Here is a 72089-nt window from a genome sequence, read left to right as displayed (position 1 = left end):
TGTTTAAAAGTAAGAACAAGTCTCTAAGGAGTGCATGTGTGTCTGGTAAGCATAAGAATGTCTTTTATGAGTGAGTCGATGCATTATGAGTCTAGGTTTATCTCATGAGTTATCAAAGGGGTCCATCTGCACTAAAAACACGAATCTATGAAAGGACAAGTCCATGGTCATGGCACTAAAGAAGACCATATCATGTAATACTATAACTAATGGGTTATGGCATCATATGGAAAGAAGACCATATTGTGTAAGACCGTAATTGGTGTGTTATGGCATCAGATGGGAAAAATTAAAGAAGGTTATTACCTAATCTGGTTTTCTGTGTGTCCCAAGATGATGAGGGGCAAACCTCACTAAGTGTGAGTTTAAGCAAATATATCGCCTAAATCACCAGGAGAAGGAAAGCCCTTATGGCAAGTACTGAATGTAAAATACAACCTTTGTGGTAAAAATTTTGACGAGAAAGCCTTTGTGGCGAGTACTGGATATAAAGGATGGTCTTTGTGGCACAACTCCGGACATGAAAGCCTTTATGGCAAGTACTAATTGTAAAGGATAGCCTTTGTGGCAAAAATCTAGACAAGAAAGCTTTTGTGACGAGCATCGAATATAAAGGATAACCTTTGTGGAAAAAATCTATAGAGAAAAGCCTTTGTGGCAACCTCTGTTTAAAAACGCCTTTATGGAAAATCTCTGAAAGGAAATGTCTTTGTGGCGATCTCTGTCAAAGAAAAGTCTCTGTGGCTACCTCAGTAAAGGAAACATTCATGGCTATATCTGAAAAGAAATGCCTCCATGGCACAACCTAAGGACATGATGCTTTGGTGGAAACTTTGTAAAGGAAAACCCTTATGGTGAATACAAAGGAAGCATTTGTATCTATTTATATGAAGGAATGCTTTCACAAAAAAATTCTGAATGAATGGCGTGTAAGAAATTACGAAAGAATGGTATGAATGGTCCTCTGAAGGCAAAGTAAAGATAGGACTTTGAAGATATGGTAAGTGTGAGAGATAACGTATGGGGCAAGTAGAAAGAACTAGTATCCAGTGACCTCTGAAAGAAAGGTACTGTATGTAAATGATTTGGTGAACTCCGCATGGTAACAGAAATGAACAGTGAACTCAACCGCGCTAGAAAAGGTGGCGAATCTGACATATGTGTTATAGGCATGTATAGAAAGTACCCTGAGGTAAGGAAGATCTGAGTGAACTCTGTATTAAGTAATGGGAATAATCTACCTCGCTCGAAGGTCATGGAAAAATCAGTAAGTATGAAATGGGATCGTAAGTCTGTTAATAAGGTAAATGAAATGGTTAAGGACCATGTAAAGATGAGATTTAAGAAGGGACATAGAAAAGTGAAGAATATATAGTATCCTCAAAGGAAAGAAACGATCATTTGAGCTTGGACCTCAAATTTGGAACCTAGTAGAGTGAAGGGCTTAATGAATATGAAAGGAATATAAGTCCTTAAAGACAAGGAGATGAAGGAAAAGGAAAAAAACAGAAATAAGTAGTTACAGCCTGTTAATGAAAATCTTAGTGAAATAATCGCCAGAAGGAATAAGAAAAAGTCAAAGGACACGCGAAGCATTTATCATACTCTGATCCGAAATAGGTATTTAAGGATTACCTCACTAAGTTCTTATAAACATACCAAAATTATTTCCCGTTTCAGGTTATAAATGAGTATGTGCTGAGGAACGATGCCAGGGTTACGCCAAAAAAAATTGGCGCGATGGGTTAATGTGCATATAGTGGAAGTTAAGTAGCGTGTTTAGTCTGAGCATAAGTTTTTTAAGTATCGTTCCAATCTGTTTACTGTAGATTGAGAGTTAAAATAGGGAATACTAAAATTTTATTACTGTGAATTGTATATGCAAACCATACAATTTACACCTATAAGAGACTGTCATCTTCATAGATAGAACCCGTACATTGACTAAAAGTTGAAGATACATCTATAACATGGCCTAACACCTAATACTTAGATCTGATTCATCGAGTTGGGTGAAGGGTGTTACAGACCGCATACATGATGTTTTTCATGTTTCTATGTTAATATGGTATCAGTCTGATCCATCTCACATTGTGCTTATTGAAGAGTTTGAGGTGAAGCCAAATTTGAGTTTTGAGGAAGAGCCAATGTCGATTCTGGATCTAGAGGTAAAGGTCTTGCCAAGGAAGAGTATTCATTTGGTTAATGTTATATGGAAAAATCATGGTACTAAGAAAGCCACTTTGGAACTGGAAGACTCGATTCGTCAGCAATACCCACATTTGCTTAAGTTATGTAAATTGCAAGGCCAAAATTTCTTTGAGGGGGAATTGTAACACCCCCAAAATTCCTCTTTTTGAATAGTGAAATCATGTCAAGTAATTTAGTCTGGTTCAATGGCTAACTGGTCTGGATGTCTGCTTGAGGTTTTGGGTTCAAATCCCTTCCCTTGAACTTTTTTTGTAATTTTTAACCTAACCCCTAACTTGAACTTCTGGCTTATCTTTAAATCCTGGGTATTTGTTGGCCAGAATGAGCCTACTAGTCCAGTGGTAAGGCTTCAGCTTACCAAGAGGTCCTGTGTTCGAATCTCGTGTGTGTAAAGCTAAATTATTTTTGCTTTGCCTCTGTATGTGCTGCCCGTATGGTCAAAATTTGAGTTAAATTCAAATTTTAGGGAACCTGATAGGATTTAGATAAATAAAGATTTTATTTTATTTAAAAAAATATTTTGGAATATCCCCAAAAATCTCTCCATTATTGTCGTACATCTCACCACTCTCCTTCCACTATTGTCATTTTTTTTTCACGTTAACTTGCTGGAAAAAATTTTCTTTGATTTTTTTCTGAATTTGCTCTTCTTTCCTGCCCTTTACCTTTTTACTGTCCCAATTTTGGTGGTTGGCGTTCTTCTTTGTGCTAGTGTTGGTCGTGTGTGTTTTAAGTATCAGATAAGAATATGATATTATTGTTACTGTTATAGTAATTCTTTTCATTAAGTTTCTTTGGTGTTAGAGTAATATTTTAAGTGGTTTCTAGTTCTTATTCTAACCATCTCAATTTGTTGTTAAGAGAAGATCGTGAGATGGGTGTTTTACCTTCGGTGAATTAGGGGATTTTTAGGATTGTTGTTCTGTTGGGTAAGTAATTGAATGTCTCCAAAGGGTCGATTCTTAGTGTTAAGGCCAAATGTTCAACACTTGTGGCCAAATTAATGATTGGAATTTAGTTTATTACCGCTAGTTAGTTCGTTTTGAATGTTAGTTTTAGGGTCTGAAAGTGTGTCGTATCGTCGTTTTCTAGAAACATCAGGCGTGTATAAATATTCCCAAAAAATAATCAGCAGTGTAAAGCTGAAAAACTTACTATCGACGCACACAACCATGTGTCTAAGCATGTGTTAGGCCGTGTGGGCCACACGGGCTAGGCCAAGCAGGTCGTGTGGGCCACACAGGCGTGTGGGCCTATTTTCAGTAAAATTTAGTTAGTGTCATGTTTGAAGTGTGTTTCGAGGTTACTACTTCGTAGGATCTATTATGTAATGTGTATGGTTCCTATATGTGAAATATGTGGTACTGATATTGTATGTATAACATCTAAAAGTATGTTTGTAGTGTAAAATCTACATCTAATCTGTAAATCTGAGAATTCTATTAGCATGTTTTCGATCTGTCAAAGCATGATTCATCTGTGAGCATCTGAGTATGTCTTATGTTTCAACACGTGCATTGGGGTCAGATAATTATGTGACGGAGGAAGTATTGGCAGTTTAATGATCTACCCTTTCTGGTGGTTTAACCACATATCTGCTCTGGCAGCTTGACAGTAATTCTGGTGGCTTGACCACACTTATATAATTCTATCGGATTACCGTATTATTTCTAGCAACCTTGATTGCACATTTCTATATAGTGACATAGGATCACTTATTTGGTGTGTGGGGTTTGATGGCTATTTATTACCCTAAATGGTGTGTAGGGATGGACAGAAATGGTCTCTAGCAGATGGGGGTAAGATTTGTATTTGATATGTGAAATATATTGCATCGCGTGATATGCTATGCCATCAGTATCTGATCTGCCTGTTTTGTTACATTGCATAAATTTATCATGCCATCTGTGTCTATTCAGTTATGGAATTTTGTTATACTATCTAATATATGTTATATGCATGAGGGCTGAGTTGTACACTAAGCTTTGTTAGCTCACCTTATATTTTTATCTTCTCAAGTAATCAATACACTTTGGACCGGGTGGTGTGCGAGAGCTCGGATTGGATTCTTGGTAAATCAAATGAGACAGTTTATGTATTTAAACTATTCCTGGACTTTTTGGATTGTATTTATTCCTTTTCGATTTTTTTCTTTTATTGAATTTTTATATTTTCATCGTAAATTGCAAAATTATACAACTTATCAAAATTAGAATCTCGATTTTCAAAACTAGAACTTTGAAATTTCCTCTGTAAAGATTAAGTAATCAATTACGTGTTTTTCGCTAAAATAAATAACTTTTACGAGTACCTTTCCATAAAACTATAAGAGATTTGCAAAAATTAATATTATTGAAACACACATATTTTTCTAGTTCAAAATCTGGGTTTAAAATGAGCTTATGTAATTCCTCAATATTCGGCCATAATGTCTAGGCTAGGTGTTATACACTCACCAGTTTGTTGAAAACTTTAAACAAGCCTTGCTTCTCCTGTAACAACCCAAAAATTGGGGGTTAGTAGAACCGGATTTGTGAATCGAGAGAGAGTGATCATGCCTTGATTTTTTACATTATCTATACAATTTTAAAAAATAAATGAGGTATTGGTTTGCTGGTTAAGTGTTAGTGTAACGTTTCTTGAAACCCAAGTTCAAATCCCTTCTCTCACATCATTTTTATTATTTTCCAAGTTTTTCCTTAAACCCTAGTATGTGGCATGCCTTAAACATTAGTGAATTTATCCTTGAGGTCTTAACTTCAATTCCCTTCCCATGCAAATAATTTAATTTTTTTGACAAAAATCCCTTGTTTTAATGTGTGGGTCATCCAAACCTAGTTAACCTAGGAATAAATATTATTTTTTTACTAATAATCAGCCTTTAATCCTCCTCCTCATTGCACTAGTCGTTCCTCTCCTCCTCTTCTTCTCTTTGATTTTAATTTTTTTTTCTTTTCCTCCATTATTGTCATTGCCTACACCTAGTTTTACCATCTCTTTCTCTCTTATTTTCATTTTCTTTTTGCCACAAGATTTGTTAACATATTCTCCACCATATTGCTGTCATTTTTCCTCATTAAAATCAACCCCAAATCTGAAATCTTGAACTCCAAGATCGATCCCAAACATTGCCAAGCAACTGCCATTGTCGTTTCTCTCGACTAGCTTGGGTAAGGTCTCTTCTCTCTTCAATTTCTTAATTAATCTTGTCCATTGAAAACCTAAATTTCCAGATCTGTAAGTTGGAGAATTTTAAATGATTTCAAAGGTATTTTTCCATAATTTAATGAGACCTCAAACCATTTTAAATTTCAGCCCCAATTTTGGCCACCATGGGTGGTGGTGCGTACGCCTATGTGCAAGAAATGGGGCTGTTTTGTTTCTTGGTTCTTCCCTATATTTTTCCAGGATTAATTTTAGTTCTTGAAGACTCCTAATCAGCTTTTAAACCCATTTCAACTAGGGAAAAATGTTCTTGATCAATGGCCATTCGGATTCCACAAATCGTGAAGCGTAAGTGCAATTAAAGGTAACTAGTTTGTTATTTCGACATAGTTGTTGGGTAAAGGTTATGAATTGATTAAATGAAGGAATTTAATCATTAATTACCTACTTATTTCCAAGAAAGGGGCTGTTTTGTTTCTTGGTTCTTCCCTATATTTTTCCAGCAATAATTTTAGTTCTTGAAGACTCATAATCAGCTTTTAAACCCATTTCAACTAGGGAAAAAAATTCTTGATCAATTGGCCATTCGGATTCCACAAATCGTGAAGCGTAAGTGCAATTAAAGGTAACTAGTTTGTTATTTCGACATGGTTGTTGAGTAAAGGTTATGAATTGATTAAATGAAGGAATTTAATCATTAATTAGCTACTTATTTTCCAGTATATTATTGAATTAGGTGCTGACCCAAACACCCCAAATCATCCGTAAAGGTGAAGAACAATTGTACGTATGGTTTGCATTGATACATTGGAAGGAATCTAACTACTTTGGATTCATAAAATAATTATAATTTCAACAATTGGTTTGACCTCATAAGTGGGTGTTTGGGGGATGGTTTAATGGTAAATTGATTGAATTTATACTAAATTTTGGTATAGGTTTGTTTAAGAAATTATTAAGGAAAATTGGAACATTCACTAGTGTGCTGCAAGGAAGCGAAAAATAAGGTGTGGGTCCTAAACTCATAAAATTGTTTAAAAATGTTAAATATAATGTTATATGTGATAAATTAGCTTGCTGGTTGGATTTTATTAATAGCAAAATTATTAATTTTGTTAGTGGTCGAACCAGGTATGTTTCGAGCCTTAAAAGATTGACATGTTGGCAAAATTGCTAGTTTGATAGTATGGATGTTTGATTGAGTTTGTAATTGCTTATTTGAGTTATGAGATATGAGAATGTTTGAATAAATGATATAATGTGTTGAGATATTAAGCTTATGTATCATTTAAACGCATGAGATATTTGTTATATTGTGCACTAAAAAATGTGTTATTTATGTACAATGAAAACCCGTAAAGTGTGTGAAATTGAACGATATTGATTGATGCCAACACAATGGTAATTTGAAAGACTGGAATATTGTTTCCATTTACTAAAAGTATGTGATTATGAAGGACATGATGAGCATGTCAAATGAATGTGAAAAGTATTGAGATATGATTATGTAAGAGATTGTGTGACATATTGCATACGCATTGGGTTGGGATTTTGTGGTTGACGGAGAAGTTTCATGGATTACCAGTGGCATATTAAGTCCGCATTATTACTAATCAGTGCACTTCACCTAGAGTACTGAGGGGATTGGCAATTTTATCGCATATTATATGTTATTGGCGATTGTATCGCACTATTTGATATCCGACAGATTTTTTGCATTATTGATTATTCGGTGGTTTTACCACATCTAGCTATGCTCATAATGTTTTGGATTTCAGATGATTGGTCCTGAGGAACTCATGGTGTGTAGCAGATGGTATGGGTAGGAACCTACTTGCATTGCATCATGCTCACGACATATTTGAATGTTATTGATTTATGATATTTATTGTATTGTGTTGTATTGAATGGTATCAAAATTAATGATTGTTACTCAAATTAATGATGTCCCATGATTATACACCGTTTGACATCAATTTGATAACGGCTATGTAATGACATGAAATTCCTATGATGGTTTTGTTCTCTTCTGTTAATGCTAATATGTTTCACTGTCTTTGATTTTTCCCCGTTTAAATAATTATTCGACTCACACTGAGCTTTTCATAAGCTCACCCCCTACTAGTGTTTTAACTTTTCAGTTAAACCTCAAAATTAGGACGAGACTTGACATTCCGAGAATCAACTTGGACCTCGGATTATTATTTTTTAAATAAGTCTTATTAAGTCTTTATTGGTTTTGGCTTGTAATTTTTATTTATTTTATAGTTTGCGGCTTAGTAACTTTTCTTTTAGGGGTTTTTGCATGCATGGATTACTTAAGCATAACAACCAGATAATGCATCATATCGGGATTAAGTAAAATTTCATAATGTTCCCTAGTTTCCACTACACTGCAAAGGAATTATTTTTGAAAAACAAATCAATAAGGCAACTAATTTTCCAAAACGACTTGAAAAATGATTTTTCCGCTGCATTAGTCTAGCTTCGCGTTTTTTTTAAAGAAGAGCGATAAGCAAATAGTTTTTCTAAAACAACACTGTCAAAAATAAAATGAATCCTAAGCATACACGACCTAATAAATGAATGCTTTTAAGATAAATCAAAGTACAACTACGATTTTCTCTAAAATGAGTTTATTTAAAGTATCAAAAAGTAACGTAAGTTAGCTTAGCCAATTCGTTGGCTAATGTAGCCTCCTCAATCTAGCCATAATGTCTAGGCTGGGTTTGGGAGGTTACATTTAGTGGTATCAAAGCCTTGGTTCAAAACCTTGGACTGAGTTTTCAAATCTACTTAAGTAAGTTTGCAGCATGCATATATAAAAAGGGGAGATTTAGAAACAACAAGCCACATAGAATTCTGAAAATGATATTCTACAAAGAAAATCAGGTCCGAGACTTCGATACCAGTTGCCATAGAAAAGATGCTGTTAAGTTATAGGTAAAAACTTGAGGTCTACAACTGTAGACATAGAACTGAACTAGTTAGTGTTTAATTCTTCTTTGAAACCATAAGATAGGAAACTGAAAATTGACTGAAGTTAGCTAGTGATTATTTTTTCTGAAATTGTAGATCAAATTTAAAACCATAGGATACATATTTAACACCTGTAGAATGAGCAAACATGGGGCCCAGCGTCGAGCTACCCAATTTCAGTCATTTTCTTGTCAAAGAATTGTGCCTAACCCTAAGAAGACTGATATCATGATTGCGCCTACTTCTGAAGGTGAAAACTAGGAGGTTGGGGATGATGCATTGTTTGTCCCAAGCAATATTAGGAGTTTTAGAAAAGGTTTTCAAGATTATGGTTGAAAGGACTAATATGGAGGGAGAGACTAAATGCTTGGAGTGCAAAAGAAAGGAAAATAATAAAGTTCGAGAAAGGAGAGAGTCTATTTTCACTAGACCAAATCCGTGACCTTTAAAGTGGGCAAGATGAGTCATACCTCAATAAAAGGTTGTAGTAGTTATTACAGGAGAAACTGTTAGATTAGCTAGGATACCGACTTGTAGATATTGTGGTAAGCGTAATCCAATAGAGCTTCTATCAAAATTTGGAATTGGGGTAAAAGAATCTATTAGTAACGTTTCCTTAATTAGATATGCAAAACATATGTTGGGAATTTAAGAAGACGCATTGTCTGAAATTGTGTTGGAATCAAAGTTGCGCAGTGAAAGCTTGGTGGCCTGGTTTGAATGAAAAGGGGTAACAGATTTTATGACCAAGAAAATTTTGGGGACAAAATTTCCTTAACGAGTGGAGAATTGTAACATCCCAAAAATTAGGAGTTAGTAGAATCAGGTTTGTGAACCGAAACAGAGTGGTCATACCTTAATTTTTTAAATTATCTATGCATTTGTAGGAAATAAATGAAGTATTGGTTTGTTGGTTAAATGTTAGTGTAACGTTTCTTGAAACCCATGTTCAAATCCCTTTTCTCGCATCATTTTTATTATTTTACAAATTTTGCCTTAAGCCCTAGTATGTGACATTCCTTAATTTTTTAAAATAAATATTTCAAATTATATCAAGAATGAATTATTGGTTTGATGGTTAAACATTAGTGAATTTATCATTGAGGTCCTAACTTCAATTCCCTTTCCATGCAAATAATTTAATTTTTTTGACAAAAACCCCTTATTTTAATGTGTAGGTCATCCAAGCCTAGTTAACCTAGGTATAAATATTATTTTTTTTACTAATAATCAGTCATTATTCCTCCTCCTCATTGCCCTAGCCTTTCATCTTCTCCTCTTCTTCTCTTTGATTTTAATTTTTTTTCCTTTCCTCCATTGTTGTCGTTGCCTACACCTAGTTTTCCCATCTCTTTCTCTTTTTTTTCGTTTTATTTTTTCCACCATATTGCTGTCATTTTTTCTCATTAAAATCAGCTCCAAATCTGAAATCTTGAACTCCAAGATCGATCCCGAACATTGCCAAGAAACTGTCATTGCCGTTTCTCTCGACTAGCTTGGGTAAGTTCTCTTCTCCCTTCAATATCTTAATTAATCTTGTCCATCGAAAACCTAAATTTCTAGATCTGGAAGTTGGGGAATTTTAAATTATTTCAAAGGTATTTTTCTAGAACTTAATGAGACCTCAAACCATTTTTAAATTTTAGCCCCAATTTTAGCCACCATGGGTGGTGGTGCGTATGCCTATGTGCAAGAAATGGGGCTGTTTTGTTTCTTGGTTCTTCCCTATATTTTTCCAGCATTAATTTTAGTTCTTGAACCCTTCTAATTAGCTTTTAAACCCATTTTGATTAGGGAAAAACGTTCTTGATCAATTGGCCATTCGGATTCCCCAAATTGTGAAGCGTTAGTGTAATTAAGGGTAACTAGTTCTTTATTTCGACATAGTTGTTGGGTAAAGGTTATGAATTTATTAAATGAAAGAATTTAATCATTAATTAATTACTTATTTTCCAGTATATTATTGAATTAGGTGCTGACCCAAACACCCCAAATCATCCGTAAAGGTGAAGAACAATTGTACGTATAGTTTGCATCAATACATTGTAAGGAATCTAACTAGTTTGGATCCATAAAATAGTTATAATTTCAAAAATTAGATTGACCTCATAAGTGGGTGTTTTGGGGCTAGTTTAATGATAAATTGATTGAATTTATACTTAATTTTGGTATAGGTTGATTTAAGGAATTATTAAGGAAAATCGAATGATTCAATAGTGTGCTGCGAGGAAGTGAAAAATAAGGTGTGGGCCCTAAACTCACAAAATTGTTTGAAAATGTTAAATATCATTTTACATATGATAAATTAGCTTGCTTATTAGATTATATTAATAGCCAAATTATTGATTCTGTGAGTGGCCGAACTAGGTATGTTTCGAGCCTTAAAAGATTGACATGTTGGCAAAATTGCTAGTTTGATAGTATTGATGTTTAATTGAGTTTGTAATTCCTTATTTGAGTTATGATATATGAGAATGTTTGACTAAATGATATAATGTGTTGAGATATTAAGCTTATATATCATTTAAACGCATGAGATATTTGTTATATTGTGTACTGCAAAGGGTGTTATTTATGTACAAAGAAAACCTGTAAAGTATGTGAAATTGAACGATATTGATTGATACCAACACAATGGTAATTTAAAAGATTGGAACACTATTTCCATTTACCGAAAGTATGTTATTATTAAGGACATGCTGAGCATGTCAAATGAATGTGAAAAGTATTGAGATATGGTTATGTATTAGATTGTGTGACATATTGCATACGCATTGGGTTGGGATTTTGTGGTTGATTGAGGAGTTCCGTGGATTACCGGTGGCATATTAAGTCCACATTATTCCTATTCAGTGCACTGCACCTGGAGTATCGAGGGGATTGGTGATTTTATCTCATATTATATGTTATTGGCGATTGTATAGCACTATTTGATATACGGTAGAGTTTTTTGCATTATTGATTATTCGGTGGTTTTACCACATCGAGCTATGCTTATAATGTTTTGGAGTTCAGATGACAAGTCTTGAGGAACTCGTGGTATGTAGCAGATGGTATGCGTAGGAACCTTGTTGCATTGCATCATGCTCACGACATATTCGGATGTTATTTATTTATTATATTTGTTGTGTTGTATTGAATGGTATCGAAACTAATGATATTTACTTAAATTAATGATGTCACATGATCATACACTATTTCACATCAATTTGATAACGGCTATGTAATGACATGAAATTCCTATGATGGTTTTGTTTTCTTTTGTTAATGCTAATATGTTTCACTATATTTTATTTTTTGCCTGTTTAAATGATTATTTGACTCACATTGAGCTTGTCATAAGCTCACCCCCAATAGTGTTTACCTTTTCAGTTAAACCTCAAAATTAGGAACGAACTCGGCATTTGGAGAAATAACTTGGACCTCGAATTATTATTTTTTAATTAAGTATTAGTAAGTCTTTATTGGTTTTGGCTTGTAATTTTTATTTATTTCTAGTATGTGGCTTGTTAACTTTTCTTTTGGGGATTTTTACATGCATGGTTTAATTAAGCATAATAACCGGATAATGCATTATATCGGGCTTAAGTAAAATTTGATATTGTTCCCTAGTTTCCACTACATTGCAAAGGAACTATTTTTGAAAAACAAATCAATAAGGCAACTAATTTTCCAAAATGACTTGAAAAATGGTTTTTCGGCTGCACTAGTCTAACTTTGAGTTTTTTTTTAAAGAAGAAAGACAAGCAAATAGTTTTTCTAAAACAAAACTGTCAACAATAAAATGAATCCTAAGCATACATGACCTAATGAATGAATGCTTTTAAGATAACTCAAAGTACAACTACGGTTTTTTCTAAAATAAGTTTATTTAAAGTCTCAAAATTTAATGTAAGTTAGCTTAGCCATTTCATTGGCTAATGTAGCCTTCTCAATCTAGCCATAATGTCTAGGCTGGGTTTGGGAGGTTACATTTAGTGGTAATAAAGCCTTGGTTCAAAACCTTGGACTGAGTTTTCCAATCTACTTAAGTAAGTTTGCATGCATGCGTATATGAAAAAGGGGAAATTTGGGAAAAACAAGCCACAGAGAATTTTGAAAATGGTATTCTACAAAGAAAATCAGGTACGAGATTCCGATGTCGATTGCCATAGAAAAGAGGCTGTTAAGTTATAGGTAAACACTTGAGGTCTATTATTGTATACAAAGAACTGAAATAGTTAGTATTTAATTTTTCTTTAAAACTTTGAAACTGTAAGATAGGAAACTGAAAATTGACTGAAGTTAGCTAGTGGTTATTTTTTCTGAAATTGTAGATCAAATTTAAAACCATAGCATACATATTTAACAACTGTAGAATGAGGAACCATGGGGCCCAGCGTCGAGCTACCCAATTTCAGTCATTTGCTTGTCAAAGAATTGTGCCTAACCCTAAGAAGACTGACATCATGATTGCGCCTACTTCCGAAGGTGAAAACTAGGAGGTTGGGGATGATGCATTGTTTGTCCCAAGCAATATTAGGAGTTTTAGAAAAGGTTTTCAAGATTATGGTTGAAAGGACTAATATGGAGGGAGAGACTAAACGCTTGGAGTGCAAAAGAAAGGAAAAGAATGAAGTTCGAGAAAGGAGAGAGTCTGCATCCACTAGACCAAATTCGTGACCTTTAAAGTGGGCCAGATGAGTCAGACCTCAACAAAAGGTTGTAGTAGTTATTACAAGAGAGACTGTTAGATTAGCTAGGATACCGACTTGTAGATATTGTGGTAAGCGTAATCCAATAGAGCTTCTATCAAAATTGGGAATTGGGGTAAGAGAATCGATTAGTAACGTTTCCTTAATTAGATATGCAAAACATATATTGGGAATTTAAGAAGACGCATTGTCTGAAATTGTGTTGGAATCAAAGTTGCGCAGCAAAAGCTTGGTGGCCTAGTTTGAAGGAAAAGGGGTAACAGATTTTGTGACCAAGAAAATTTCGAGGATAAAATTTCCTTAACGAGTGGAGAATTGTAACATCTCAAAAATTGGGGGTTAGTAGAATCAGGTTTGTGAATCGAGAGAGAGTGATCATGCCTTAATTTTTTTCTTAAATTATCTATGCATTTTTAGGAAATAAATGAGGTATTGGTTTTTTGGTTAAGTGTTAGTGTAACGTTTCTTGAAACTCATGTTCAAATCCCTTCTCTCGCGTTATTTTTATGATTTTTCAAATTTTACCTTAAACCTTAGTATGTGACATGCCTTGTTTCTTTTAAATAAATATTTCAAATTATATCAAGAATGAGTTATTAGTTTGATGGTTAAAAATTAGTGAATTTATCCATGAGGTCCTAACTTCAATTCCCTTTCCATGCAAATAATTTAATTTTTTGACAAAAACTCATTGTTTTAATGTGTAGGTCATCCAAGCCTAGTTAACCTAGGTATAAATATTATTTTTTACTAATAATAAGTCGTTATTCCTCCTCCTCATTGCCCTAGCCATTCCTCTCCTCCGTTCATTCTCTTTGATTTTAATTTTTTTTCCTTTCCTCCATTGTTGTCGTCACCTACACCTAGTTTTACCATCTCTCTCTTTTTTTCTCATTTTCTTTTTGCCACAAGATTTGTTAACATATTCTCCACCATATTACTGTCATTTTTCCTCATTAAATTAGCTCCAAATCTGAAATCTTGAACTCCAAGATCGATCTCGAACATTGCCAAGAAACTACCATTGTCGTTTCTCTCAACTAGCTTGGGTAAGGTCTCTTCTCTCTTCAATTTCCTAATTAATCTTGTCCATTAAAAACCTAAATTTCTAGATCTAGAATTTATAGGATTTTAAATGATTTCAAAGGTATTTTTCCAGAATTTAATGAGATCTCAAACCATTTTAAAATTCAGCCCCAATTTTGGCCACCATAGGTGGTGGTGCGTATGTCTATTTGCAAGAAAGGGGGTTGTTTTTTCTCTTGGTTCATACCTATACTTTTCTAGTGTTAATTTGAGCTCTTTAACCCTCCTAATCAGCTTTTACACCCATTTCAATTAGGGAAAAACATTATTGATCAATTGGTCATTCGGATTCCACAAATCTTGAAGCGTAAGTGCAATTAAGGGTAACTAGTTTGTTATTTCGACATAATTGTTGGGTAAAGGTTATGAATTGATTAAATGAAGGAATTTAATCATTAATTACCTACTAATTTTCCAGTATATTATTGAATTAGGTGCTGACCCAAACACCCAAACTCATCTGTAAAGGTGAAGAACAATTGCACGTACGGTTTGCACTGATACAGTGTAAATAATCTAACTAGTTTGGATTCATAAAATAGTTATAATTTCAATGATTGATTAGAAATAATTAGTGTGTGTTTGGGGGCTGGTTTAATGGTAAATTGATTGAATTTATATTGAATTTTGGTATAAGTTCACTTAAGGGACTATTAAGGAAAATTGGAAGATTCGCTAGTGTGCTGCAGAGAAGCGAAAAATAAGGTGTGGGTCCTAAACTCATAAAATTGTTTGAAAATGTTAAATTATGGTAAATTATCTTGCTTATTGGATTGTATTAATAGCCAAATTATTGATTTTGGGGGTGGCCGAACTAGGTATGTTTCGAGCCTTAAAAGATAGACATGTTGGCAAAGTTGCTAGTTTGATAGTATGGATGTTTGATTGAGTTTGTAATTGATTATTTAAGTTATGAGATATGAAATATTTAACTGAATAATATAATGTGTTGAGATATTAAGCTTATGTATCATTTAAACGCATGAAATATTTGTTATATTGTGTACCACATCGAGCTATGCTCATAATGTTTTTGAGTTCAGATAACGGGTCTTGGGGAACTCGTGGTATGTAACAGATGGTATGGGTAGGAACCTTTTTGCATTGCATCATGCTCACGACATATTCGAATATTATTGATTTATGATATTTTTTTATTGTGTTGTATTGAATGGTACCGAAATTAATGATTGTTACTCAAATGAACAATGTCCCATGCCTATACATCGTTTGACATCAATTTGGTAGTGGCTATGTAATGACATGAAATTCCTATGATGGTTCTGTTTTCTTTTATTAATGCTAATATTTTTCACTGTATTTGATTTTTTGCCCATTTAAATAATTATTGAACTCAAACTGAGCTTTTCATAAGCTCACCACCCAATAGTGTTTAACTTTTCAAGTAAACCTCAAAATTAGGTTTGGACTCGGCATTCAGAGAATCAACTTAGACCTCGGAATATTACTTTTAAATTAAGTATTATTAATTCTTTATTGGTTTTGGCTTGTAATTTTTTAATTATTTACGGTATGTGGCTTGGTAACTTTTCTTTTAGGGATTTTTGCATGCATGGATTACTAAAGCATAATAATCGGATAATGCATCATATCGGGTTTAAGTAAAATTTGATATTGTTCCTTAGTTTCCTCTACATTGAAAATGAATTTTTTTTGAAAATAAAATCGATAAGGCAACTAATTTTCTAAAATGACTTGAAAAATGGTTTTTCTGCTACATTATTCTAACTTCGAGTTTTTTTTTTTAAAGAAAAGTGAGAAGCAAACAGTTTTTCTAAAACAACACTGTCAACAATAAAATGAATCCTAAGCATACACGACCTAATGAATGAATGCTTTTAAGATAACTCAAAGTACAACTACGATTTTCTCTAAAATGAGTTTATTTAAAGTCTTAAAAAGTAACATAAGTTAGCTTAGCCAATTCGGTGGCTAATGTAGCTTTCTCAATCTAGCCATAATGTCTAGGCCAGGTTTGGGAGGTTACATTTCCCTTGTCTTTAGTTGTAGACGACTCTATCAGGTTCGCAACTTCACAAACATTTACAAGTCACTAATAGTCGAAACACAATAAAACTTATACATAAACATAAGCGATCCTAGGTTCGCACATACTAATCTTTTAGTGAACCTAGTCTCTTCCATTGTGAACCTTCTTAAAAGTTCTAAAGAAACAGAGTCTTACCTTAAGTTCTAAGAGCTAAGTTCTGGATTCTTGGTTTCATAAAAACTTGACAACAAGAGAAATAAGTAATCGATGAAGAATTTTGAGAGAGCTTTGTTGTTTAAAAGAATATGACATTTTAATGAAAACAGTTTAATTTATAGGCACTAAGCGTTTTGATGACCTTAGGTTGCCCTAGTAAATGTAGGAAAAAGTTAAGTGCATGAGTGGCGTTGTGAAGAGGAAAATAAATTGATTTCCTAAGTTTGGTATAATTTCCCTTTGGCTACTCCTAATTATTTTTATAGTCAAGACCCTACTTTCACTCTCGATCCAAACCAATGACCATGGCTCACCAGGCCCACTGGCGACCCCAGCTCGCCATGCCCCAAAATCCTAAGCCTTACTACGGGATGTTACAAGGAAGAGAAAATGAAAAACTAAATCTACTCTTCTACCTTCAAAAGCCAAAAGATGAAAGAAAGTACTAGATTGGGAGGCACTAAGGTTTCTGAACAGAACATGAAGGAATAAAATGAACACTCTCCAATAAAAGAAATTGATTGAAGTGAAGGATATCAAAGATGGGATTGTTCAACACTACAAGATTTGCCACCCTTTATGTCAAGATTATTGTGTTAAATTTTCATGCTTACTTGACTAAGGATGTTGCTGATCCAAATTCAAATAATTGCATGATGGTTTATATAAGAGAAGATTATTTTGAATTTAACCCCTCTAATATTAATTACTTTATAAAATTTCAAAACAGAAGGATGGTTTTGCAGCTAATTGGGGCAAGACTTTTTTGATTGGTAATGTTTGAAAAACTTGGAACAAAGGATTGGTTTTCCATGTTCGAGTCTTAAAAAATTGTATGTTGCCTTGCACAAGTTGGTAATATGTGACTTGATGCCAACTTCACATAATGGATCAGGAGGCAAAGGATTAGGGTTGTTACTTTTCAAAGTTGGTAATGAAATTAAAGTTGATTATGGTTTTATCACATTTAACCCAAATTTAAAGCATGCAAAAATATATGACGTAAGTTTGGGTTTGTCATTTCTCTCTTTAATTTATTAGATCCTAATAAGGTAGAATAATATTCAAACTAATGGTTATGTAGAGCCTCTACGACATAAAAAATACAATACAAAGTTTGATTTTTGGCAGCCATGTTGATGATACCATCCCAATTAAGCTCCAATTGTTAAAGAACATGAAGAAGATAGTACTTTTAAGAAAGTTGTTGTCTCATAGCTGGCGCTACAAACACTCTATCTCATGCACAAAGAGTTCGAACTTTGAAGAATCTTTGAGTTAAGCTAGATTTTGTCAACTTCCTATTACTGAGCATCAACAAAAGGAAGCTTGATGTGTTGCAATTCCTATGATATTTGGAAGCTAAAGATCTTTGAAGTCCTTTGGATTTTTGCTAAAACAGTGGAGTAAAGATATGGAGTTTTGATTAAGGGGAGTTTTTTTTTTTGTTGGATTTCTCTTTTTGTTGAATTTTTATTGGGTTGTTATAAAAAAATTTTAAACTTTGATTTGTTTGTTTCAGTTTTTATTAAGAACATTTTGTTATTGTAAGGGAATTTTAAACGTATTTAATTGATCTCTTCTTATTTACAATTGTAATTAGATATTATTATTTTTGTATGTTTTGTCAAAAATGCAAACAGGGGATTGTTAGGATTTAATGATGTCCAGTACTGGTGGTTTGCTTTTGCTAGCAATGGCAACCATAACATTTTGGCTCAGCAATTTTTTAGTTGGAAATTTTTAACTATGATATTGTATTAGTTTACTTGATGAATTGTGCAGTAAAAAATAGTAATCAGGATGTTAGGTATAGGAGCTTAAAGAACTTGCTTTTCATAGGGTAAAAAGCCAAGGCATGAAGAATTCATATGATTTCGAAGACTATGTTGTTGATGTTAAAGAAAGATTTGAAGATAAGATAACCCTTTCAAATGAGTGGATATAATGAGCGTTTGAAAAAAAAAGATAAAGGGGATCATTGACTTGATTATCTAAATGATATACATTACCTATTTAGAGAGTTTTTCTAGACAGTGAATGAAACTTATTTTTCAAGAGAGGAATTATTAGTTAAAGTGCATCACCATCTTTGAATGGATTTGTAATACCTACTAAATGATTAAAATAGTAAATAATGAAAATTACATCAGATGTACAAAGGTGATTCTTCAACTTGAGAGTTAATCTTAAATCAATGTTTCTTTGTACTATATTGATCTTCGTGAATTTGTTCTCTCAATATGGGTTCGCAGATGTAGGATAAGTTTGAACTACGTTAACAATTTTTGTGTACACAGTTTCCTTATTGTTGTTTCAACTATTGTATCCACAACAATGCCAAACGTTCTTTCAAAAATATTTTCTTTACATGAAAACCAATTATTAACTTCAATTATCACATTTTAATGAATATTAAACAATTTAAAGATTAACGATGCCTTAAAGACACTATTAGTGCTTCTTATAACTGTCAGTTACAATGCCAATTACAACTTGCCTTATTTGATTGCCTTATTCAATTATAAAGCTAGCAAGACATTATAACTTGCCTTATTTGATTGGTATTTTTATTCCCAAGGCATCTACTGGAGTGAACTTAGTAACTAATCCTCCGTGTTTTTTTCTAGGCATATTTGATTGTGTTTTGATCAAATCCAGCAAACCTTTAATTATTGATTTTATGAAGACTTTTAGCAATTCATCAGTAAAGACTTAATGTAAAAGAATCAAGTTAAGACAGGATTAGATTAAGTTTTTCAATATAATCAAAGTTCCCTTAAATAGAATATTTGATATTTAAGGAGTTCGATGACAAGAAGCTCTCTACTAAATATACACTTTATTAAAGACCTTTTTAAGAGGTTATTTTATTGGAAATAGAGATTGATATTAATTGTAATTGAATGAGCCTTTTATGCTTCTATATTAAATGACTTATTTAGATTAATATATAGCATGAGAGAGCACATTATTTGTTCAATTATAATTTTTTTGTTGTCGCATGTAAAATGGTGTGAGATTTTTGTGTAAGTATACATGTCGGTTCAAGTAATAAAGAGGTAAGTGAGTATTGTTCCCACGAGGATCGGATTAAGGCACAAAATTGGTCAAGTTATCTTATTAAGGTCAATTTAATGCTATAGTAAAATGATTAAAGGCAATGTTATGGAAAAAACTAAGGTAAACATGCGATGATGGGTAAATAACTGGAATTGTTATGGCAAAAGTGATAATAGAAATGTAAATTTGGGAACTATTGCATGAATAATATATAACTGAACATATAATCAACTAAGAATGCTAAGGTGAAGATATTTCGGCAAAGAATCAAGTATAGTGTCTACAATATTTATGTGGAAGGTTAGGATTACTCAAAATCAACCTTGCTGGCAATAATGTCGTGGCAAAATCTTGATTAACTTACTATGGGGAAGACTCCTAGAGTGGCCTGCCCCTTACAGAGGCAAAACCTCAAGTCATTGTCCCGACTCATACATGGTCTTATTACAGTAACCTATGTAATTCCTTTTTTATGGTGCAAGCATCATTCAAACGTTGCTCATGCCATCCAATATTAGTTAAGTAATCTAACATTTCCTGCATTAAATCAACTTAACAAGAATAATAATATTCCTAGGGATTGCACTTAAATAATTGAATGGGCAGTAAAATAATTAGATTTATACTATGGAAACTTAAAATAGTTAAGTATCATCAAAATAACCCCAACCCGATGAGATTTAACTCATCGGTTGGAAAATATAATTCCAAGCCATCACAATTGTTTACAACCAAATAAGTTCACAAGAGAACACTAAGGAAATACCAGAAGAACGTCGGGAAAATAGCTTCCGCTGGTCCACACTTTAGCAACACAGTCCTATGTTGACCGAGAGGATGACTTCCTCTTCCACTCGAGATCTCTTACTCTTTTACTTCCCTCCAGGATACCTTTTGAGGTTCCCTTCATCGTCCTTTTATAGATAGAGTTTAGCCAATCAGTTTGTGTCAATCTTCTCCTCTTTTCTAGGGTGATTTATCTGGTACGATTTTAAATTTCAAACTAAAATAGCTGAAAGTGTGAAATGTTTGACTCAGTCTTCCCGGCATTGCTGCGGCACTCGTGCTGGCATATCATCAGCACTTTTCCCTAGCAAAACTTCACTCATTTATTTCCTTTCTTCGAAAACTTGTTCCTTTCCTACCACGACACAAAAATTCCTCAACACCCAATTAAAAGCACCAAATAACTCAACATAGTCCAAGTCCAAATGCAATATAAAAAATGCTAATTAAAATGCCCTAAAATGTAACAAAATATACCTAAGTACAAACAATTACCTAGGTCGAAAGGCAGAAAATATAACTATTTTCAAGAGTTATCATTTGTTAGTGCAAAATTATAAGTAAATTAACTAGTATCCATTAGTTTATATGGAATAGTTTCAAAACATCTAAAAATCTTTTAAACTGAACATCTTACCTAGACTTATGAAATCGCTGAGGAAATGGTAGCGATGGTCGTCCTTCAGGTTGTTGATACTATTTTGCTATGACATTTCAGTGTGTAGCCTGATCTGGTTCGGCCATATCATATCTATGCTTACCCTTTTCAAATGCAGTATGTTTTTCAGATGGCTCTGTGATCTTTACCTGGTCACGTCTTGAGTCGTCCTCTTCTGTCATAACATTTGGAACATCATCTAGCTAATTCCTGCTTTTGAGAGTAATAGCATTGCATTGCTCCTTTCCTTGTGTCCTCGAATTTTTGGTGTCATTGGGTAATGCTTCATGTGGTCTCGTGTTCAAAGCATTGGCTATCTGTCCCACTTGATTCTCAAGGGCTCAAAGGGATGCAGCCTAACTTTGGATCACAACATCATTCTTAGCCATATACTCCTTTAACAAAGCTTCCACAAAAGTAGATGATGACGCCTAACCATACTAATTATTTTTTGGGGGAATTGATTGAACATATCCTGGCGGCGCATTGTTGACATTATGCCTTGCGATAGTATTAAAATTTCCTGTACTTTGATTATTCCAACTAAAATTCGATTGTTGTCTCCACCTCGAATTGTAAGTACTAGAGTATGGATTATTGTTTTGATTAGAGTTTCCCATATAGTATACTGCTACTGGATTGGATGGACATTCATCAAACATGTAACTTTCACCATAATAAACACATGATGATTCAACTGCTTTTATTTCCTGCACAGTATGCAAAGGTTTCATGGTTTTAATTATATTAGTTAGAGAATATACATGGGCCATCAATGAAGCGATTGCATCGAGCTTAATGGTACCGACAGCTCTCTTACCCGTCCCAACTCGTGTAGTTGGATACCGGTAATCATTATTGGTAATTTTTTCCAAAATTTCGTATGCTTCATTATGTGTCTTGTCCAACAAAGTACCATTTGTTGAGGCATCAACTACCATTCATGTATATGCATTTATCCCATTGTAAAACATCTACTTTTGAGTCCAGTGTTGGAATCCATGCATTGGACATTTCCTAGTTAACTCCTTAAATCGCTCCCATGCTTCATATAGCGTTTCATCTTCAAATTTCCAAAAGGATGTAATATCATTTCTCAAATTGGCATTCATAGTGGGAGGATTATACATTAACAAAAATCTCTAGTAAAGGTCATTCCATGATGCCACTGTTCCTGATGGTAAAGCATTTAACCATGCCTTGGCACGACCTATTAAGGAATACGAGAATAGCTTAAGTCTCAATGCGTCTTCAGGAACACCATATTGTTTGAATAAGTCACGGGATTCGAGAAAAAGTCTTAAATGTAGTTGTGGGTCTTCATTGGGTAAACCACCAAATTGCCTTACAGTTTGTAACATCTAGAACATTACCGGTTTCAACTCGAATTGTTGAGCTTATATAGTCGGTCTGGCTATTCCTAGATTCAAGTCATCTAGCATCAGGACAATATGCTCTCTAATTGGCCTGTCTCGATCATCCACCACACGCCCCAGGTGAGGATTCTCATTGTGATCATTTGGACTGCCATTGAGATTATTCTTGTTTCCAGCCATTTTTCTCAATTCTTTCTCATTCTTCACAAACTTCTATCAATCTCTTGATCAAAAAAGTATTTTTTGTTAGCAGGAATGCCTCTTCTCATGCACTGATGGCAAACCTGTAAAAATTAAATTAAACTAAATTAAATAAAATTACTAAGTAAAATAACCAAACCAAATTTCACCAAACTGTCGATCCCCAACAATGGTGCCAAAAACTTGTCACGTGTAAAATGGTGTGCAATTTTTGTTCAAGTATACACGTCGGTTCAAGTAATAAAGAGGTAAGTGAGTATTGTTCCCACGAGGATTGAATTGAGGCCCAAAATTTGTCAAGTTATCTTAATAAGGTCAAGTTAATGCTATAGTAAAATAATTGAAGGAAATGTTATGGAAAAAACTAAGGTAAATATGCAATGATGGATAAATAACTGCAATTGCTATGGTAAAGGTGATAATAGAAATGTAAACATGGGAAATATTGCGTGAATAGTATATAAATGAATAAATAATCAACTAAGAATGCTAAGGCGAAGATATTTCGGCAGAGAATCAAGTATAGTGTCTACGATATTTATGTGGAAGGTTGGGATTACTCAGAATCAACCTTACTGGTAATAATGCCGTGGCAAAATCTTGATTAACTTACTGTGCGGAAGTCTTCTAGAGTGGCCTACCCCTTTCAGGGGCAAAACCTCAAGTCACTATCCCTTCACATATAGGGTCTTATTACAATAATCTATGTAATTTCTTCTTTATGTTGCTCATGCCATCCAATATTAGTTAAGTAATCTAACATTTCCCGCATTAAATCAACTTAATAAGAATAATATGCCATCAACTATTCCTAGGGATTGCACTTAAACAATTGAATGGGCAGTAAAATAATTAGATTTATACCGTGGAAACTTAAAACAGTTAAGTGTCATCAAAATAACCCCAACCCGATAAGATTTAAATCATCGATTGGAAAATATAATTCCAAATCATCACCATCATTTACAACCAAATAAGTTCACAAGACAGCACTAAGGAAATAACGGAAGAATACCGGGAAAACAGCTTTCAGTGGTCCACACTTCAACAGCACAATCCTGTGTTGACCGAGAGGATGACTTCCTCTTTCACTCGAGATCTTTTACTCTTCACTTCCAAGTCTAATTGTAATTTGCACTAACAATTAGCTAGGTCAAAAGACAGAAAATATAACTCTTTTCAAGAGTTATCATTTGTCAGTGCAAAATTATAAGTAAATTAACTTGTATCCATTAGTTTACATCTTAACTTTTATGGGAAATGTCTTAAAGGGAAATTAATCTAGTTTGGAGTATGAGTGATGATACAACTTAGTGAATGAATTTAACATAAATCATTACCTGTAATTATTACTTATAGTGAATTAGTATGCAAACACTTTTTAATATTCATTTTATTTTTAATTAATAATTATTTTATCAAATTACAATTGAACAAATAACAAACAGATAGAAATCCACGAACTCCCAAACACTCTTATTAATAATACTTATTGGTTTAAGAATTAAAACTAACTAATTGAAATAAATAATACATTCAATATAGCATTTTACTAAAATTTGAAATTGTACTAATTACAAATTTTTCTTTTATCTTTTAACATATAAACTTTTAACTAAAACCATCACGCTGTTTTCCTCGAAGAAAAACAAACATAACACATTAATTAACATTTCCTATTGTATTTAAAAATATTAAGTGCTCTAATTCTAATTGAGGATGTTAGAGTCTAGGGATTAGTGCGTAAGCCATGAAGAAGCATTAGCCACGTGATCAAACATCTCCACTACAACTTGCAATCGTACTTAAAATTTGTTTGTTCTGAAGCTTGAGTTGTTCACCACTTGAAATGTCGTGCAAGTGGGCATTGTTTATTTAATCTCAAGCAGAAAGGCAATAAATCGAAGGGCTTTAGTGAGAACTTTGATTTTCACATAAAGTGCCAACAGTACTTGTTTGGTTGCTGCAGGGTCAAACTTATAAGTCCCTTTTTGCCTTCTCCCCTACGGAAAAAGAATAAATAACTACAATATATTAGAATAATACAGTGTGCGTGTCTGCCCATTGACCTTTGTTTCTAGTCCCTTCTCTTATCTTTTATCAAATTTAGCTATTAACTTTACTCTATCAATCTTTTGAAAAAGAATTAAAATAATATTTATTTTAATGATAATATTAATTAAAATCTAAAACTTTTAAACATGATAATTTATATGTACTTAATATTAATTTTTTTAAAATTTTATGATTTTTTATATTTTAGTTTTGATTTTGATTTTTATAATTTTAAATTATTTATTGACATGATATATAAGACAAATAATATTATGTTAGTATAATGTACACATTGACTCTCATATAAGTTGTCACACCAATAATGTTAAAAATTAATCTTTTAGTCTTCTTTTTATTAAAAACTAATCTACTTGTTTTTAAAAAATTAAAAACTAAATTTAATTAAAAGAAGAATAATAATCTCATTATGTTTTAGTTGAATGTGCAAATTTGACATGATTTTAAGAACCCATTTTGAAGTGAAAGTTTATGGCTGCAACTTGCCTTGTAAGTGTCATTCCAATGTTAAAAACTCAAAACAAATGTTACTTAGAATATGTGAAATGTACATTACCTAACCAATGTTCGAGAACAAACAAGTGCCGAAAACAACACTTATTATATGTCTAAACAAAAACGTCGTCCATCGTCAAGGAACCTTGAATTAGTTCATGTAAAAGTTAAAAGATATAATGACTTATTTGGTCTTTTAAATTTTACAAAAAATCATTTTAGTCTTCATTTAATTTTTCGCCTTTTTTAGTCTTTAAACTTACATTGTTCGTCAAATCATCCCAATTTGAATGGAAATGTTTTAAGACGATTTGAGAAAAAATACAAGTTCAAGGACTAAAATAAGTGAAAAAATAAATGAAAAGCTAAATGACATTTTTTATAAAATTGGAGGGTCAAAAAAGTTATTATTCCAAGTTAAAACTGTTGGGGGGTGGTGAAGTGTGAGAAGTTAGGTCAGCAAGATGCAGGTTGCAGTGTATAAGTGCGTGCTTTGGCAACTAACTTTATGAAATGAGATTCCACATATATGATAAGCCCACCCCTCAATCTTCAATTTGTTTGTTTCCTCTTTTCTTTTCCATTATCAAAAGGCAAAGGAAGTGGGTCTCATTATGTTAATGGAAAATGATAAGCACTGTCCACCACTCTTTTAATCTTTCATTACTAAAAAGAATAAAGGCACGCACCCATTTTGTTTAAACTGAAGAACCCTGGTTCAGAATTATACCCATTACACCATAAAATTTTACGGTTCGTATGAATATTCTACAGCATCTGTTGGTAAAGTTAAATTTTAAATGAGAATTGAATGTGGGAAACACAATGCAACTAGCTACCCAATTAGCTGTTCCTTGTCCTTGTTTAGATGTCCGTAAACACTTTTTATCTCTTCTTTTTACCATTGTAAAACTGAATATTGCCCTCAATCCTATAGCTCAATTTTACTGTCAATTAAACAATTTATGTTGAATTTAGAGAAAAAATTATGTTTAGTGTTCATAGTTTTATCAATTTATACAAATTTTAATATAGTTTTTCACAATACTTTTCGTGTATTTTTGTTATATTGATTTTGTTTTTGAGCCATATTTTATTTAATTATTTTCTCATATTATTATGTCTTTCTTTCTTTCTTTTTTGAAGTTTATTTTATATTTATATCAAACTTAACTCATATAATATTTTGTATTATTTATCATAATGATTCTAATTTTACAAACTTAAAAGTTATATTAATTCATGTGCTATACATTGACATCTATAATAATAAAATAAAATTTGACCACAACCAATAAATAAAATCTATCCCACATGGATCAATATTTCAATTTAACATTTGGAATGATTAATTTTAAGTTAGATGTGTGATGTGTCAATCAAACTATTTTAAGTATGATATTATCTATTTTGTAATTTTCTTTTATCATTTTGCTTCATCAAGATGAAGTTAGGAAAAACGTCTTTTATAAATGCATTATGTTATTTTTGTATAATGTTTGATTTTTTTTATATTTAGAAATTTATAATTTTATATTATAATTTATTATACATTATAATTTTATATCTAGAGTATTGCAGATTTATATATACATTTATATTTTATTTTAAGTAAATTTTGAAACGTTTGTGCATGTTTTAGTTACTTTTTCATTTTATATTATTTTTATTTAGTTTATTATTATAAATTAATTTAATGAATAATTTGTTTATTCATGTCATGTCCTAATTTATAATATATTTGTACAATTTATCATATTAATTTAATTTTTTTAAATCGCGTTTATATTATGTTGTTATTGTTTATGTGTAAAGTATTATAAATTTATATATTTTTAGAGATTAATATTTTTTACATAATTTTTAATATATTCGTTTTTTTTCATAAAATGATTTTTTTGCCATATTCCCATTTTCATAGTCCACATAATTTTGGTCAAATAATTAAATATTCTATTTATGAATTTATTTTTAATATTAAATTATTATATATCATATTTAAAAGTTGAATATAACCAGTGGTGGAGTTGGTAGGGCCCCGATCCCCTAAAATGAAAATTTTTTATTTAGACATTTTATAATTTATAAAATTTTAAATTAGTAATAGTAAAATTACATTTTGACCCTTAAAAATAATAAAAACTTGATTTAATCCTTTAAAAATTATAAAGTATATACTATTAAAATAATAAAATTACATTTTACTATCATAAAATATATAATTTAATTTCGACCTTCCTAAAAATTTTTTTACTCCACTAAATATAACCTTACTAAACGTAGCAAGCATACATATAACATTATAGAAAGGAAGCGTCTTGAGGATGATTCTAGACATTGATGATGAAGTGGAATTTAAATATATATACACATAACCTTTAACATATATTTTTAAATATATATATTTTTAATATTTTACTATATCTTTATAAGACACTTGACAACCTCTTAACTGGAGTTTAAAAACTCCACCAGCAGTGTAGCAAATATTTTTCATATATATATACATGAAAACGAAGGTCATCATCATTTATTTTAAGACTGCAATTTAACTTATAAGAAATTATATTGATGTGTGTTAGACTTGCTCATAGGCCGAGCCACCCAGCCCTACCCGAAGTCCCACCCAAAAAGTGAAAGGGTTTGGACAAAAATATAGGTCCGAAAAATGGGCTTGGAGAAAAAAATAAGGCCCATTTTAAAAACGGGCCAGGCCTCGAGTAAGATTTTTTGCCTAAGCCTGGCCCGGTTCGGCCCGAATTCACTAAATGAAAAAAATGCTAATTTTTGTTATTTTAATGATATTTTCTTGTTGTTTTCTCCCTATTTTGCTACCATTTCACTATTATGTTGCTACTATTTTGTTGTTATTGTTTGGATATTATATAACACTTGTTTCATTGTTAATTTTGTTACTATTTTAGAGGCATTTGTTTGTTAAGTTGTACTTATATTAGTGTTATTTAAGTATAAATACGTTTTAAAATTTATTTTCAATTGGTTGGGAAACATTTACTTTAATATTTTTAGTATTTTTGATTTATTATATATATTTAAAAATTATGTAAAAAATACTATAATATAAAAAAAATTTAATATGGGCAGGCTGGGTTGGGCTCGGGTTTTAGCATTTTTATCCGTGCAGGGATTAGATAAATTTTTTGGGTTGGGTCAAGCCCGGGCCTTGCAAACGGGCCTAAATTTTTGTTTGGACCCAACTCGAACCCAACCCAGTCCATGATCACCTCTAATGTGTGTAGACATACTTAAAATATAGAGGTATATTTAAAAGTATCATATAATAAAAATAAAATGTATGATCCGGAATTAAGTAATAATAATACATGAAAATTGGATAATATTAAAATAAAAAATATATTAAATTAGGAGTAAAATGGAATTTAAACACTTAAAGACATCATATTAACATGTAAATATATCATATTAAAAATACTAAGTGTGCTACAATTGTTTATAATGATGTTGTTATCAATCTTTAGTCGGTGTTGTTAACCAAATCAATCAACAACTTAATCAATATTAAATAATTGGTGGAGGTAATTAAATATTTATAATAAAATTAAAAGGTATAAATTACAATAAAATAAATTTTTGGTTGAGCCTTAAAATTAAGGTTTTATCAATGTAAATGGTATGAATTTAATTCCTATGAAATGTAATTTTTATTGACTTATGTACTATGGAATAATATAACTTATTTTAAATATGAAAAATTATTTTTAAATTTTTTAATTGAGTTAGTGTCTATAATCATAAATTTAAATAATAGTACAGATGATGGATATATACAATAAAGATCGTACTATTAAATTAACTAAACATATAGTTTATTAAATATTTATTATTAAAATTCTGCTTTAATATTTTAAAATGTAAGTGAACTAATTGAATGATTATTTAAACTATTTAATTTTTTTTTAGGTGAATTGTGTTAGGTACCTAACATAAGACTAAAAAAATATTTCAGACATTTCAACCACTGAAAGTGCTGCTCTCTTCTCTTTCACTTTGGGACGATCCTTTTTTCTTTTCCGTCTTTTACTTTGCGGTGGTAAAATGGGAGTCACATGTGAGTAAATATTATTTATTTAATATATATTAGATAATGGAGTAAAAACAAAATTATGTAATAATTATATTTTAAAAATTGATATAAATAATAAGTTAGGCGTTGTTTAAAATGGAGAAATATAAATGTTTAAATCATAGATGCTTAATTTATAAAAGGTATGAAATAATAAATATACTTTTAAAATTATACAATTTACTTTATAAAATAATATTTTCATTATTATTCAATTAATCTTGTGTGGATAATTTGTGGCACCAACTTAATTTATAATATATGTAGACACCCAATATTTCCGAATGATTTCATATGAAATTTATAGCATTTTGGACTTCAAATTCATTGAAACTGTGTGATTGGATAATGAATTTTAGTTTAATTTTGGCACTGAGTTGAATTTTGATTTACTTTGTGAATTAAATTAAATAAAGGTTTAATGATAAATTTGGCTATTAACATTTACATGTTTTGTCAAAATTATCCTAATTGTATTTTAAGCTTTTTTGGTCATCAACTTTTATTTTTTTCAAATTTATTTTTTAAAACAAATTTGATGAAAATACCGTTAAAAAGATAACGGGATGATGTGGAATTTCAGATGTAGAATATTTTAATGAGATATAATTTATTACTTAGATAACTTGATAAAATAATTACATGTGGAAAATAATAAAATAAATAAATAATTCATGAAGTTAAAAAAATAACTCTTAATTTAAAGAAAATAAACATAATTATCTAAAAATGTTTCAAAATAACTCTTAATAGATAATTACATCTATTTTCTTTAAATTAAGAGTTATTTTAATTTCATGTATGATTTATTTATTTTATTATTTTTCACATGTAATTATATTATTGGGTTGCCTAAGTAATATATTACATCTCATTAAAATATTCCGCATATGAAATTTTACATCAACGTTAACTTTTTTAACAGTACTTTCATCAAATCTATTAAAAAAATAATTTGAAAAAAGAATAAAGGTTGATGGCCAAAAAAGGCTTAAGAATACAATTAGGGTCATTTTAGCAAAACATATAAACGTTAATGGCCAAATTTGTCACTAAGCCTTAAATAAATTAAATGTTCCTCTTGATGGAGGGCCAGATTGAATTATATGAAAACTATGTATTCTAAATTGGGTTTAATTTCATTTTAGTTTCAATTGATTTTAGGGTAAATTACTCTGTTGGTCACCTAATTTTTAAGGCACTTTCATTTTAGTCACCCAAAATGAAATCCTTGCAATTTCATCACCCAACTTTTAGGACATTTTTATTTTAGTCACCCTAGCATTAAATCTCTTATGGTGGTTAACTATACACACCACATCATGTTTACACTTTCATTTTGGTCACCCAACTTTCAGATCGCTTTCATTTTGACCACCCTTAAAAATATTTTCTTCTTCTTTTATGTATTGATTAAGGTAAAAAAAATATTAAGGATTAAAGTGAAAAGTAGAAACTAAAATAATGTATTAAAAATTAGTCAAATTGTACTTGTTTATTTCATTACGAAAATTCTAAAAAATTAATATTAAAATTTTAAATTCCAAAACACTAAAATTAATTAAATAAATTGTTGAAAATTTCATTTTGTCCCTTGATAGTGGATTAATTTATGAAGCCGTTGATAATGCTAAACGAGTAATTCAATAAGATTGTAGGATATTTTACCAAATACGAAGAAGATTATTGACAATAGATGGATTTTTATGTATGTTTGAATTGCATTCAACCGTAAGATAAAATATTTTGTATAATTAAGAGCTATTTTTTTTATATTTTATTACCTTAAACTTTAGATGATTATTATTTGATGATATTGTTATAAATCATGTTTAGTTTAATTTCTTAATGGTGATTTTAATTTGGGGTTGAGCATTCTATTTAAAGAAAAATTAGAAGGTACAAGTAATATTACAACATTCTATAAATAATAAAATCAAAATGATAAATACTTTTATTTATATTTTACTTACTTTTCATAATTTTTATTCTATCTCTTAGTGATGCAATTGTTATTAAATAAGCATGAGACATTTATTACTGTTCAAGCACAAAGAGTTTGGGATCCAATAAATTTGAGTAAATTGATAATTAATTATTTAATATATCTTACATATGGAAGTGTTTTCTTAAATCTAAAACATTTATTCATGAGTTACATAGATTGGCAGTTAAGTGCTTAGCCCAACAAATTCGGCATCAAATTAGTCAAACAAATTTGGCATCAAACTAAAAACGAATTGAAACATATTTAGTTACATTCACACCAAGGCAAGAAATGAGTTACAATTTTAGAACATCCAAAAACTAGTATTTACCAATTACAATATGAGGCTTAAGATAAGATAGAAAAAAAGAATGAGTATTGATGAGATAAATGCTAATTATATTCCTAAAAACTTCAATAATATCTGATCCACTATCAGCGTGGCTATAAGAAAAGAAATTTTTTTATTAAATGGTGAAAATGTTGGTAGGTTGCCTTTGGATAATTACGATGATGGAATGAATATTGAATAGTCATTCTATCTCAAGAATAAGATGTGTCTCATTCAAGTGCAAAACTAAGCCAAAGTATAGCAATGGCAGGGATTTAAGTCCACTCCATGAAGATGGCGGTGATAATATTGGTGTTGATTTTAGTGGTGATACGGGTGAAATAGACCGTTCAATGAATTTGGAGAATTTGAGCTTGGTACCACCAATGGATAATTTTATAATATATCAGAGTTGGAAGGAAATATGTCAAGTGAACCTAAGAGTGGTAGAAGTGAACATAAAACTCAATCAAAAGGAAAAGGACGAAGTATACTTCTAAAAAATCTATCTAGTAAGAGATTGAGTTCTAGCAACTTTGGGTATAATGATTCATTGGCTAATACTCAATGTTATTATCCATTGGAACAACTTCTATATGGTTAAACTCATAATTATTATCCACTATTCCCTGTTATGATGTACCTTATCAGTCTCAAATATATCTTACACCACAAATATCCTCCACTAGTTCGACAAAGAAAAGGAAGAAAGAAATTGAAAACCGATTCAAATGGTGGAATTTAGACTATTTTGGTTTACAAGTTAAAGAATCACAATTGCTCAAATTGAACTAAACTCTAATTTTTTATTTAATTTATAACTAATTTTAATTTTTTTAATAACATGAAAATAAATATTTTATATTTAAAATAGTAAAAATAACACAAAAATACTTGTATAAAAATATTTTTCAAAAATACTACATAAGAGCTATTGATGATTTTCTATTTGCTTAAAAACTTTAATATTTCGAAATATTTATGAAGTCGTTAAAACTTTACCAAATAATGTCCAAAAACCATAAAATAAACCTCTTTTAAAATAAAGTTAAAAACCCAATTAAAATGCAAATATTGAGAATCAAATTAATCTGAAATGTCATGGAAGGTTCGAAACATTTATAGAAATCTAGTCGAGATAAACCAAAATCATCCCTATCATCTCCATTGTATCAAGGGCAAGGTCAAAACTCATCCCTATCATCTCCATTGTATCAAGGGCAAGGTCAAAAAGTTGCTTTTTATATGGTACTAGTATAATTTCTCAGCTAAATTAGCCGAAAAGGCTAGTTTTAAAAGAAATTAATGGAATAGGTTGACTTATGTGAAATTTACTGAAATAGGTTAATTTTGGAGAGAGAAGGTGAAAATGCGTCCAGCAGCTAATTTTGCAGGAAAACGCATTCTGCGGGGCACGCTTTCCTACACAATCAATAAAATAGGTCCTATTGGACGTGTTTTCAATCTAATGAGGCCAAAAAGTGCCACCCGCTAGACGTGTTTTTCCCCAATAGTTGAATTCCCCAACGACCATAAAAACAAGTAGTTTTATTGCTACATAAACCCAAGTTTTTTTTTCTCATTTTTTCATTCAAATCCATTTCTATCAATTCTCACAATTCTCTCAAGATTTTAATTCTAATATTTTAATTAAAATTCTCTCAAGTTCGTCTTGATTTAATTTTGAATTTCAATTTTTATTCGTTTTAATTAAATTTTGTAATGGCAAATACTCTTATTCATTTGGATGACATCCACATTTTCGTGGTTCAATTGCAAATGGTAAGAAAATATTTCTAATTTTATAATTTTATTTAAGTTCATTATTAAGTTGTTGAAAAAATTAAATTATTTTTTTGTTTTTTTATAATCAGGCTGAAGATCGGATTTTGGAGACATATATAGACAATCTATCTTCGAGGTCATCGCCTATATTTGAACCATATTTGGAAGATGCATGATTCTTGCACGTCTCACATATGCTAGTGGAGTTTAAATTGGACCCTACACTTATCAACGCATTGGTTGGAAGATGGAGATCCAAGACATATATAGACAATCTATCTTCGAGGATGTTCAATTACAGCTCGATTTACCAGTGGATGGGTCAACTGTTACGGAACCAGTGATCATCGGTGATTGGAATGACATTTGAAAGCAACTGTTAGGAAAGGTGTTAGACAAATTTTTAGGTAGCCGGATAGAGATGAAATGGTTGTAAGAAAGTTTCCAATATCTCCAAGAGAGTTCGAACCCTCTTGAAAGAGAAAAACACACCCAAGCATACATCCTAAGGTTGATCAGAGGTGTTCTAATGCCTGATAAATCTTGAACTCTTGTACATTTAAGGTGACTACAACAACTTGTCGACTTGAAAGAAGCAGGCCGACTCAGTTAGGGATCAGCCGTGTTGGCGACATTGTATCGAGAAATGTGTCAGACAACGCAATCACAAAAAATTAAAATTGGTGGTTGCGTACTCTTTCTGCAGTCATTAGCATGGTTCCGGCTACTATTTTTACGTCTCCAAGCCGACTACCTTTATACTTTCCTACTTGTAACAAGGTAAAATTAATTCGATAATATAGTTATCATAATATTATTTCATTATTATATTTTTGAAAAAAACATATTATTTAAATAGGTGAAACCATAGCATTAGTTATGTAGGACTACTCGAGGAGCTTAAAGATATTCAAATATTGTTACATCAACGATCGAAAGTCGAGGTTAGTTTTTTAAAATTTTTAATTATATAATATTTATGTAAGGAATTCAAAATTAATATTAAGTAGATAATGAACTTTACTATTTCGTACTATAGTTTGAACGGACGTCATAGTCTGATCCAAGAATTCAAAACTGCATCCCATTTGTATTGTTAGTCAATCTCAATATCTGGGACGTGAAGGTGCCATTGATAGTTTACTCCACGGTGGAGATGCATGAATCTTATCGAGTGATGCGACAAATCGGGTTTAGGCAAACTATTCCACTACCACCCTAAGACATCAAAGCACTGCACAAGGTCGACCTACGGGGGAGAACCAATGACGATTGGCCTAAATTCCACTAGGAATATATCAACATTTTGGAGCATAGGTATGATTTCATACCTATTAGTTAACCAATTATCGCTCGAGAATTGGCCACTGCTCTGGAGTACATGCCATAGTTTAGACACCTCAGCAAGTTATATCTACTGTCAGAGGAGGTGACGGGTAAGCAACGTCGTACGAGGAAGCCACAAAAACTGTACTAAAATCCAAGGTCTGGAGTAGGTACTGAGATGGGTTTATTATCGGCTCCAACCCAATAAGAGGCACCTATGGCTGTACCACCTCCCCACCAGTATGACTCGACTTATTCTGGTGCTTTCACTAACCCCATATTTTTTACACAAGCACCACACTATGCACCACCGTGCTTCATTCAACACCTTCTATAGGAGTTTTTTATGCTACCTCCATCCCTAGCATATTACATGCCAATGCCAACGATAACATCAACGTATTCGTCACCTCTGATAATTCCACTATATTATTTGCAACTGATTTATGCGATACCATACACTTATTTGTCGATAGTGTCACAAACACCTCACCATCATTGTTCTACCAAGGTGGCTTATCTTTGCAACTAGTTGTTCGTAGAATAGAGGATACATGATGGTAACCTTAGACGACACTGAAGATGAAGATAAACACAATGGTTGAAGTAAAGATGAAGACAAAAAAGAGGAAGAGCTGAAACCCCAACTTGTAAGAAGAAGAAATTCGTCTCGCAATCGACACCAACCGGGTTGTGACAAACATTCAGCCCGACAATGTCGATGATTTTTTCGATCTTCTCATGTAAATGATAATTGTTAAGCTAAGCTCTATTTCATAAATTTTAACCGTTATTACAAATGTAATGTTTTTAAATAAATATTATTTTTGAATCAAAATTGATAAATTTTAAGTGACAATTTGTTTGAAATAGTTGTAAGAGATAAACTTTTAATTCTACCTTTTAAGCACTTAAAAAATTGTCTATAAAATGAATTAATTAACAAATTTCTATAAAAAATTGTTTATAAAAAATTAACAAATTGTCTATAAAAAATAAATAAATTTGTTAACGAGGTCTTGTCCTCAATGTATCTCTAAGTGTGGACATATTGGCCTAGTATGCCCTAGGTTCCAACAATAATTAGATAACCTTAGTTGGTTTGTCCTCTCCCAAATATCCATATTGTCTCGTATCTGAGTAGAATTCGGTTGACCTTTTCGGTTGCGACATGACAAAATATTTGATACCAACTGGAATAGAGTGCTCGATATAGGGGGCCATATACGTTCATCTTGGATCAGTTGGAATTCAAATTTCCACACGTTATACATGTGTTCTAGTTTGTACATTTGTCCACAAAACTCATGCAATCCAAACATGCTGAGGCACATGCAGCAATTGCATGTATGCAAGGATAATTAAGTGCGTCAAATCTCCCACAATCGTAGGTCTTTCGTCTCAGGTTTACACAGTACGATCCCTCCAAAAACACCTTGGTTGGGTCTGTTGAACTCCGTAACCCAAAACGATAGATTTGGACGTAAGTGATACATTGCATAGATACATATCTCTCGTTTTGCATTGTCTCTAATTTCTTTCATCACATCCTCACACCAAATGTGACCTCCCTTCATCTCTCCATCATATTTTTCCACTCACTTTGGAAATAATGCTGCCAAACGGTAATATCTTTCTTTCACTACAGAGGTTATCGTCAAATGATGTGTCCCATTCAATATGGACTTAATGTATTCCGCTAGGTTCGTTGTCATGTGCCCATATCATAGATCCCTATTGTACAATTGAGTCCACTACTCGAAGGGTATGTTAGCAAGGTACATTGTACCGCAGTCGTTAATGGCTCGCAACTTCTCCAACATTTCATGAAAACTTGGTACGTACTAATACAATACCTAACACCATTGTCAGAAATCATTATACGATTTGTCCCACCCATTATGCATCTTCTTCATGACCTTCTATTTTTTGATCCATGCCTTGTGGTACAGTGGCGTGTAATCGAACTAATTACGGATATTGGCAATTATAATCGGTACGGGAATCTTGAAACTCATTTTTTCCATAGGTAATATAATGTTCAAGATCATGTCCGAATCCAACTTCGAATGATCCTGTGTCATACCTGCAACAACACGAGTATTTGAAAATTAAGAATTCAATATAATATATGAGGCCACTATGCAATCATATCAAACAGTCTTGTCACATACCTGTGACAGCACAGGTATGTGAGGTGTTATATTTATTGATTTTCCAGGACCCCATCTTCTTTATCATAAATGCCATGATTTTTCATGGACATCTGTTGTCATGCATTATGCACTTGGCCTCGAATTTTTCTGGTCGGGATTTAACTACATAGATATTTATGCCATACTTTATGTTGTATCACTTCACTACAATGTCAAAAGCAACTTTCAAGGAAAACTTCATCCTCACTTGTAAATTACCCACATCTAAAATAGAACTTTCATGACTCGGTCTTTTATGATAGAGTTCTGGAAACTCTAACTCACCTTCAGTTGAAAGGTTTACTAACCTGCAACAAATCGTAGCGACAATTTAAGTACCTTTTGGCACTAAAAGAGCTTGTTTTCTAGGCATTTTAATATCTTTTATTGTGTTTTCGCATTTCTTAGCATAGATTTATTTTATGGCAAAATAAGTTTTTTTTACGTATTTTTTAGTGTTTGGATAACCGATGAGACCAACTTGGGCTTCGAAAATAATTAATAGATTACTTAAGTGTGTAGTTTTAGGCTAAAAAACACAAAGGAAAATAGTGTGTCGTGACATAAGAATGCAATGTCGCGACACCAAACTTCGAAACTAAAAACGAAATATTGGGACGAAACAGGGTGCGTGTTGCGACACAAAGTAGGATGCGTCGCTGCACAAGGGTGCATGTTGCAACATAGGGTAGGCTGTGTCATGGCACAGCTTCTGGACAACCAAAAATTCTTGCGCTCAAAGTTATGACGTCATGCTGATAGATGTTGATGTAAGTAGTCACGATTTGGCAGATTTTTTATATCTCTTGTATTTATTAGACTTTAAGTGTATCTAGAGATGTGTGGGCACCAAGTAACCCTAATTTAACCTATATAAGGAGACCATTATAACCCTAACAAGGGGGGTTAGAGCTAGACCTAGTTAGACAAACAATTTTATTTTACTTTAGCTTTATTTTTATGTTCGCTTAGTCGAAAATTTTCTATTCCGATGTGAAGACGTTTGCAAGTGGAGATTGTTCCGGAGCTACGCTTCAATGATTTATCAATGGGCAATTTTTTTTATCTCTTCCTTTTATTCCTTTATTTATATTTCATTATCCTAGTCAACTAATATTTGTATGAATATTGAGATAAAATCTTGTGTTTTATTTATATCTAGCATGCTTCGGTTATGAAACTGATTAACTGCTTCAGGACTAATTAACAGAAAAACCATAAGGTTAGTTAGTGTGAATGCATGTGTTTTTAAACCCTAATCTTAACGACCTTAGGAAGTAATATAGGTAAATGGATTGAGAGAAGAAGCTACCGAGTAAATCATGTATTTATCTTAGTCAGGAAAGTGATGTCGAGAGGTAAGCGTGTACTGATTGATTAATTAGGTAGTAGAGGCTGAGAGGTAATATTTTCTAGGTAATAACTAATTCTCTAATAAAAATTTGACTTTTGAAGTTAATTGTGACCACGAAGATTAGTTAATATTTTATCTGTTAATCGATCATAGGCCAAGAGCTCGCATTGTCGGTACTTGGAATAGAAAATTCCATTAGGTTAATTTAGGGTAATTAATTTAATTAGTTTAATTAATCTTTGATTTTGGATTCACATTACCAACTTGTAAATTGATTAGATTAGTAATTATTTTCTGTAATTAATTTAATAATAAATTTCTTCAATCTGTAATCCCTTGGGTAAGATCCACAGAACACTTTCCTGTTTTCCATTGTAACACTAAGTTATATTACAATTTGACATGTTTGCTTGTAGATACCACATTGATTTTATATACTTTTATTTGCATGATTTTTACTCTAAACGCTCATACGTTTGGAAGTGGCAAGTTGTTGACGCTATTGCTGAGGATTGTGACGGTGAAAATTGTTATCAATTTAATTACTTTGTAAAATAATACTAGTCAAAAGATAAATGAGTTAGATAATGTGCTGATTTTTAATTATTTTTAATTATTTAAATATTTTTAGATACCTTGTTGACTATTTAATTAAATCATGGATGTAGTTGATAATGACTTTGACGATGATAACAATTGGGATGAAGAACACAAGATGTTTGCATGGTACAATAACGAAATATATGAAGAGGGGGTATATGAATAATGAGAGATTATAGAGAACCAGAGATTATTCATGATAGAGCTACTCCAACGAAGAAATGAAGCGATGACCCCATTGGAAGAGGACGTGCATGACATGCCCAACTCTAATTACAAAGACCACTACATTGTTGTCAATTATCTAGAATTAAATTATAAAAGTCAACAAGGGTTTGGAATTGGAAACCAAGAGGACGAATTGAATATAGCTAAAGATGTCTCCAATCCAATTAATGTAGATGTAAAAATAGATGTAGCAGTAGACGTAGAGGTAAAACTAACCACTGACGTTCAGCTCAAACTGGTCCTGAATGAAAATGTGGAAGAGCCAATACACTTTCTAGCCAAAACCGAGGAGATGCCAATTGTAAAATTCAACGAATACATCTTGTTCTCATTTAAAGATGAATTTAAAGCTTGGGCTAATAAATCCTCACGCAACATTGAGATGAAAATGCTTGAGATAATAATACCTCAAAAAATAATTTGGGGTTGGATCGAATTTGGTGTCAAATGGCTTGTAATGTGGATGCCGTGCCAGTCAAAGATAAAACAACATCAAAGGAATCGACCTATAGTGTTGGTTTGAATATCTTGATGGAAAAAAATGATAGATCAAAATGTCGAGAACTAGTTGGAAGTTCTTCTTTGGTGGCGATATGGATCGTCCCGATTCGAAAAAAGGGCTTCTTATAACACTCTCTGCCGATTCGATTACGAGATATGGGTACCAAATCGAAATTAGAAGGTGACTCCTATTGCAACTCATATGATGTGTAAAAAACAAATTCTTACAAAGTCAGTGCCTTATTAAACTTGGAATTTATTTACAAATATGAATCTAGTCTTTACTACAAATATAACTAATTTTAACCCCCAGGCGTGACCTCTATAGGTGTCCCTCAATACGGATGGACAACCATCATGCCCCTACCCTAAACTAGCAATGTCTAGCTTGGTCCCTCCACTTGATTCTTGAATCAAGACCTTATCCTGCAAATAAGCAGTAAAATTTATAAGTTCCAAATGAACTTAGTGAGACTCTGCAAGGCAACATTATACTAATAATTCAAAACTTTAAGGAACAAAGTTTTAAGTGGGGATTTCAATTTCACGATCATCCTTGGCCTTCCACAGATTTCACCGCTGGTGGAACTATTCTCTATATGAGACATATACGTGTTATTTTACGGAAGCGATCCTTTGATGGTACATAACTAATTCTGCCGTATCCCGAATTCTTTTACACCTTAACCAACTTGCCTCGTGCAAATGGGTTACAAGTTTATCTATCTGCCCTTAGCTGACTTCTATTAATAACCTCCTAGATCTCGATCCTCACCCTTACATTTTGGCCCTAGGCTTTGATTCATCTCTACTCCATCTTATATATAATAGAAGTTAACTTCTAACTCTTAATGAACTGTAATCTGTCACTTTCTAACGGATGATCCATTTCATGTAACCCTTGGCAGACTCCTTCTGTTAGCCTAAGCGATTGAACTTTCGAGTGGGCCTCAACGGACTTATCTGCCTCTATCTATATTTTCTCCATGGACCTCTTTGTATCAGGATCCACTTAACCAACTATTGTAACCTCCCTTTCAGGGTTATTCACCCCAGACCTATTGTCTTCTCATTTATTTTCGTTTTCGGACAAGCCGTACTCGCCGTTTCCTGTTACTCTCCAAGTATATCATAATTCAATTTCTCTCCTCCTTTTTACTTTCATCTTCCCAGCCCAATCCTTTTTGGTGGACTTTTCCTATCACCATATTCGAACTACAGTCTTACCAGTCTGAACCTATGTTTAGTGTCTTGGTGGACTTTCCCGTGTTTACTATGTAACAGCCTAATTTTAGTAGTGTAAAAAAAATGGTTTTGAGACCGTGACTCTGACAAGTGATTTATTATTTTAATGTTTGTTTAATGTTTATAGAGTTATTTTAAGGTTATATTAATTTTTTTAATGAAATTTTGATGTTTATATGGTTAAAATGTGTAGAAGTTGAATTCTATTAGTTAAGGGATTAAATAGCTTTAACAAGGTGAGTTAATGGACTTATTTAGTAATTATGCCATATATAAATATGGTGGACAATGATGGATATGATTTAGTTATAAATTGGTAATTTAATAAACAAATTCTTAAAAAAGAAAAAATTAGCTATCATCATTCTCATTTTCACTTTTCTATTGTCGAAACCCCATTGTTGAGTTAAGAAATATTCGACTAAGCTTCTTTTGATGCATGGTATGTGATTTTGATTCTGTTTTTAGTGATTTTTATGTTTTCGAGCTCGTTTTAGCTTAAACTACTTAGCTTAGGGGTTAATTTGCAAAACTGTTAAAGGTTGAGGGACTGGCCATGATTGTTTTTGAATGTGTTTTGATGTTAATTGATAGATTATTAAACTTGGTTGTTAAACAAACTTGTTTTGTTAAGTGATTTTTAGTGAATTTAGGGTTTAAGAATTAAATTGTTTAAATGGTAAATTCCATTAATTTTGAGTAAAATGAGTAAAAATGTGGATTGATATAGGTATAAGGAAGAATCGATTAACATGTATGGAGGGTTAAAATAGTTAAATTTTAAGTTACGAGCTTAAGGACTAAATTGTGAAAAAGTTAAAATAAGAGGGTAATTTTGTAATTTCATGATAATATGAATTATAGATTGAATTGAATGCTTGAGATTAATTGAAGTACTTAATTGAACGAAAATATTTATTTAGATCAAGATAAACAACAACCGAATTTAAATCTAGGAAAGGCGAAAGCTTTGGATTTGTCTCAACTCTATTTCTACGACTATAGTTATTGAGGTAAGTTCGTATGAATTATAATTTTACTAAGTATTGTTTGATTGATTATCTGATATATTATGTTAGTTATAAACTGACTAAAAAATATATACATATGTCAATGTTTTGAGTAATTGACGGATAAATGACTCTTTTTGAACCTTAAGAATTCTTAGGATACGAATGACATGTCATTAGGGATTTCATGTCCTACCAATGGCTGAGGTCATGCATTTGTTGCGGATTCTCCACAGCTCGTGTGAGCACTATTGAAAAAGAAAGGTTACGGTTATATGGAAAGGCACACTATGTGTGAGCATTCTCGAGTATCTAATGTAATTCTAGATGGTTGAATGGGTAAGTAAAGGTAATTGGCAAGGCATGTGTTCAAATGGATAATTGCTCATAAATTTATGAAAGGTAAATTTGGATTAATGCAAATGAATTGAAGGAAACTAAATGATTAAGTGATGAATGTTATGTTCATGGAGATCCATTTTGTGAAATGGTTGATTTTCTATATGCCTTATACATGAGCCTACTAATTTGTGAGTTTGGTGATGCTTATAGGATTGTATTAAGCTTATGAGTATGACAAAGATATTATGCACATTTTATAAATTGAGCTTAAGAATGGAAAGTTATGTTTGAGTTTATACGAACTTACTAAGCACTAGTTGCTTACATAGTTATTTTCTTTTCTTTCGTAGATTATCAGAAGCTTGATCGGTTGGAAGCGTGTCAGAGTTCATCACACTATCCAGCAAACATTTTGGTAGTTTTTGAGTTATTTTGGCCAAGGTTATAAATGACATGTATACGACTTTATATTATGGTAGTTCTTGAATATGTCTTTGAAATGTATTTATTTTGTATGATAGATTTATAATGTTTTGACAAGTTTAAGTCTTTTGGTCACTTTTAAGTACTTGAAATATATGGTCATTTTGGTATGTTTATTATGAAAAGTGAATGGTTATAATTAGTTTCATTAGGGAGCTAAATTGACTATGTTTTGTGCTTGATATGTGGCATTATAGCCTTGTTTGGGTATAAATGTGATTCCTTTGAATGGCATATTGGTTAGATGAAAAAAGTTATTTGATTTGTTATGTACAGATGTTTTTGAAAGATGTTTAGGTCTATTGAATGTATGGAAAAATGGAATGGATGATTAGGTATGTTTTGGTCTTGAAATATCTTATTTATAGGGTCAAATTATGGAGCACACGACCTAGGACACGAGCTGTCACACGGCAGTGTGACACACACAACCTGGATACACGGTCATGTGTCACTTATTATTTTAGGTGTGAGTATCACATGGCCTAGGACACGGCCGTGTGTATCAAGTCAGTGAATTACACGGTCTAGCACAAGGCTTGCGACACGGCTGTCTGTCAAAAGTCAGAGAGTTACATGGTCTGACACACGGCTTGTGACACAACCGTGTGACCTAACTCAATGAGTTACATAGGCTGGGACACGGTCGTGTGTCCCATTGTTCCAGCACTACACGATCTAGGCTATGTCCCACGGTCTGGCCATACGACTGTGTGACCGTTGTTTTCAAAAATTTCAACTTTTCCCAAAGTTTCTGAATTGTTTCAAAATAGTCCTAGATTAACCCGAACCATTTTTAGAGCCTCGAAGGCACGATTTAATGCCCAAATGTGTATGTTTGATAGGTTTGTAATGAGTTTTAAGTAAATAATATTAAATGACTTTGTTGTTCTGATTTACACCGTAATACTCTGTAACCTTAATCCAATGACAGAGATGGGTTAGGGGTGTTACATACTATCCCGATGAACTCTCTATGCTGCCATAGTTGAGTTATGGTCTTACACAATATACCCCATGTTTAATGCCCTGACAGACTTTCCCGTGTTTATTGTCCTAGCAGACTCTCTATACTTCCATAGCTGAGCTATGGTCTTACATATTAGACCTCTCTTGAGGTGTTGCCAAATAGAGCCTGCTGACCACCATCGCGGTGTTGATCCGTGGAGCCTAATAATCATCATCACGATGTCATCCTGAAGGACCTGTTTCACATTTCACCTTGATGCTCAAACACAAAAGTGTCCCCCCGTAAGGCCCGGAGCTTTGCATATTACGGTTTGCACTCAATAATACTATATGACGATATCTTAATAGAATTCAATTTTCCCTATTCCTTTAGCTAGAGCTTCGCACATCTCGGTTTGCACTCAGCAATATCGTATGGTAATATCTTAATAGAATTCAATCGCACATCTCGGTTTGCACTCAGCAATATCGTATGGTGATATCTAACAAAAATTTCCATTACCAAATCCTAACTTCATCTACCCCATCAACGCTTTCCTCCACACTACGCATACATTACTCAAGCATAACATACAGTTCATCATTAATCAAACATCACGCCAGATTATCTAGAAGTTACACAACATCATCTATCATTTAGAATGCAAGGTGCAAAAACTCACATGGATTTCTTTATCCTCATTAGCTTAGCTTATCCAAACACTAGAGCCTTCTTTGTCCTGATAGCTAAGCATGACAATCAGTTTTTTGTTAAACTAAAGGTGTTCAACCCTTTTAAAACCTAGAATCTATAATTATGTAGGAGCTTTTAAGAGTTACTACTTCACTCCATTCTTCAATCCACAAGTGCAGAGAGGTAAAGAAGCTAAACAGTTTCCAAACTTCTCTACTGTCAGACTTAAATTCTCACATTTCCTAAGACATGCAGAGTTTCCTTCAGCTATATCCTCTTCTTCTTCAGTATGTCTGAAGAAGACGATGCCCTTGAGAGAGGAAAAATGGTGAACAGAATTGAGAAGAATTTTGTTTCTATCCACACCTATATATATACTCCATTGGCACGGTCTTAACAAGTAACTTCCTCCACTCAATCCTAATCATTTTGTCTCTCATTATGGAACCAGTCGGTTGCAATCTAACTAAACCAAAATTAAGATCCAACCAAATCAAAATTTGGCCACTAAGATTCTAAATTCCCCAGTGCAGTCCGATAATTTACTAATTCTTTCAATTTAATCCCAACTATCCTTAAAATTTAGGTCAATGAGGATAACCGGGTGTTACACTTCTGTTTCAATTCGTTTTAATTTTAGTTTTCTTTATTTTTCATTTGTTTATTTTCTATTTGATTTTGATTCCATAATTATGTATTTTATTTACAGTAGTTGCTGAGCTTAGAGAGGTTGTTATTTTGAAAAGCCTTAAGAGTGATTTGAAGTGATTAGGCATAAACCAATGAGTTCGACATGACCCAAAAAGACGAATTCTGAAACTTCTAGTATGTGTCGCGATATAGAACTTCGAAACTAAAAGAATTTAAAAATTTCAAGATGTATCGCGACATACAAGGACTGTGTAGCAACACGGTATTGGGTTCTGTAACTTTTTTTGGCTCATTCTCCGTGTGGCACGACATCTCCTTTAATCGCCTCACTTTTTGTTAGCCCTAATCACTTTCCCTAAGAATATGTTTGCAACTCCAAAACTCCCTATAGTCACCACAACTCCTTTCCTCCATCTTTCGTCAAGTTTTCAAGATTTCAACTTTGATTCTTCTACGGGTTTTATCTGTTCTCTGCTACTTCTTCAATTTTTTTCTAGTATTTTGTTTTTGCTTTCTCTTTTGTAGGTATAAGGCATCAAATTTGGATTGGAGAATTACCTAAAACATGTAACATCACCAACGAATTGAGGTTAGACATTCTAGTTTAATCATCTGTTATAAAACTTGTATGGGTAATTGGCTGCTTAGTTATTTTGATTAAAATTGTTCAATGGCACTAAGAAAAGCACGACACACCAATAAGGCATCTATGGAAATTGATGTCGACCACTTCCACAACGAAGCGGTGGTGCAATAATATTTAGAGATGAACGATAGAACCTTTATCCAAGGATAAGGGTTTGATCCCTAGTTAACCGAGTATGAATTACTTCTACCAGACATTAATGGTTCCATCTTAAAACCCTGCAAAAGTCTACCAACATCATACTTCACATATCTAATTCTAAGTAATGGACATAGGAAAAATAAAGCATATTATTTAAAACTAAGGGTAAATTGTACAAGTAATCACCCAACTATTAGCGTATTTCTATTTTGGTCATTGAACTATAAAAATTTTCATTCTCGTCACTAACGTTATCATTTGTTTCTCTTTTGGTCACCCTTCACCATTAAATCATAAACGGAAATGATAAGACTACCTTTTTTTTAATTGGTATAATTACATATTTTGTCCTTAGCACTTACACATTCTATCAATTTAATCTTAATTCTAAATAATTCAACAAATTAAACCTACTATATTTACAAAGATCATAACCAAGAATTCCTATTAATAGTTTAAAATCCTAAAATATATATTGAAATGAAATATGAAAAAATTATATGTACTCCATAGATATATTTTAATTCCTAAAATGAGTTAGGTAGCTAAACAAGAAAGTAAAATATATCAATAGAGTACATATAAGTTAATTCTCAAAGTTGCTTGTTAGAGTTGTGTGACTTAAATTCTAAGAGATTTCTTGCAAGTTAAGTTAAAAAAATATATTTTTTCTAGAAGATTTAGTATTTATTAGTATAATATATTTAGCATTTATTAGCATAATTTATTTGACATTGATTAGTATTAGGTTTTTTCAACCTACAAATAGATGTAGTCGAAACTCCTCTTGTATTATTCGAATTCGACATTAGTGAATTTTCTTCTGTTCTGCCCATGATTTTTCCTCAAAAGGGTTTCCACGTAAAATCTGTGTGTTCTATTTTTCTTTCTTTTTCTATCCGATCTTTCTTCATTTCCACTATTGACGTCCAGTTTTTAAAAAATTGGCATTAGAGCTTTTTCAGGTTGCTTATTTTCGATCACGATAATGGCGACAATGAAGTATGATATTTTGCTATTGGGCAACACTAGATTTTCATTGTGGCTGATAAAGATATAGGTAGTTCTTGTGCAGATGGATTTGAAGGCTTCCCTACTAGGGTGAGATAAGATGCCTTCGACAGTGACGGAGGAAGAGAAGAAACGTAAAGATCGAAAGGCTTTAATGCAATTACATTTGCACCTGTCAAATGAAATTCTACACGACATGATGAAGAAGATGACCATCGTTGCACTGTGGGCAAAGCTGCAGTAGCTATGCATGTCAAAAACCCTAACTAGCAAGTTGCATATGAAGTAGTGCCTTTATGCTCATTGTTTGGAGGAAGGTGAGTCTGTGCACAAACACTTAATTGTGTTTTAAGAAATTCCCTAGGACTTAAAGACCATGGAGGTTTAATACGATAAAAAAAATTTAAGGTTAATTTTACTTTATTCATTGCCCCCGTCTTATTCAACCTTTAGAGATACAATTTTTTATAACTACAAATCTCTCACAGTTGAGTAAGTCAATGCTTCCTTAACATCGTATGATAAGATGAAGCATCTTACGTCTAGATCTAACTTTCAGGGAGAGGGTCTCATTGTTTGAGGGAGACAAAAATGAAATATTGATAATAATCATGAGAGAATATAAGAACGAAATCCTCGTGATAAATTTAAAGGTAGATCGAGATCTTCAAATAGAGGTAAAACCTGTAACTTCTGCAAGAAGAAACGGCACATTAAGTCTGAGTGCTATAAGTTACAGAATAAGATCAAAAGGGAGGTGACAAGTTAAAAAGGAAAACAATCAGAACAATCCGGTGAAGCTGATGTTGTAAAAGACTATAGTGATGGTGAACTCCTAGTTGCTTTTGCCAACAACCCTGAAGTGAGCGGGGAGTGGATCTTTGATTCTAGTTACACCTTCCGTATAAGTCCCAAAACGAGATTGGTTTACAACATATGAAACTGTGTTTGAAGGTGTTATTTTGATGGGAAGTAATACTTCATGTAAAATCGCAAGTATTGGCACGATCAAAATTAATATGTTCGATGGAGTCGTTAGAACACTTTGTGGCGTATGACATGTACCCGAATTGAAGAGGAATTTGATTTCATTGAGTACTCTTGATTTAAAAGGACATAAGTACACTGCTGAAATTAGGGTTCTGAAGATTAGTAAGGGTTTCCTCGTTGTGATGAAAGGGTAGGGAAAGATTGTCAAGTTATATATTTTGCAAGGTTCAACTATTACTGGTGATGCAACCTTTGATTCCTATTCCTTGTAAGATGATGATGTTAATAAAATTTGGCATATGTGCTTAGGGCATATGAGTGAGAACGACATGGTAGAATTGAGCAAAAGAGGATTTATTGATGGACAAGGCATTAGCAAACTAAAGTTCTATAAGCATTGCATTTTTTAGAAGCAAAAGAGAGTTCAATTCACTAAAGGAATCCATAACACGAAAGGAATGCTGGATTATATTCATTCTGATCTTTGGGGACCATTTAAAGTGCCTTCGAGGGGTGACGCTAATTATATGCTAACGATCATTGATGATTTTTCCAAAAAGGTTTGGGCATTCTTCCTGAAATAGAAAAGTAATGTGTTTTCCATGTTTAAGGCTTGGAAAATTATGATAGAGAAGTAGACAAGAAAATAGATAAAAACAACTCCGCACAGATAATGGCTTAGAATTATGTTTCGATGAGTTTAATGAATTGTTCAGAATAGAATGGATTATGAGACATTTAACAATTCGCTATACTCCACAGCAAAACGACGTTGCAGAACGAATGAATAGAATAATCATGGAAAAGGTTCCATGTATGTTGTCGAATGCTTGTTGACCGAAGTCGTTTTGGGCTGAAGTAGCCTCTACTACATATTTTTTTTATTATCCGGTCTTTGTCCATTGCCATTGAAAAAAGACTCCACAATAAGTATGGTTTGGTAATCCTGTTGATTTTTTTCATTTGAAGATTTTTGGGTATCCTGCGTATGCTCATGTTAATAATGGGAAATTGGAACCTAGATCCATTAAATGTGTTTTTCTTGATTATAAGGCTGGTGTTAAAGAATATAAATTATGGTGTCCTAAAAATAGAAAAGTTGCGATTAGCAGAGATGTTATTTTTGATGAAATTGTTATCTGCCTAACTTATCTCTTAAAGACTCTTCCAGTAAACAGCAAAGTCCAAGCACACATGTGAAGCAGGTAAAGCTACAGATTGATCCAGAATCTACAACAGAGCCTCTTCCTCATGTTAATACAAAAACTCAGAGTAGAGTTACTTATTTACCATAATATTCTATTGCTAAGAATAAACCTATAAGAGAAATTAATCCTCCAAAGAGGTACGCTGAGGCTGATCTAGTTACTTATGCTTTAAATGTGGCTAAAGATATAGATGCAAATCAAAAGTCATCTACTTATTCTGAGGTAGTTAACTATGAAGATTTAGGAAAATTGATGTTTTCCATGCAATAAGAGATGAAATCACTTTATAAGAACAAAACATGGGATCTAGTGATGCTTCCTAAGGGTAAAAAGGTTGTTTGTTGTAAATGAGTGTTTAAGAAGAAAGAAACTATTTGGTTAAAGGGACTCTTTGGCGAACTCAATAAAGACCTTCAGATTAGTACAGTGTTTTGTGATAGTAAGAGTGCTATATTCTTTACGAAGGATCAAATGTTTCATGAGAAAAAAAAAAGCACATTGACGTTCGATATCATTTTGTGCGTGATATTATTACTCGTGGTGATATTGTTGTGAGCAAAGTTAGTACTCATTATAATCTTGCAGATATGATGACCAAGTCACTTCCTATAACCAAGTTCGAGTATTGCTTGGACTTGGTTGGTGTTCATTGTTGTAGAATACCCTTAAAGGTTTTGTTGAAGATGTGGAGAACTTGTTCATTGAGAGTTCGTGGTGAAGAACTTGTTCCTTGAGAATTCGAGTAAAAGTGGAGATTGTTAGAGTTGTGTGACTCAAATTCTAAGAGATTGCTTGCAAGTCAAGTTAAACAAAATATATATTCTTTTTAGAAGATTTAGTATTTATTAGTATAATATATTTAACATTTATTAGCATAATTTATTTGACATTGATTAGAATTAGGTTTGTTCAATCTATAAATAAATGTAGTCGAAACTCCTCTTGTATCATTCGAATTTGACATTAGTGAATTTTCTTCTCCCTTTGCCCGTGGTTTTTTCTTGAAAAGGTTTCGACATAAAATTTGTGTGTTCTATTCTTTTTTCTTTTTCTTTGCGATCTTTCTACATTGGCATTATCGACGTTTAGTTTTTAACACTGCTCTTCTTGAATGGAGTCGAGTAGTCATTAAATCTTCCCTCATGACCACAACCTACTCAACTTACACACCATTCAATTATTGTGCCAGGAATGTTGATCCAGTCGCAACCCTCAACTTTGGCCTTATCTATGATGCCACCTTCAATTACTATCTTTATTTTCTTTATGCCATGAACTACACACCTAGTCAAATTAAAGGCACTACGCACAGAAATTTCACTTGTTAAAACAATAGAAAGTACACCAAGGAAGATTTTAACTATCCATCCTTCTCTGTTCCCTTCGAAATTGGCTTGGGCATAGAGGGCAGCATCGTGAAATACAAAAGGACCCTTACAAATGTTGGTGCACCAGCAACATACAAGATTTCATTGTATTCACAGACATGAGCAATGAAAATGTCAGTTGAGCTAGCAATATTAAGTTTCAGTACACAATACGAGAAGAAAAGCTATACAGTGACATTCAGAGCTAGTTCTATGCCATCTGGTTCAACTGGCTTTGCTAGTCTTGAATGGTCTAATGGCAAGCACATTATTGGTAGTCCAATAGCTTTCAGCTAGACATAACAGGGCTGCCCAGTGATCTCTCTTGCAGTATAATGAACCCATCTTATACTAATATTATAGCAACTGTACAGGTAAGGCCAACTGAATTTATAAATGCTAGTGGTTTAAAAACAATGTAAAGACAAGGTGGGGAAATAATTGTATAGTGACCTTCCTGTATGAGGAACTGGCATATGAAATTATACTAGATTCATAATTATAATTTGCTTCTATAAATGTTGCATTCTTCTAACATTCCACATAGCAACTTGACCATTAATTCAGAGAGGAAAAAGATTAGAAACAATGTAAGCAAAGTAAGGGTATAATTAGTGGAATGGCCCTGAATTTTGAAAATTTTATAATTATGTCCTTGTAATGAAGCATGACAAATGCTTGGCATTTATAATTATATATTGAATGAAATGTGAAAATTTTATATGTACTCCATTTATTTTAATTACTTAATTCCTAAAACAGATTAGGTAGCTAAACAAGAAAGTAAAATACATCAATGGAGTATATATAAATTTTCACATTTCATTTCAATATATATTCTTACGATTTTCAACTATAAATAGGAATGTTTGGGTATTGTCTCAAGATTGAGGGTTAAATTTATTGAATTATTTAGAATTAGGATTAAAATGATAGAATGTGTGAGTGTTGACGATTTAACAAAGGGTGATCAAAATAGAAACAAATGATAATATTAATGACAAAACGAAATTTTTATAGTTCAGTAACCAAAACAGAAACACAGTAATAGTTGGATGACTAATGGTATAATTTATCCTAAAATTTAAATAGAAAATTATATAAAATAAAAAACTCGAGGAGCTATATATTAAATTACGATGGTGATGTCAGTTTCGAACTGTAGTTTAATTCATGTACTACAAATGTAAAACCTAACATATAAGTATCTTAAAGCACCAAAATGAACCTAACATATTATTTCATGAAAAATTACAGAAAAAGGGAAAGAACTAATTAGCAAACAAAAAAGCTCATCTTCTTTGAACATACATATTCACTTACAGGGAAAAGCAAAACAAAAAGAACAAAGCGATATATACGCTTTGCTGTATGCGATCTAATCTGATCCTACCATGAAATCAGAGCAACTCACCTTCGGTGGTACGGGAGAAGATAAATGGCGAAAGCGTCTATTCGAGCATCTTAAGTTTTAACAATTTCTAGCTTCAAATAAACTGCAAAATCAAAATAAAAAATATCAAATATTATAGAAAGAGAAGGCCTAGAGAGACTAACCCTAGAATTTTGGCCAAACTCTAGCAGGAGTAGAAAGGCAAGAGAAAATAGAGGAAAAGAAAGTCAGCGAGTGTGAGCTGTAAATTAAATAAGTATAAACTAAACTTTTAGTGACTCAGCAAATTTCCATTTTAATTAATTAAAAATTACAATTTAATTACTAATTTATTTAAAAAACAAAATCACCCAACCATAACAGTGACAGTTTTTTTTAATAATAATTTTACTCTTCACCTTTTATACTTTTTTTGTCAATTTACCCTTAATTTTATATAAAATTATAAAAAATAAATTAGTTAAAACAGAGGAGACGTTTTGGGGATCGTCCTTTTGCTTTCTCTCTAAAAATATGTTATTTTGTAGTTAAAACTATTTTCATCAATTTATTTATTATTAAAATATTTTAAATAATGATAATTAATATATTTTAAATCAAATAATTTAATCTATCTCAAAAATAAGATATAACTAAATTAAATAAGTTTAAAATATATTTTAAAAGTTTCACTATTATAAATTAATGCACTCACAACTATAATACTAGAAATTCTATTATGTATGTAGAAACCATGATTTAGAACATAGATGTGTGTTAAGATATGATAAAAATAAAAATATGGTTTGAAATTAATTAATTATATTAACACATTAAATAGATATGATATTAATTTTAAAAACAAATTAAATTATGAGGAAAACTAAATTTAAACATATAAATAGATAATATAAACAAGACTAGATGCACTACAATTATTTATCATGGTTTTATTATCATTTGTGAGTTAGTATTGAGTTGACTTGTGACATCAACTTGATATTTCTATAATTATAGAAATACCCACGAATTGTATAACTTATTTTAATTACAAAATGACATTTCTATAATTTTTCTAACCGAATTGATAATTTGGTTGAGGGTGGCACCAACTTGATAAAACACTTAATAAATAGTATAGATTACAACCGATGGAGATAATAAATTATGCATATTAAAAAAATGTATAAAATGATTAAAATGAAGTTATAGTTGGGTGGTAAATTTAGAATTTTATTAGTCCAATTTATGTAAGTTCAAATCTCATCATAAACGTATTTGTTTTTGTTAAAATAAAAGATTAAAATACCCTCAAATAGTATAACCTATTTTAAATATAGAAAAGTATTGTCGTAATTTTTTCAAATAGTATACCGTTAAATGAATCTCTCTCTATATTAGCTTTCCTTCTACTATTCAACATAGTTAAATTCAAATAAGATATTATTTACTTCCTATCTCTAATAAAGAAAATCTTTTTTTTCTTTTTATATTTTCATTACTTACCCATAACTATGTTTTCAACATTTATTGTAAATTTATGCCACTTACCTTAATTATAAATGTTGAACTAAACAATATAAACATCCAAGTTCAAAAAAAAAATGGTACACAGCAAATTATTCACCAAATTTCAAAACCTCAAATCCAATTTCTGTTTATTACCAGTACCATGGAACTCCGTATTATAAGACATCCAATAAGGGATGTCTATTGTTTCATATCTTGTCATAAGTTTTATTTTTATTTTTAAAATAAAGACTTAATTGTTAATGTCCTTTTATTTTCATATGTATCACTGGCAAAATATCTCTTTAAAAATACACTCCACTTCATTTTTTAAAATATAATTATTTCGGGATTGATATTGAAATTGCCCTCCCCAGTCCCCACCATCCTCAACCAAAACATGTTGATTTGGATATATTCGTACAGGACACCCACCAAGTTTATTTTTAAAAAAGTTTTAATTTAGACGATTGGCTATGTCTTTTAGATAATTTTATTTTGATTGATTATTGTATTTTAATTATTTATTTGCGATTGTTTTGAAGGAAAAAAAATTAAAAGGGCTTCCATCGTGAAATGAATGTGGCAGCCAAAAAAACTAAAGGATATAATTTTGTTTAAGGCCCCTCAATTTTTTAATTGTTTTCTAATTTAATACCGAATTTTAGGTTTCAATTTAATTGCTTTAATCCTCAAGCATGTTTTAATTTGTGCAATTATATCCTTACATTTGTTCAATTGAGCCCCTAGGTGCATTAATGGTTTTATACAATTTGGGAAGTTGTAAACTTGTTACATATTACATTTTATTAATGCAAAATTGTTAAAATAAGACCCGTACAATTTTATTTCCATATTATCGAAATTGAACAAGAATGTTACATACTACATTTTACTAGTGTAATATATATTTTCATGGTTTGACTAATATTAATTTTTTTCCTTTGCAAAATTTTGCACTCTTTTTGTTTCTATAAATCTGTAGGTTTGCATCTAATTCTTCTTTTAACTTTTCTAACTAATATATTAAAATAATATATTAGGTAAATATATTTTTATTATTGGTTTATCTCAAATGATTATTAATTCATTATTTTAAGATTTAATAAATAATATCCATAATGTTAATGGACTACTTCTCAAAATGTAATTTTATATTTTTATAAAACGCAACAACTTAAACTTGAAAAATTATATTTACTTTATATCTAATTTCTTTTAGGTCTAATTGGTACCGAATATTGAAAATTGTAAATCAAATTTATATCTATTTTAAGTACTTGACTAGCTCTATTAACTTTTACAATTTCAACCTATATCATACCACTTGTCTTTTGGTAGCCAAAATTTGTTTTCTTGAACCAAGGAAGGTACGAAATGGTGTAAATTTTCTTTAACCAAATGAGATTTAACTACTAAACAAACAAATAATAGAGAAATGGAATAAAAATAAAGGAAACCACTGATGAGGAAAATGGGCTTAAATTTTGAAACCAAGAGAGGCAATAGAGAGCAACTTGGAGAGGTTGGGTTTTAAAAAAGGGTTAAGGGAAATGTAGATACACGTAGGAAGAGAACTCAAAAGGGATCCCCAAAAGAAAATGCCCATTTTGGTGACTTTTTGATGCTGAAAGAATGGCCTTCAAACATGATAGGCTTCGGATGGGCCACTTGCATTCTACCATTTAAGCATGATAGCCACTACCACCGTCAAACTGGCCCAAGAAAAACCGACGATGATGACTTTTGGCGCCGGCAACAAAATATGGGATTGGATAAAATAAAATCAAGAAGAAAGATTTTATTAATTAAAAAATAAATTCTTTATTTAATTAAAAAAGGTTTAAGGTATAAAAAGCTCTCAATTTTTTTCAGAAAAAGCAATTAAGCCCTTATTTTCTTGTTCACTCAATTAGGTACTTAAACTTTTAAAATGCATAAAAAATACCCTCAAACTTTAAAAAAAAAAGCATTAAGCCCCTACTTTTTTTTGCACTCAATTGAGTACTTGAACTGTCAAAATGCATCAAAAAGGTCCTTTGACCGTTAACTTTACAGTTGATTGTTAAAGTTAACCACCCCTAATTTTTTTTAGTTAAAGCCACCACGTGTCACAACTACAGCGTGACATGTGACAAAAATTATAAATCAATAAAAGTTATAAAAATTATTAAATTTTAATAGAAAATATAAAAATATTAAAAATTAGAAAAAATAAGAAAAAAATTATAAAATATTATAAAGTCGTAATAAAATTATAAAATATAAAGAAATATAAAATTAAGTAAAAAAATTTATAAAAATTATCGTACTGTAAGAAACATTTTATAATTTTCTATAACTTTTATTGATTTTTACTTTTATCATTTTTTGTCACATGTCACGTTGTGTTGCGACAAGTGATGGCTTTAACTAAAAAAAAATTGGGAGTCATTAACTTTAATGGTCAACGTTGAAAGTTAATGGTTAAAGGTATTTTTTTATGCATTTTATAATTTTTATGATTTTTATGAAAATTTATAATTTTTATAATTTTTTATGATTTCTATATTTTACAAAGTTAATGGTAAATTTTACCACTAAGTTGTAACACCCTTTACCTAACCAAACTGTCAAGTCTAGGTATTGGATGCTGCATTAACTAGATTTACCTAATAATTTTTTCTAATTCTAATTTAGGTACATACTTTAATGACTTAAATTTGAAAATGTAACTGAAATTTCAACTCTTATTAACTGGCAATGAATCTCTAAGACTTTGAGTCTAACGGACGTTTACAAACTTGGATAGTGGTTCAATAACATATATAGGCAACTTAAACCCTGAAGCAATGCCTTTACGGGTGCCCCTCTATACATATGCACAGCGGCTACTCTTTGCTTAGCTCCTAGTAAAGTTTGTGTAACGACCCGATACTCAGGGGTGATGGAAAGTGAGATTCAAGACTCCACTTCTGTAAAACAAACTCGTAGATATTTTTATGAAATACATGCGAAGTTATTCTAGTAGCAAATTAAATTTTGGATAGGTAATTTTCGTGAAATTAGAAGTTGTTAAGGTGTAGGGATCAAATCGCATAAGTATTACAAGTTGAATTATAAATTAAAATTAATTAAGGGACTAAAGTAATAAATATACATTAAAATATGTATAGTGGCCGACATTAATATGTATGTTGTATATATATGTTAACTCAATACATATATATGTGTGTTATAATAAATAAATAATATGAAATGTGTATATATAGTATATAATAATGAATAAAATAAAAACAAATTAAAAGAAAGAAAGCGGGAATTGATGAAACAAATGCATGCAAATTAAAACGAAAGAAAGAATAGAAGAGAGGCCAAGACACCAAGGGTTTCAAACTTTCAATTTTTAATTGGTTAGTTAATTTAGTCCTCTTTTCTTGTAAATTTTATATTTTTGGAATTCCGGTACTTAGAACTACACAACCCATGTTGATATTTTTAGTATTGTTCAGGATTTTAGAAGTTGCCATTGTTGAATAGTTTAAATATTAGGAATTAAATAGATATATTTTTAAGTTAGAAGTGAAAATGACTAAATTATAGAATAAATTGTTAATTTTGAGCAATAGGGACTAAATTGTAAAAAATTTGAAACTAAGGGGTAGAATTGAAAATAGGGGGCTAAAATTTAGCTTAGAGTGAAATTAGTATAAAATTTAAGGTTAAATATGAATATTAAAATTTGTCTCAGGTTTAGGGACTAAATTGAGGATTAAGCAAGATATAGTAAAAAAAATGAAATTCTTGTGATTTGAGTAGTATGTTATTAATTAATTGTAATTATTTTATTCCATAGCAAATGTCGTTCCAGAATCCTCGAGTAAGAAGGGGAAAGGCAAGGTCAACATTGAATAGCTCAGAATTCATGGTTTGTATTCTATAATCCGAATTAAATAGTAGATTGTTTCATATTTAATTGTTTGCATATGGTAAGCATTTGAGGTGAGTACTTTGGTACTTTGGGATTGAATTGAGTTCATAGTTTATTTGAAATGGATTGATTTTGTATATTATGAAATATGTTGATTATATGAATATTGAATTGAATATATGTTTTGAGAATTGTGATTGTTAATGAATTGAATCAAATGCATATATGCTATATGTATATGGAAATGTGACATTTGTTATATTGAAATGTGAAATGAAACCCTATTAACTATTTGGGCTAAGTCGGATATAGATGACATGGCATAGGATAGGAAGAGTTTAGGGATTACTTCGACCTCGAGTCGATGAGGCACTGGGTGCCAAATTTGCTTCGGTTTATCCGATGAGGCACTAGGTGCGAAACTGGTGTGTTGGTTGGATTCGTGTATTCGTTCGAGTCCGAGTTGTGTTAATAGGGAAGATTAAATGAGAAAAATCAATTTCATTGATTTTTAATGGCAAACGATGAAATATGGAATATGAAATGTGAATTATATTGTGAACATAAATGAAATATATGAATAATGTACTCATGGATTGAAAATGGGGTTGAATTGTGTCATTATATAAGTGAATTGTTAAATGATATATGAAAAGCTATTTATATAGTAAGTGATGTGAATTGAAATATATGTTAAAAACCAAGTATGAATACTTGTAAAATTGAGCGAACATGAAATAATGTGGTAATATGCATGAAATAGAAATGATGATATCATGTAATTGCATAATTAGATTGTAGTATGATTGTATAATTTAATTTGAGCATTTCTGTACTATATTCTGTCTTTAAATGTTTGGATTATAGAAATATCATTGAGTTATACTCACACATACGATTTCATTTTCCGTACGCAGGTTAGGTACTTTTCAACTTACCATCGACACAACATCCAACAACGATCCCGAGCTCAAGTGTGGTGATGTTTATTTTTGTAATGGCATGTACCTAGGAAATCTTTGGATGATAGTTGGTTTGTTAATGTGATGTTATTTTGGGTTTCAAGTATAATGATGGTCATTTGTATATATATGTTTGTGGTTGAAGCTATATATTTGATATGTTAATTTGACATAAGGTTTTGGTATGTGTTTATAGCTTAAAACTTGATATCTTAAGTAGCTATATGTTAGTTCAATAATAGCAAATTTGGGTATGAATGAAGTCTTGAATGGTTGATGTATTGTTGATATGTTTGAAGATAGAAATTGTGGTACCAATAAGGGTACATTGGTTAGGCACTTAAGTTGGTTGTTTTGCTATGAATTGAGCACATTTAATTGTGTTTTGAATAATTTAAATGACTGGTGAAATGGTTACTCAGTGCCCAAGTAATCAAAATTTGGTAAACTTGAGTTTTCAGGTACATTTAGGTGCACATAGCCTGAGACACGATTTGTCACACGGCCGTGTGATACATACGAGCAACCACACGGGTGTGTGCCCTGAGCATGTTGAAAACTAGTATAGGTGTAATTTTCAAACAGGCTGACACACGGCCTGCGACGCGGCCGTGTGACCCAAGTTAGTGAGTTACATGGGTAGAGACACGGCCGTGTGTCTCAAGTCAATAAGTTACATGGGAAAAGACACGGGTTGGGACATGGTCATGTATCCCAACTTTGAAAGTCACACGGTCTGGGGAATTCCATACGACCTGGCCACACGGCCGTGTGTCCTCTGTTTTTAGGCATTTTGAGATTTCATGTAACACCCCTTACCCGAGACCGTTGCCGGAGTCGAGCACGAGGCATTACTTAGCTTATTTTACCAATTCGGAGCATAAAATTTGGTTTGAAAATTGATTTCACTGTTTACAGTAATCTGCCCAATCGCGCAGCAGTTACTAAATTGATTATAAATCGAGCTACAGGACTCGAAATTTAATTCCGTAAATTTTACCTAAAACTAGACTCATATATATTTATACCATAAAATTTTCAAAATTTTTGGTTTGGCCAATTAGTACAGTTTATTAGTTAAAGTCTCCCCTGTTTCTTCACTCGACTGTCCTGACCTCTTGCCACTAAAAATAATTTTTCTCATTATAGTATTTTCACATGATATTACCACTTGTTTCTACAGAAAATAGACTCAATAAGGATTCAATACATATAAACTACAACTCATAACTATTTTTGTACCATTTTTAGTGATTTTCTAAACTCGGAACAGAGGACTCCAGGAATAGATCTGACCCTGTCTCATTAAAATTCACTTATCTCAAAATATAAAATTCATTTTGTTAAACCATTATTTTTCTATGAAAATAGACTCAACAATATTTCATTCCATATATCATTCACCCTCTAATTAATTTTATACTATCCTAGGTGATTTTTCAAAGTCACGACACTGTTGCTGCCTGAATCCTATTTCTTTGCACAATTTTACCCTTTCATGATTTTCATACTTAACCATTTTAAAAGCCAAACATTATCACATACTCACACATCTTTCTTTAGCAACATCATAGATACAAACATTCAAAATGACTAATCCCTATACATCACTTAGGTATATACATTACTTAGGTATGTACATTACTTAGGTACATGCCACATTATCAACAGAAAGGTACATCACTAAAATGTCTCTGAGGTCGGGATTACTTTGGATGCTGGATCGAACACTGGTTTTTTTACTAACCTGCGCACAGAAACAACCGTACGCTGAGTATGGGTATACTCAGTGGTATTACCATAATTCAAATTAATAACATTAATCGATAAATTATATATTTTATTTATGTCTACAATTATTCATTAATTATCTCATACATTAAATCAACTTGATAATTAATAACAATAAGCAATAATTCAAATCTTATATTTAATTGTATTCATACCTTAATTCCATAGGATTTTTCTTTACATCTCATTCCAATAGTTCATTTCAATTCATATACAATTCATTTCATTTAATTTATATTCAATATCAATTTTATTGCAATTTGTACTCACTAATATCATATAACAAAATTTACTCTTTATCATATTATGAACTTTGGGTTCATATCTTTAAATCTCATATCTCGATTTCCAATTCACATATCAATTCACAATTTCACTTTCTCATTTCTTTCCATATCCCAATCAGTCACACTTATTCAAATTTTCTCATTTCAATTATTTACCCCTATTAACAAGACTCGGACCTTGGCGGATACACGGATCCAACCAAAACACACTAATACGGCACATTGTGCCTAAAACGGTACATAGTACACGATCGAGATATCGACACATAAGTGCCTGAAACGACACACGAGGTGCCTGATACGACACATAAAGTGCCTGAGATACGACACATAAAGTGCCTGGTCGGCAAAGTCGATAAATCCCGTACTCTTCCAAATCCTATGGCATGCCAACTATATCCGATTCAGCCCGACTAGTTAATAGGGTTTCTGAATCACATTTCAATTCAATCACTTTCTCATACTTTCAATTCAAATCATTCCAAATTATTCACCATTTGTTTCAATACATTTTTCTATTTCAAATTCACTTCCCACTTTCAAATCAATATACAATTCAATACCAATACATATTTCACAAATCATACTTCGATTCTAATCAAACCACTTTTCAATCAGAATTCAATTCGCATATTCACACTTATTCATAATTTAATTCACTTTTATTCAATTCATATTTTTAATTCATTCAATTAAATATCGATATTCTCCTTATTTTTATTTACTAACATATTAATCAAAATTCAATAATTGCTATCAATAAATTCAATATCAATACGTATATATATATTTCATTTGATTCAATCATGATACTCACCTCAATTTTCTTATCATGTATATTAATTTAAATTTTAACAATTAATAATTAAATTCGAATTATGGTAATACTAACCGGAATTTCTCTCGAGTCACTCCTTGTCCACTTTCTCCTTTCCTTTCTCGGACAATGACTCGTACACGACATTAGCTACGTAATTAAACAATTAAAAATCATTAATACACAATTTCATTAAAATATTACTTTTTATACCTAAACTTTACCCAAATTCTAATTTAATCCATTATCAATAATAATTTTATTTTCCCAATCTAACTCTATATTCTCTCTTAATTCTTACCATAAACTCAATTTAGCTCTTCAATTTCACCATAAATCCCTAATTTCGGGATTCTCTCAATTTAGTCCCTACTATTCAAAACTTATGTTTTATTTTACAAATCAACCTTTTACTAACTTTTAACTTAAAATTCAATCATTTTAACCTCTAATTCATCAATTAATTCAACATGAACAACATCTAATAATCTACTAACTTCCAAAATTTCCACTTAAATCAAGTAGTACTTTGCTCTAGGATTCCAAAAACTCAAAAATTATAAGAAAATGACTTAATTTAACTTACCAATTGAGCTTGGAACCTTGAAACCTTAAATTTCCCTTTTTCTTTTTCTTTCTTTCCTTCCTTCCTTCTCTGCCCGTTTTGCTCTCTGTTTCTTTCTCTGTTTCTATTCTCTTTTTCTATCCTTTCTTTGTTATATACATATAATAATATAATAATATAATAATATTTTTTTAACACATAAAAATCTCAGATTTTTACACTTATGCCGCCTCAACTTTGACAATTGGCATAATCGCCTATTTGGTCCTTTTAACTTTTCTTTAATCTATAATTAAACTTTTATCTCTATTGCAATTTAATCCTTTTTCATAATTAACCACAATTTAGACAAATTCACTTAATCAAAACCGATTAACTACACAACTAGCTTCGTAAATATTTATAATAAATATTTACAATTCTAATTTACCTAATGAAGTCCCGAGAATACATTTCTTTTTTTTAAAATTCAATCCTTTTTAATCAATTAACCATCGAAACATTAAAATTTCTTAACGAAACTTTAATACTACCCTATTAACACTCCGTAAATATTTATAAAAATATTTATGGCTCAGTTTATGATATCGAGGTCTCGATACCTCGTTTTTGACCCAATTTACCTAATAATTTCTTTTAAATCACAAATTTCACTGATTCAAAAACATTTCTAACTTTTTCATCGAATTTAGTGATCTCAAATCACTGTTCTGACACTACTGAAAATTGGGCTGTTACATTTCACCTTAAACTTTTAGAATTGTTTGAAATTAGCCCTTGTAAGTTCTTAAATCATTTTGAGGGACTTGTAAACTTGTATTTAAGACTATATGGGTAATTTTTACTATGATTTGAATGAAATAGCCTGCATTTTAATTATGAATGATTAATGGATTGATTTGTTAGTAATGCCTGTGACCTTTATCCGTTGACGGAGAAGGGTTAGGGGTGTTACAGTATAGCTTGGTCTCTCCCAATTTTTTGAATCTTTGACTAACTTGCATTTGAGCACAAAACTTATAAGTTTGGGCGAATTCAGTAAGACCCGCATATAGAATTTAACGAAAACTGTGATGCGTTTAGCTCAAATTTTAACTCCTTGATAACTGTATTCATTATTTTTTGCAGTCGACACTTGACGATTGCCCAAGTGATTTCTACATCTGTGGTCTCTCTTAGAAATTCAATGTCTTCACTACCTCAAAGTACTAAAGCTCACTAGTAATTTCAAAATATCCCCAAAGAGGGCTTCTTAACAATTACAGTTCTTGCCTTGGGAGCTCAACATAATCTTTGCCCTTCCATTGGCTAGTTCTGACCTTTGCTTTCCCCTATCTTTAGGTAGACTTTGCTGGCCATCCGACCTTGGCATTCATTTATTAAACCCTTTAACTGACCTTTTCTTATAATATGTACACGACTGCGTACTAGTACGTACTTATCCATGCCTGTTTACTTTGAATGGGATATGCAGCTTCTCTAGCGGACGAGTATATGCGTATACTATGGATACCCCTTTATCTAGAGAGCCTCTTTTCTTCCCACCCCATCTGAGTTGAGACATAACCTTGACGTCACTCCTTATTCTAATAGTCTATATTTCTTGGTCACACCAACTCATTTCTTTATATGACTAATCACTCCAGTCACTCGTGAACTCCACTTTCACCCTTGACATTCTTCATGAACCGTGGGCTTTCCAATTACAATTCTCATGCTTTTAAACCTTGGCAGACTCCTTATGTTGCAGTCCCAACCATTACCCCGTGTTTAGTCTCTCGGTGGACTACTTGTTTTTAGTGTCTCGACAGACTATCCCGTGTTTACTACCCCGACGAGCTACCAAAGGATGTCATAGTGCCTTTTAACCATAGCCTTAATCCCATTTAGTCATCTGGTGTGCTTTCGTATGATTCCATATCGTCTTTTAGCTATGGTCTTATTCATTTCTATCATGATGCTATAACATCTTTCAGCTATGGTCTTACTTATCTTTACCATGATGCCATAGCATCTTTCAACTACGGTCTTACTCATCTTTGATGTATAGCCTCGGATCGGATCCATGGCCTAGCCATGATCTTTCTTATTTATTCTCCCCATTTGTGTTCCATCAATTCCTCCACTTCACTATTCCTAACATTTGATGCTCGAACATTGCAGTGTCCCCTCCACAAGGCTTGGAGCTTCTCACATCACAAGTGTATTCATCAACATCATATGATGGTATATAACAAAATCAACCTATTTTTCCCATTCCTAACTTCGTCTAACCCATAGGTAATTTCTCTTCTAAATCATGCACACAATAATCATGCATACTACATAGAACATCTTTATGTAATTTATTACGCTAGAAAACCATTAAATAATCATAAACTATTACAATCAGTAGTTAGCATGGCAATTTCACTCAACAACATTTAGCAACCAGAAAACATGGTGCAGATACTCAACTTGTTTTCTTGTTGCCTAGCTTCTCCGAATGCTAGAGCCTACTTCATTCTGATAGCTAAGCGTGACAACCATGTATCGGTTAAACTAAAGGTGTTCGACCCTTAAGGCCCAATTCCCACAACTATCCAGAAACTTTGAGTTTTCTTATTTTATTTCTTTTCGTTAATCCACAAGTTTAGAGAGATAAGGAAACTTCCCAGTTCCCAATCTTTCTACTTCTAGACTCAAATTCACACGATGACTGCCGCATATAGAACTTCGTTCAACTACATCCTCTTCTTTCTCAAGGCGATTGAAGAAGATGATGCTTAGAGAAAAAGGTATAGGAAGCAGAATTGAAAGAAATTTCGTTCCTACACACACCTATATATACTCTCTCGGCACAGTCTACACAGATTTTTTGCCACCACCTAATCCTAATTATTATGTCTCTCGCTTTGGAACCAGCCGTTTATATCTTAACCGAACCAGGGTTGAAATACAACTATTCGAATGTCGGTCACTAAAATTTTTGATTTACTTGATGGAGCTCAACAGTTTTCTAAACCTCTCAATTTAGTTCTACTTCCTTAGTTTTGGTTTAAATATCGATGTCAGGGTGTTACAACTCCCTTACCCTTAAAGAAAATTTCGTCCTCAAAATTTCCTTTTGTGCCTAACTTTAGAAGAGGACTCCGGTTGCACTTATTTCATACCATCAAGATGTTCATTATTACATATCCACGTTACCTTGGTGCTAACTATTATCCCAGCATGGTTCTTTGAATCAGTTCCATCGGAGTAGTGGGTCTGCTCATCCACCATTCATAGAGGGTATTAAGTGCAGATATGACTCTAATGTTTTTCTGACGGGCTTTTAGCTTATTCCTGGTACCAGACATTTCCCATACGAACACACTCTAATTGGCGGACACGTGATGGTCATCTTTCTCTGGCGGACTTTCCTATTATTTGATCTATGAGGGGTTTATGAAAAACTCTTCTCCTAGTTGACAGTTGTCAAGATCGCGTTTGGGGACCTGAACGGTTGGTTACCCTTAGAATTCAAACTTCCTTAGGAAGCTCGGTTACTTAGCCCAAGGCATTAGGATAAGGGATTACATTTTTCCTTCAACCCTTCTGTTAAATGAGTTCCTTTTTGGGCCTTAAGTTTCCTTTCTTCATTTTTCTTGTTTTGTTCTTTTCTCCCTTCATAATGGTTACCCACTTATTGTAGTCATAAAGAATGAATGTGGATGAATGTAGAAGTGGATCGTAAAGTTTGTCAAAGTCAGGATTTGACTTAGAGATCTAGACGTTCGGAAAGAAACTTGGATTTTTGACATAACCTGAAATCCAATCAAATTCAAGTTAAATAAAAAAATTAAAATAAATAACTAAGATAATTAAAATAGAATAATAAATCTATGATTAGAACAATAAAGAAGAAAATAAAGAAGATAGATGGAAGGATAAAACGTGGTATGTAGAAGTCCTAAGAAGCGTTGGAAACACAAAGAATCCACAAACCCCTTCAAGCGACTCTAATTTCCCCTCCAAGAAAGAAAACTTGGCAAGAAAAAGTTTAAAGATGATCTCCACAATCTAAAAAGATTGTTAAAGTTCTTCTAAAAGAAACTCAAGAGAAATTCTTAAAAGAAAAAGAAAACTCAAAGAGAATTTATAAACTCAAAAGAGAAGTTGAATAATAATGATTTGAATGATTTATGTACAATGCAAAGGCCTATATATAGGCTAGCTAGATAAATCTAAATAAAACTCTTAAGTATCCTAGAATTCTAATTAATCTAAACAAGAAGTAGTTTTAAACTAAACTTTCTTGTTGACATAAAACTCCTAAATAACTTAAACTACTTAATAATTATTAAAATTTTGGAATAATAAAATAAGAAAATAATTAAAGCTGATTAATACAATATTGGGCTCATACATAATAAAAATTAAGCCCAAAACCCGAATCCAATATGATTTAAACTCGAATTAAAAGCCCAAAATTCGTAATTCCCGTCACAATCCCGTTTATAAATTCTGCTCACATAGTATTCACTAAAACGGTCATAACTTGAGCTCCCGAACTCAAAATCGAGGGATTCAAAATATGTTTCAAAGATAAGAGATAGAAATTCAAATCCCGTGAAGACAACTCAACCCAAAAATGGTAGGATCCTATCCAAAAAATCATCACAAGTCTACTAATTTCTCAAACTTGAAAATTGGCAGCTTTGGTGATTGGAATTTAATAAATTTCACCCCATCCATGCATGTTGATTTGATTTGCTTAGCCTTTGACATTGTTTTTGGGCCTTGAGGTAGTGTGAGCCCATCACATTCATAGGTCTAAAATTGTGCCTTGAGATTTGCATCATGTAGCCTGTTCTCAAATTTCGAGCAATCCATCACTTTTGCTTCTTTTGTCTTTTTTATACTATTATGTCTGTGATTGCTCTCATATTGGGAGGAAGGGTCAGAGGCATCGATTCCCAAAATCAAAGTGGTTGCCAAAGGAACATTATCGTTGAGAAGAATAATGCTCATTCATCTGTCCCGAAAGACAGTCACTTTAGTGAAAACACTTGTATACAGTTGCCTAACCACCACAAAGGAGATGGTACATCACTTGGCAGCCTGGGGTATCTGATTGCCTAAATTTGTCTATCACTTCAAAATTATTATGAGTGGGAGACGTTTGAATGGTTCTGACGAGGGCTTCATTCTACCTCTCTACTTGTTGGAAGTTGGCTTCCATCTCCCTTTACATCCTTTTTTCGACGTTGTACTCAAAAAGTATGGAATTGCACTAGGGCAACTAACTGGTTTATCCCAATGGACTTTAATGACATACTTCTTGCACTACAGTAGCCATAATGAGCCATCCGGTCTTGGCGTCTTTTAACATTTTTACCAATTGAAGGTCCTAAAGAATGGTCCTTCAATTGGGATGCTCCACTTCAACATCCGCTCAGGTCATAAACCTATCCTCAAAGACTGGTCTCCGAACTTGTTTTTGAACAATCTGAAATTCATTTTGGTTAAAGACAATCTTTCTTGCGGTTTTGATTTTCCTACAAGGTGGTCGCTTCCTACTGATTCCACTTGCCACCAATCCCAGCTCTTGGACACAAAGATCACCGTGGCGCAAGTGAAAAGATTGAATCTGGGATGGATTCTAGAGCTAAATAAGCTTTTTACAGTTAGAAACATTTTTTGCTACTGTTTAGAGGAAATGAGCCCAAATGATTAGTGAGCCTCAGATCGCCATCTAGGCATTAACCCCAAAATGGTTCTGTGTGCCGAGGAGGCATCGCTGTTATGTTTTTTTGTATTCCTATTTTTATATTTTGCATGCATAGCTAAATTGTGACAAGAAAATATTAGCTCATTGATTTCCTAAGTTCAAACAGAAGATAAGTGGCATTGTAAAATGTTTACATTGCGAGAAAGATAACTTACTTCAGTACATAATCTAAATAAGTACGTAATCCCGTAAAAGAATCGAAGTGAGTATTTGATTTAAATATTGAGAATGATTATTATGTCGTCTACAATTCCAATTCGGCAAATGACTAATCTTGGCTATCGGAGTAGTTGGCTCCAATGGTAGAGACATAGATGTATTCATTAGTAGAATAATACATTGGATTGGACCCAAGATGAATTAATTTTGAATCATTTGTGAATTAATTCACTTGTGAAGTTCATGGTGTGATTTACCTAAATCTTGAGTTAGCCACTGACCATACGTATGCTACTCATATGCTTTGATATAATTGGAGGCTTATGTTCTAAAGATGATTAAGCCCATAGCCAGTATGTTGGGTATATAACTTGTGTATGACATGGCTTTACTAGTAACAGTGGAATTCATAGCTCAATTAAAGAGTTAATGATATCATCTCATTGGTATTGTGTGGATTGATAAATATGGAATGTGGCCACAGGTTGCTTGTTCTTGAATGAGCAATTTATCACAGTCATTTGTTGACAGTGATCATATTACTCATTAAGAAGACACAATGGTGAGAATGAGATAAAATAGGATTGTATTGAGTGAACATATTTAACTTAAAGGAATCAAGGATATTATTTGAGGGTAACACACACATGACGAGGTCATTGGACAAAGAAGTTAGATGAATTGATTTTGGAAAGCAACGATACTTCTGGACATAATTGCAATTACTAGAGCATAATTGTATATGTCCGATTGGTCCATTTGCTAGCCTAATTGCAATTACTAGAGCCTAACCGAACTGGCTCAGGGTGTCATAAATGTGTCACACCTACATCACCGGACACGGTGGTGCTAGCGACTGCGACGGTGGCACTTTGATGGCCGGTGGTGTAACAGCCCAATTTTAGGCCTAGTCGGAACAGTGGTTTCGGGACCACAAATTCAATTAGGAAAATTTTATTTCTTATTATATTTTTATGGTCTACAATTTCATGAAATGAGTTTGTGAAAACTTCGTTGAAAGATTTCGACGTTTGGACACTCAATTTAGCCAAAAAGGACTAAATTGTAAAAAGTGAAAAAGTTGAGTTCTAGAAGCTAGAGGTGTCAAATTGCTATGAAATTTTAAATTGGAGGTCCTTAAATGGTAATTAGACCATTGGTTATGTTATGGACAAAAATGGACATGAAATAGGTGGAATAGGATATTTTTAAGTTAAGGGCATTTTGGTAATTAAAACAAATTAAAAAGAGAAAATAAGGCCAAAATCATCATCTTCTCCATGGGGGGCTGGCCGAATGTGATATGTACTCATGGCTAGGATTTGTTCATCTTCCAAGCTTCATGGTAAGTCCGTTCTAGCCCTATTTTTCTTGTTCTTTATATTTTTAGAATCTCGGTAACTTGCTTAAGCTAATTTTACTATTAATTCGAGCTAGAATTTATGTTTGAAAAATTACCCATAGATGAAAAGTGTGAATTTTGATGTTTTATGATAGAATACGAAGCTTAGAATTATGTTAAACGATTTTGGCTAAGCGATTTTCAGTAAAAAAACGAGTGAAAGGCATAATTGGTAAAAATTATTATTTTTCATAAGTGCACTTTAAAGCAAGAATTTGATGTTGCTATAGAAAAGGAAAAATATCCAGAATGTCATAAAACATAAGAAAAAGGAATAAAATTTAATTTTCGAGCCTAGGGGCAAAATCATAATTTTGTGAAACTTTAGAGGCAAAAATGTAATTTTGCCAAAATTTGATTTTTGGACTGGATTGAATAATATGAGTGTTAAATAGGTTAAATATGTTATTATAAGTCAAGAAAGACAAGGAATTGACTTTGATTAGTGAAAAAGAAAAAAATGAGAAAAAGTGAGAAATTTCTCAATTGAACATTCGGAATAAAAAGGGATACGAATGAAGTGACAGAAATGATCACATGTGTGGCATGGACTGTGTGTAGGCCACTATGTGAAAGTGAAAGTGATGATCACGTGTGTAGTACTATGTGCAGGCTACTACGTGTACCAGAATGATAGGTCGCATGTCTAGTACTATGTGCAAGCTACTATGCGTACCGGATAGCTTTGATCACATGTGTAGTACTATGTGCAGGCTACTATGTGAACCGGTATTATTAATTATAAGGTGGTTGCTACGTGCTGATCCCACCGGATATCATTGATTACAAAGGGTGGTTGCTGTGTGCTGAATCCACCGTGTATCTGTTATTATTCTGAAGTGTTCATTTAAAAAATTGACTAAGTGAAATTATATGAGATCATGTAACGATTAAGTGTGATTGAATGATGAATATATGTGCGGAACTAAATTGAATAATGATTGAAAGTGAAAAAGTGAAATTATGAAATAGTAAAATTTGAAACTGAACAGATTTGGACAGTGACAGTGATGTTAGTTTGAAAAATCACCAAAAATGGTGGAAATTGAATTTGAGTGTGAATGAGATATTAAATGAAAGCTTAATGACTCTATTTTTACATAAAAGAAATAGAGCAAGCAAAAGAGTTATATATTTTGTGATATTTGAAATTTAATGGGGCAGGGTCGGATTGCTTTCGAAATCCCCTGTTCTGACTTTGGAAAATCACTAAAAATTGTACAAAAATAATTATGAGTTATAATTTATATTATTAGAATTATTAATGAGTCTATTTTCAAAGGAAACAAACGGAAATATCATCCGAATTCTATACAGTAAGATAATTCATTAGTGAAGAGAGGTCAGAGATGTTGAGCAGTGAAACAAGGGTGACTGTAGTGAATAAACTGTACTAATTGGCCAAGCTAAAAATTCTAAAAATTTTATGGTAAGAAGATATGTGAGTCTAGTTCCACAGAAAATTAACGGAACTTAATTTGGAGCTCTGTACCTCTAGATAAAAATAACTTAGTGACTATAACTCGACTAGATAGTTTTGAATTTAAATATAAGTGAATAGTGAAATTATGTATAATGCCATTTAAGCATGTTATATACATAAAAGATGTGGGATGGAGAGGAGGAGGAGGACAATAAAATATGTGAATGAATTGTTTATAAATGGCCATATGCCCGATTATATTCGGTAAATGTTAAATTGAATGGTAAATACGTATTGGTACTGAAGGAACTATTGCAGTATTGAAAAGCAATTGATCAAATGTTTAAGAAATTTAGTCATGATATATATATGTGTGGTAATTTTGATATATGGATGATTATATCATTGAGGTTGCATTAATTAATTCGGTTTATGTGATGGAAATGTCGTGAACATTTGTCTTTGATATGTGATGATTATGTAATGCCATGAGAATTTGTTTATTTGTGTGGTTTAAAATGTATCTATATTTTGTTATATAACTTATTTTATAATCTATTTGAAAAATGATAAAATTAATTCGGTTACTATGTGAGGTGAATTATGATTTGTGAAGCATGTTTATATTCGACAATAATAGATAAAATATATTTATGTCATGGGTGAATGGTTAAACACTTGGGTTAGTATAAAGTGTATATTTAGTAAGTTTTGTTGGAAAAGAAATAATGATTTTGGTTTATATCGAATAGAGAAAATTTATACTACCTTTGTGGCTAATTTTGATAGTTGTATGGGAGATGAATGGATGATGTATATATGTGACAATTAGCTTACGAGATAGTGAGCAATTGATATATTACAATATTTAAAAAGAAAAATTTGAGGATATGAGAATATGTAATGATACAGATCAATTCAGTACTCGAAATGAATTCAACAAATGAAAATTTATAAATTCATACGACGAGAAAGTGAAAGATTGTGAGTATATTTAGCCACGTACACTCTAATTAACGACTCAAGAATAACAATTTGAAAGTTTTAATTTAGATGAAATTTTACATCTCGATTTACCACGGTTAAAAGTGTATATGTTCTGTTAATACCTCGTACCCTATTCCGGCATTGAATACGGGTAAGGGGTGTTACAGGCGGTGGTTATTCTTCGGTGGTTGAGCAATGGAAGAGTTACATTCCTACTGGGGCTCTACTGAAGAATTTGATTTCAGATTAACTATTTTAAAAATAATATTATTTTAATAGTTTAATATTAAAATTAATTTAATACTTATCTGAATAGTATTTTAGTAATTTAATATTAAAGTGATTATCTTAATATTAAATTTAATTTTATGTTTATCTTGTAGAAAAATATTCTATTATTTTAATAATATTAAATATTAAATTTAATCTAATATTTATCTTGATAAATATTATATTAATTCAATATTAAAACAATTAAGTTTAATTATAGTTAAACTCTCTAAACTCTCCCCATATAAAGAGAGCATTGAGTCATTATTTTACACACACTTGGATTCAAGAGAATGTTGTAGAGAGAAAATTCTCTGAAGAGTTTATTTGAGAAAATTTCTAGAGATATTTTTCTGATTTACAACTTGACCCAAAAGCTTAAAGAAATTGCGAAGTTACCCCACTGGTAATTTTGTGAATTTTTTTGATTCGAAACAATCCCACACTCGGTAGACGTGAGCTTGAGGATAACGGAGAAGACTACTCGGTTGAAGCGCTCATCCTAGACGAATAAAAATATACAATTTTGATTAAGTGTTTATTATTTTAGATATCACAACCAAGATCTTGTTTTGGAAAAAAAATTAAAACTTTGTTTTCCCTAAATTTATTTTTCGCTACATTTTTCAAACCCATTTTTTCTAACACTTTACTTCTACCTCAGCTCCTATTATTTCACCTCTTAGTGCCTTCATTCACACTCCCCTTTCAGGTGTAGTCT

General features: G+C 32.0%; 1 long non-coding RNA gene and 1 other non-coding gene across 2 annotated transcripts; one reads left to right on the top strand and one right to left on the bottom strand.

Moving 5' to 3' along the window:
• The first annotated feature begins 21865 nt into the window (after positions 1-21865).
• LOC128040662 (small nucleolar RNA R71) lies at positions 21866-21972 on the top strand. Its single transcript, XR_008195468.1, has one exon. It is a non-coding gene; the product is annotated as a small nucleolar RNA R71 (small nucleolar RNA).
• A 28174-nt stretch (positions 21973-50146) lies between these two features.
• Positions 50147-51779, bottom strand: LOC105767748 (uncharacterized). Its single transcript, XR_001125593.2, has 2 exons — positions 51577-51779; positions 50147-50528 (listed from the first exon to the last, which is right to left on the bottom strand). It is a non-coding gene; the product is annotated as an uncharacterized LOC105767748 (long non-coding RNA).
• Between the last annotated feature and the right edge of the window lie 20310 nt (positions 51780-72089).

Source organism: Gossypium raimondii, chromosome 4, assembly GCF_025698545.1.
Source record: "Gossypium raimondii isolate GPD5lz chromosome 4, ASM2569854v1, whole genome shotgun sequence".
Taxonomy (NCBI): domain Eukaryota; kingdom Viridiplantae; phylum Streptophyta; class Magnoliopsida; order Malvales; family Malvaceae; genus Gossypium; species Gossypium raimondii.
The sequence above is the reverse complement of the archived record's forward strand: the minus strand, read 5'-3'. Positions and strand labels throughout refer to the sequence as shown.